Here is a 72,089-nt window from a genome sequence, read left to right as displayed (position 1 = left end):
ATCTTGAGAAGTTATTGTGATACTGCCATCATCTGAGCCAGCACCTGTTGCAGCTTTCAAGAGAGCTGCTAATGCAGCAGAATCAAATAACTCCTTCCCATCCCCCTCCTCATCGGTGTCCACTTCTTCATCAGAATCTGTAACAATTTGACCATCAAGTCTCTGAGAGTGATCATGAGAACTCTCTGCACCAGAACCTCGCTCCAACTCCTCCAAGAACTGTTTGGCAGCTTCCGAACTTCCAAAGATCATACCATCATTCTCCCCATCTGTAAAAGAACCTTCAACCTGGTCCTCCATATCTGAGTGCTGGTTTTCCTCATCTTGAGATTCTAGCTTTATTTCTCGGCTCAAAATGGAACTTAATTCCACAGATTGAATTGAATTAATTTTACCAGAAACCCTGGCTTCATCCACTCGGGCATCTGCACCAATAACACCATTATCTAATGGTCTTTCCACTTCATCTGAATCAGGCTGAGTGACCTTGGGGACAAGTTTTGGCTCATTTTCCCCTTCTGGCTGCTTCTCGGCATTAACTAGACTCTCAGTTCCTCCCTCCTCAACATAAGTCTTTATGTCATCCTGCTTCTCCTCCTCCACTATAGCAGTATTGATGTCCAAGTTCTCAATTTTCTCCACTTCTGCAACACTATTTTTCTCTCCATAAATCCCAACTCCTGCAGCATCAATGCCAAATTTGTTTACGGGCTCAACAATTTGATCAGACTCAGTGCCCACTACCAAGGACTTCAAATCAACCCGTTCTTTTGCATCACCACTAATTTGATCAAACCCATTATCCAAGGTTATGCCTCCACGAACTGGGACCTCCAACCCTCTAATATCAGCATCTTCAATTTCCTCCACGTCCCCAACAACAATTGCTCCTGCCTTTGACAAATTGATATTCAAATTTTCCACAATTGAGTCTCCTCCAGTGGTAAGTTTCACACCATCTAGTTCCAACAGCTTATCATCTACTGGTTTTATGTTTACGGACTCTGCTTGATCAAGCCCTACACCAAGAATTGTACTTTCTTTGGTTGCTACAGCAGCCTCCACAGTTTCTGTTACAACCACGGACTCTTCTCCATCCAAGCCCTCACTTTTCAGCTCTTCCACAGCCTCCTCACCCTTCAATTCAACCACCGAATCTTCAATCCATTTTGCATATTCAAACACCTTATCCTCTCCACCAGCCACCAAAAACTCAGAACCGCCCTTATGAGCATCAACTATACCACTTCCAATTGCCGACTCACCCAAATTCCCATTCAAACTCAGACCCTTTTGCTCCAAAACCTCCTCCTTCTCCAAAACTGCACCCCCAATTCCCCAATTGTCCACAGAACCCTCGACCCCAGCTATTTCCAAAGCCACGCCTCTTTCATCTTCCTCAACCTCCAAACCCCCAAGGTTTTCACCTTCTACAACATAATTTTCATCTTCATCCTCATCATCATCCGCCGATACCTTCGCAACCGGCCGTACGCTTACACTTTTCTGCCTCGAAAATACCAAAGAATCAAACGAAGGGCCATCGGTATAATCCCCTCCACTGGCTTTCTCTAGAGTTTCGAGCCCATCATCACCATTCCCAAACCCCTCATTACCATACCCACCACCGCCACCATTATCCTTGTCATTATCAACCTCTAAAGCATAGTTTTTCATTGAATTGTCGATATCATCAGAATCAAGAGAATAGGAAGTAGGTAAAGATAAACGAGAACCTGAAGAGTTAGAGAGAAGGGACGTCCCTTCCGGAGCAGAGGCGTTGGGGTCCATGGCGTTGAGTGTGCTTCTCTAGCTATAAGATAACGCGAAGAGAGAGAGAATTCGAAAGGGTATAAAGCAGAGATAAAGAGAGAGTTTCAGGGTTTTGCTTTGATTGGTCTTGCGTAAAGATGGGGTTTTGGATAGAGTTTCAGAGATGTGGTTGTCCTTTGTGTTTGTGGGAGGAACACAGAGCGCGAGAGACACCAGAGAGCGGCTTGGGAGATTGTATTTGTGTGAGTGTGAGTGTGAGAGATAAGGTTTAAAGAGGGAGAGAGAACGAGAACTCTCGCACTTTCCGCACGTGTGGGGCGTGTATGAGCTTCGACCTTACGGGAGAAATCCTATTTTATTAATTTAATTAACTGCATCACGTATTTTTAATATAAAATAATTAATTTAAACAATCATATTAATAGAATAAATAAAAATTATATAAAAGTGTCTTTTTTTTCTTTTTTCATTTTTTTGAAGTAAAACGTTGTCAATCTCCGTATTGTCTTTCCCCTTTTGGTACGCTTAAATGGTATCATTTTCTTGTCATATTTCATTCTTTTTTTCAAAACCATTATTATTCTTTAATTATTTTTAATTAGTTTCTAGGTATCCTGTGGAAAATATTTATTTTATAAAAATATTTATTTTAGTATATATATATATAAGCGATCGATATAAGATTTTTTTGTTTTATAATTAATTAAAGGGCGTATAAGCCTTATTCTTAAAATGTAATATTTGAGTGTTTTTTGTCTATGAGAATTTCTGTTTTACAAGTAATTAAAGTTTATGTCTATTTTGTCTTTCTAAAAGACTTTTTCCCCCCTTCAAAGTTCTCTTCACAAAATCAAGATACTCCCAATTTTCTTCTGCATAGGGGGAGGAATCCCTCCCTCCTTTTTCTCCACTCATTCGAATCATAATTTATACTTCTTCATTTTTCATATTTTTCCTCTTTTTTTTCTCCAAAAGATTGAAAAATATCAAATGTATCACTCTTTCGACCACCAAATGACTACATGACCCACGTTAGAGTATTTCATTAAACAAAAATAAGTTAAAAATTACTGTCATTTGACTAGCGCATGAGACTCATGCATCACCCACAAGATTCGTGAGCCTCACTAGTCACAATGATTCCAACACTTCAACAATCATGAGCGCAATACCAATTGATCTTTTAGGTTTATAGTTTTAAAATGTGTCATAGCCTATACCATTCTCATCGAGTGTAATTGGTCCAGTCGTTGGTGTTCATTGGATACTAGTTATCGTGCTATGTTCTTGCTCAAATGAGAACATAAAAATAGGGTCAGTGAAGTTCTTCATGTTATACCAACACAAATGTTTACACTCTCTTAAGAGCTGAATATGGGCTAATCTTATTTTTTTTTATTTTATCATCTCTTCCTCCAAAGAGAATAAATTTACACAAGTGTATCCATTGTTCTCCAAACAATGGCAACCAACGGTAGTGGACCAACGTAAGATACACATCTTCTCGTTGGTGGGGTGCGTTGCAGAGGAAAAAAAAAAATCCAAAGGGTCACTTATGCTCTCTCTCTCTCTCTCTCAACATTCACAAGCCCAATATTCTGAAGCTTTTTTCAAAAGATGCTAAGCAATACCTGCTTCAATGGCCACTAGGATTGGTAACGGCTTTTAATTTTCATTGTCCCTCAACCGACTGGTACTTCACCTTGTTTCATAGTCTCTTCTCCAATGTTTCAGCAAATAACTTTAAATCCTCACCACATTGAAGAGCGTCATCCACCCTTTGATCAACCTAGCAGACAGAACTAAATAAAACAACCAAAGAATGAAACAATGCTCTGTTTAGTCGTCGAGAAAATGGTAGGAAATAAAAGGACAGAAAGAAAACTTAATATTCTTAAGCTTTTAATTTTCATCAATTATAGCTCGAGCTCCAGCTTTTAATGGTAGATAATTCTTGGTGGTTGGAAATACCCACGAGATTTATGAAGAGAAGCGATTCTTCAATCAAATGCGGAGATACCAAGGCATGATTTTTTTGTAAATCGTGCTTGAGTATTTGCCTTTGAAGGGAATGGATGAAGACATGAAGTTCATCCAAACAAACCTGTAAAAGAGGAAACATGTTTCTGTAGATTATGTACTCAGCAGATGCATCATTTTATTATTGATTTCCGATAAACTCCCCTTATAAGATTTACTGGTATAAAGAGGAGCTGTCCTCCAAATACTACAATCACTATAACTGAGTTTTCGTACACAAGGCAATCTACCTTTCTTATTATATCTAACTTCATTTTAATATATCATTAATTACTAAAAATACATAATAAATGGAGTATAAGTTTGGAGTGGGGCCAAGTACTTGCTTGGGCGCTTGGCCCCCATATAGCAACCCCTATATATATCACATATATTTAAAAGAAATATATTTTTAATAAAATGACATCATTTTATCTTAAGTTTTAAAATAAACCTCCCCTTATGCCGCACACCTCTTTCATCTCCATGTTTTGCCTCATTTTCTCTCCGCCATCGCCACTCAATCCCTCAAACTCTCTTCCTCTCGATGTCACCCATGTCTCTCTCCCGCCATGCAATGCCACACGGTGAGTGGATAGCTCGTAGGTCAATCTGCCTACATAGCATCCGAGCAGGAGCACCTGTCCAAGCTGGACAAGGACGAAGTTGGGGTATGAGGACCAAAAGGAGACCCTGTCTGCGGGGGCCTTGCTACCCGCAAATAGGTGTTTAACCCAACCTTATACTAGCCTAATAGGCTTGCTACCCGCCCCCAGCAGACAGGGGCTCTTTTTGGTCCTTCGGCAACAAGTGGAGAAGCACCTCATTTTATTTTTAATTATTTTAATATTTATACATTTTAGTTTGTAAAATGCAATCTTTCCGCTGGTTTTCTCTTAAGATTTTTTTTCATTAAGTGATTAAAAAAATATTTTTTAATAATATTGAAATTTTTTTAATATTTAAAATATTTAAAAAATACATTTAATAAAAAAAATTTCTTAATTTTGAATAGAAATTTTAAAATTTAAATATTATAAATTAATTATTATTATTTTAATGATATAGATGTTGAATTCTATATACTGATTTGAAATATAATACTTTTAAAAAAATTAATTCTTTTAAAAAAAATGGATATTATTTTAATTTTCTTCGCAGTTCGCATCAAAGAGGATTGACTAATACCCACTCGCACCATTGAAAGCTTAGTAAGAATTGTTGGGGGTTGTTCGGTTTTTGTCAGGTTGTTCGGAGTGTTTGATTGTTTTGTTCCATTTTCTGGAAGATAACGTTTTTAGTTTTTGTCATTTTACAGTACGTGTAACTGTTTACTCTCTCTTATTCCTCATCTCGAATGCAAGGCTAATATTTCTTGCTCCTCATCTTCAATCTTCATGATTCAGCATTTCTCTTGTGAGATATTAACGAAATGAGTTTTACTACTGATCGTCTTCACACCACACCACACCACACTTTTTTTTTTTTTTTTTGGGTTTTAATCATTCTAAGTTAATTAAGTTATTCTACTTAATTGTCATCCATACATCACATATTTAATAAGAGAAAAAATTAAAAATTTATATATAATATATAGTGTGTAAAAATGATGAGTATAATTTTTCTTAAAAAAATCTATTAGGTATATGATATGTAGTGTAAGAGAAAAATATTTATAATCTTGAAATGTGTTGTTCCTGCGTAATCTCTTTAAAAAAATGAGTAAATCTGAGACTCACGTAAACAAATTATTTTTTAATGTGGCCCCCACTTCTTTTTAAAGAGAGTAAGCAATGACTGCACACTTTATAATTGTATATAATATTATCCGTGGTGTAAGGCCTTCAAATATATAATAATTTTTTTAATTTTAATTTTTTTAAAGAGTTCCTAACTTGAGTTGTAAGGAACAAAGAAGAAACTATTGAAACCATTTTATGCTACAAGTACATGAATATATGGATAAATTATTAAATATATTAGATTATCATGTATTTATTCAATATTTGAAAGCAGTTTTATTATAAAAGAATATGTAATTTTTCATAAACTTTTAAATAAAATGTAACAATATGATGAATTTTCGTAGGAGAAATTAATTCACAAAATATCATCTCAAAGCGTGGGCTGCATGTTCCAGCCCACTAATTGTCTTTGAAGCAATTGAAACTCATTACATGGCCCAGGCACCCATCCACACTAGAGAGCCCACTTGGCAACTTAATCAAACTATTTTGCACTACCAACCTGAGTGTCTTTAGAATTCCAATGAGACTTTGTAAAGAGATGCCTGCTATCATGTCAAGATTTTGGTAGAGTTACGAGCACAATGACAGAAAAATGCAATGGAGAAAATGGTTGAAGTTGGGTGAGTCTAAATCAAGAGGAGGCCTGTGTTTTAGGGATGTAGAGTCTTTCAACAAAGCTATATTGGCAAAACAGATATGAAGGATATTGAATAAGCCTGATTCTCTTGCTTCTCAGATCATGAAGAACAAATACTATAGAAATTGTAATTTGTTGGATGCTCAGCTTGGGCCTAGACCTTCTTTCATCTGGAGGAGCTTTATCTCAGCAATGGAACTAGTCAAAGAAGGCTTGTTGTGGAGAGTAGGGAATGGCTCTCAGATCAGAATCTGGGGGACAAAATGGATTCCAATACCTGCTTCTCATATTGGTCAGTCCCCCATAACGGTGTTAGATGAGATTGCCACAGTTAGAGAGTAAGTGGTTACTGATACTGGAGCTTGGGATAGAAGTTTGATTTACCATATCTTTAACCAACAAGAGGCAGAGACGGTTTACATTATTCCTCTTAGTAGGCTAGGTGCAGCAGATAAGATAGTCTGGATGCCCTCTAAAGATTGGAGAGTTTAGTGTTAAAATTGCCTATCACTTGAAAATAGAAAGGATAAGGAAAAAACAGGGAGAAACTTCAGCAAGACCAACTGAGGAGTCTACCTGGAAGATTTTATGGAATTTAAAAGTGCCAGGAACTGTGAAGCACTTTATTTGGAGAGCCTGCCATGATATACTTCCCATGGAGAGACCTTGGTGTCCTGTTTGTGAAAGGCTTGAAGAAACATCAATACATGCACTTTGGTCTTGCCCTGCTGTAAGTGATGTATGGGGAGACAAGAACAATCCACTCAAGAAATGGTCGAGTTCTTTTTCTTATGTCTAGGAACTGTGGAAGCATTTAAGTACAAAACTGAAGATGGAAGAACTTGACTATGTGGTTATTGTTATGAGGAATATCTGGACTAGAAGAAATGCAGTATCTTTTGATAACAAGTTTGATCGGCCTGAGACTATACTTCAAAAGGCAATTATGAGCCTAGAATCATTTTACTTTGCTCAACAACTTGGTCTAGTGCAGAATGCAAATGCAGTAATGGTAATGAGAGGACTAGGGCAATGGAGAAAACCAGCTGAGCATTATGTGAAGGCCAATTGGGATGCTGCTGTGGACATTAAGTCCAAGACCACAGGGTTAGGAGTAATCATCAGAGATGCTGAATGTGAGGTTCAAGCTTCTTTGATTTCAGCATTATATCTATTCTCCAACCTGCTGTTGCCGAAGCAAGAGCACTTAGAATGGCGATGGAACTCTGGATCTAGCTTTTTCACATGTCATTTTTGTATGGGACTATCATGAGAATGTTAATGCTATCAATGCACAACAAGAGACTTGGATAGTAGCGAGCTCTTTGATCTATGATATCAAAAGTATGTTGAAGACCAGACTGGGGTGGACAGTTTCATTCAGTTATAGAGAAACAAATCAGCATGCTCACAAGTTATCTAAATTAGCTCTTTCTATGACAGATGAGCATATTTGGATGGAAGAATGCCCTATGCTCTTCCCTATGCAAATACTAGATGTAGTTGTTAAAGAGAAAGTTTGTAATGACTGATTCTAATATATGAAATCTCTCTGTTTTGCTTTCAAAAACAAAAAAAAAAACCAAAACAAAACAAAATGTAAAAGTAACATTATTCTTGACCCTGATTATGAGAATTTACAGATTTTCATTAATGCTTGGATAGATGGATCTTGAATAAAGGATTTGGATTTGATCCTTTAAAATCCAAATTTCTTGTTTGAAACATAAATTAAAGATAAGATTTAAATTTAAATGAAATCCAAGCAGGATTTTAATAACTTACAAATTTTGGATTTCAAATTCTATCAGATGAAAAGGAATTTCAAACCATTATAACAAATAGGTTACAATATGAATCTCAAATCCCTTGTATTTTTAAAAATCATCCATACATAAAAATTAAGACATTTGAAATTAAGAAATTTTAAGTCTTTCGATTTAAAATCTAAATCCCAACTCAGATTTGTTTATCTAAACACAACCTAAGAATTTTAGAAATTCTTGACTTAAAAGACATTATAAGATAGATTCGCAGATAAATAAACTTTCATCTTCAAAATAAAGAATAATCTTATTTAAATGCTTTTACAACATACACCATCCACGTAATATAATTTGATTTGAAAGATAAATTTTAAAATTTGAATTTTATAAATTAAATTATATCATATAAATTATGTGTGATGTAAAGATTTATAAATAATAATTTTTAAATATAAAATAGAAGGAGAAAATAAAAAAACGAAGGGCAGCTTGGTCAAAGCCTAGTGTAGTGAAATTAGGCCCACACGAAAGCTGATTTCCGGGTAAACGTGCCTATGATTAAAAACCGATTCCCTCCCCACTTTCTGAAGTGCACGTGACCCCTAATCCGCAATGTTTTGGGTTGGTAATTGACAGCTATTACTTTATGGATTGGATTGGAAGGGAAACAAAATTTATTTATAAATTTATAAATAATAACAATAAAATTTTATTAGAAAATAGCAAAACACCTCAACATCTCCAAAAACTTGAAGAAAGGATAAATGCTGTACATTAAGTGCATATTTGAACTTATGATAAAAAATATAATTTATAGTTTTAAGATTTATAATTTAAGTAATAAGTTTTATTATTAAAAAATTATTTACTGTTTGGTACTCATATATTTAAAATACTTTCAAGTATGTTACGTTTATTTATAAATAAATTAAAACAAATACTTTATGAAATAAAAATGACGATTATTTGAATTTTCAAATATTATGATCATATTTTTTAAATTTTAAAAATTATAATTATCTTAATGTTAAATGGGACAAGACCAACACAAGATCAAGTTGGTAAGACAAACATGAAAAAAGTAGAGGAAAAATAGGAAGGTGAATGTTTTTATTTCTATTCCATTTTGTTCTTGCTGGAATTTACCATAACAAACTGTAATCGGCACGACATATATGGATATTTCATTCCAGATTAAATTCTGGTCTATTTCAATCCATTCTGAGCTTTTGCACATTCTAATTCGAGATACATTTACAAGGCATTTTCATAATTACTTGAAAATTGAGACAAAATGGTAATTCATCTTCCATTTTTTGCTCTCAGTCAATATATCTCCACTCTCCAATGAGCTCTCCGATTACTATTTCCTAGTGAGTTCTTTCTTGAGCTGTTTTGGGATATTGGCATTGTCGATATGAGGAAATACTCTCTCTCTTTTTTTATTTTTTGCTTGCTTCTGATTTTTCAGGGTATTTTTTTTGGCATTTTTTACTATAAGTGGATCTGTAGTTACCTTATGATAATACGATACTACCCCTCGATAGTATGAAATATAAGAGTTTTGTTGTCAAAGAATTTGTTCTTCATTTCTTAAAATTTTATTTAATGAAAGATCGAATGACTCTAATAATCTAGATGTGCTTTAGTGTATTTTTCATTGTAAATGCCCAAACTTGAGCGAATATTGTTGCGCATTCTTCCTAATTCTTAAATATGGCTGAAATTAGACTTACAAGTGTATAACAAGGCCAAATGAAGATCATAAATTTCCCAATTGCATTGAGTTCTCACTCCCACAAACCTAGTGTATTATTGAGTTTTTCAAATATGTTTTTAAGACTTATATTGAAAATTATTGTTGAGTTTTTCATACATATAAATTTTGAAAATTTGTATAAATGTTATTTTGGATTATAATTTTCTGAAACGAAATATTGAAACATATTAGTATCAAAATATTTTTTTTTAATATCTCAACTGTAATAATCACGAGACGGAATTTTAAAATTTGAGGTGAATACTTTAGAAAGGAGATTTGAAGAACATCCCGTTTCCAATTCTTCATTTGCTCAAACTTTGTCTTCTTCCTCTCCTATTATAACTACCCACTAAAATAAGTTTAGAGTTATATTAAGGTGTGGTTTGGATATAGAGTGGAGATGGATATACAGTAGGGATGGATAGCAGTCCCCGCATCTCTCCCCGTTTGCCAGATGTACCCGCCCAGCATTTGACCCCCTAGCACTAGCCTTCACATATGTTGGTACCACCCTTGGTGTATGGAGAGATGGTTTTCAATCCAAACACATGCTGTAAAATTTAAAAAATGGTTTCTTCAAGTGTTTACATAAGGACAGACTACAAATTCCAAAAAAGTTAATATATGTTTAAGGATAGGGGTGTCAAATCGTGTTAACGGGTCATGTTCGTGTTGTGTCAAATCGTATTAATGGGTCATATAGGTCAACCCTAACTCGACCCGTTAAGCTTATCGTGTCAAAATCTCAAACCCTAACACGACCCATTAACATAACGGGTCGTGTCGTGTCATCCGTTTTGACCTATTAATAAATATTACGAAATATGTTTTTTTTTATAAGTAAACAAATAAATTAAAAAAATATTATGAAATAGGTTAATACGACACAACACAACTCATTTTAAACTATTCATATAAATGGGTTGAATAGGCCTGAAATTAACATTTTTAACCTGATTAAATTTAGCATAATTTTATATAAATGTTAAAATTACAATATCTATAAAAATTATAAAACTAATTATAAGTCCAAAACTACAATCCAAATAATAAAAATATTGAAATTGAAATTCTAACAATTTTATTTTTAGATATAAGGGTATAATTGTAACTTTAACTTTCTTAACGTGTCATAACGGGTCAAAATGGATTAACCTGTTATCAATCCGTTAAGCAATCGTGTCTTAACGGGTCAACCCGTTTTGACCCGAACTCATTAAGGCTAAACCCTAACCCGCTATTATCGTGTCGTGTTCGTATTGGGTTAACGAGTCGTGTGACATATTGCCACCCCTATTTAAGGATGTTAATATGTCCACAGACCAATTTCCAGATCGGTGGAAATCTTCTACCGATTAGTTGACTCTTTTTTTTTATTTTTTTGGTCTTTATTTTCACCATTTTTAAAAATATTTAGATATTTTGTAAAAATAAAATAAGTCACTTATTCATTTGAAAACACTTATTTAATCATTGAGTAAAATAAATAAATCGGTAAAGAATTTCTACCCTCCTTGGTATTATAATACTACTTAATATACCATCCCCAAAAAGTTTATATACCATTGCTTAATATAAATATATTTATAAATAATAATAAATCATTACAAATAGTGTATAATAATTGGTCAGACCCATAATTATCAAATCTCTAAAAAGTTAAAACCATCTTATTTTACTTCTAAATAAAACACACAAAATTTTAAAAATAATCTCATTTTATTTTAACTCAACAATCTTATTACTATTCATAAATCATTTTAACTCATCACATGTCATCTTACTATCTAAACAGAACTAAAACACCATTTTATAGCGTATTTCATCTTCACACCCGTAATTAGGCGTCGTGTGGGGCTTCAAATGAAACACAATTTTAAAAACATCTCGTACGACCAATTTTAAAACCTCTATTTCCCAAGTGCAACTTGATCACCATCTTCTGATGGATTGGGCGTAAAGAAGGCAATATCCATATCTTCTTTTTCCTGTACACTCGGCAAATTGTAGTAATTACGATCGATGATAATTCACATGTAGACCAAGTTGGGAAACTGTCTCCTTCTCCTGTTTGCCTATCAACTTGGGCAATCCCCTGTTCAAGACTAGAACTAGAGCTAGCCAAGTTAGAAAATTGTCTCGTGCATTTATGGGGTCAGCATAAGCTGAATATGGCTTTTAAGTGCGCTATGGGATGGGATGTCATTGACTCGGTTAAAGTCACAATAGTTTCACATGTGAGACCCAACACACCGTAACTGCAAAATTTAAACTTTCTAACCAAACGAGGCTTAGTATAATGATAAACATCGATCAAGCAAGGTCCATCATGTTGTACAAATGTTGGAGTTGAAAACTGAACACTTTTGTTTTGACATGTTGGTATTTTATTCGCGTGTCCAACAAGTTGAACCTACGATTATGCCATCCTTTTTGGCTTTAAAGCAACTTGACACTGATGTACTTTGGACGTTTATGCTTTTTAACTTTTTGACAAGCAAAATTGATTAGGTCAGTTTGTTTGGATAATGAATTGATTTTAATGAGTTGATTTTATTTTATTTAATTATTATATTTTTTTTAAATAAAATATAATAAATAATTTAATATTTTTAAATTATAAAATAAAAAATAATATTTTATTCAACTTTCAACTCTAATCTTATCTCATCTCAATTCGCTATTTAAAGCATCTCTCAAACTAAATAGATATGATTAATCCAAAAATTAGAATCTCTCAATAGAAAATGACTATCTCCTTGAAACGGTTCATGTATGAATACATATGTCCTTCGATTTAGTTTAGTTAGATGATTCCATTAGAGGAAAATAAGCATAGCATTAAATATTCCCGTGAGATTCTTACTTTCAAAACATCATAAATAGAATGTATTATAATGTTATCAAATTAGCAAAAATTTTTGAGGGCCATCGGAGTGATGGATTTTTCCTTTGAATTATCTTAAATGCACTTGCGAAAAATTTCTTATCGAGGGATTGTGCACTCCTGAGATTAGTTTGGATATTGTTCTTAAACATTTGGTGCTAATAAAAAAAAAAAAGAATCTTTATGCAGAAAAGCCATTTGATTATTGATATGGGAAGAGATATAGATGACTGGATGCCATCACATAAATTATCCTTTTAACTTGCGTGCTTTGTTGTGGTTTTGATATGTGCTGTGGTTTTCTTATATTTTGGGACCACTAATATCATTATATATATATATATATATATATATAATATTATCAAAAAGTTGGAATTGATAAATGGGCAACATAGGTATTAGTTGGGCAGATAGTCAATGAATGGATTGGCCAACAAACAAATTCAGTTAGAAAAATTGAGTTCCTAATAAATAAAAATTTTAGTCTGTTAATTGATATATCAAAGAAAATATTTACATGAAAATTTCATCACATAAGTTCGAAAATAAAATAATATGTTTACACATCAGTTTAAAAATACCAGAATTTCTTCTACAACACAACTTTTACATTTAAAAGAGAAATTTTTTTGGGTCAAATTTTAAAGTGTTATTCTTTCGTCTCACTTCATTTTTATTTTTTAAAAAATGGACGCTAAACGATTGCTAATCAAAATTCAATCGAATTTACTGTTTAGAAAAAATAGAAATGATATTTATAGTCGTAAAGTGTGTATATATTAAAAAAAATTATTTTTTTTAATAGTAGACTCAGGTCAACTGGGTATATTTTTCACACCGGTCAATAAAAAAAAATGCCATATAGGCATTCTAAGAAGAGTAACCTTGCACCTGCATGCACCCAAACCCTCTCCTTCTCCTTCTTTCTATCTGGGTTCCTCCCCATCTGCGTTCAACAGATGCCATTTCAGGCCCTCTTATTTCTTTCCCTCTAAAGTCCCCTTTATCTATGAAAAAAGTGATGCTGGTCGAATCTTATCCCTTTGAACATCCCGAAGATGCGAGTAATTGTAGAAAAACCCTTCATGTTAGTTTAATTTGATACCAATTATTTATGCAAAGAAAAATCATTCAGGTTAATTTCAGAAAAATCCTCCATTTTGTGTAGAGAATAGCCATCCCATAAATTAAGAAACATCCCTGGTTCTTGAAGGACTTGCCATTAGAGTTCATGCAGGAAGAAAATGAAAATAGCAGCTTGCATGATGATAATGGCGAAAGTGAGTCATCCCAAACTATTGAAGAAATACTGTCAATAATTCAAAAGGCTAGGAACGTAGATTTGGGCCCAAAGTTGGTGCGAATATTGTTGGAGGCAGCATAGATTTTGATGAGCTAGAAGTAGATGGTGACACAGACGATATGGAGATAGGTGGTGATTTTGTCTGCGCAGTATGAGTGCTAGCTTGTTTGAATTATGCATCTTTGGGGGTTAAGTTCAGAGAAAAACGCTTGAGATAAGACACTTTTTTTCATTGATCAAGGAGACTCTAGACTCTAGAGGGAGAGAATGGAGAGGACTAGGGCTTCAAAATAGCATCTGTAGAATGCATATGGGGGAGGGGGAGGGAGAGAGAGAGAGAGGGAGAGGGTTTGGGTGCATGCAGGGATGCTCTTGGGTGCATGGATGCTCTTCTTAGAATGTTTATGTTGCATTTTTAAAATATAGTTATAAGCACAATTGTGCACTAATCTGTATATCAATGTGATGTGATTGGTCAAAAGTAGATTTATTAAAAACAGTATTAATTTAAATTTTAAGTATGAATAAATTAATATTGGTATACAGATTAGTGCGCGACTGTGCTTGTATGTAGCAAAACTCTTTTTTTATTGGCTGGTGTGAAAAATCTTTTTACACTCCATCCGATTTGAAATATTTTTTTTTTTAAAAAAAGAGTTCACGATATTTATATAATACATGACTATGACTATATCTAGCATTACTTAAAAACGACTAAAAAAAATTTATAAAATGAGGTGAGACAAGAAGGGAAATTGCATTTTGTTTTTTCCAAATAATTAGAGTGGTTATGTACTGGGACTTAATTCACTTTCCAAATATTACAATTATTTTCAGATTCTTTATGATTTTTCCTGCCTATTTTGGAATTCTCATATTTCCATTAATGAGTTTGTTCTTTTTAGCATGAAACAATTCAATATATCAAAATGAAGACGACAAAAGGAGATTTGGATACTCAAATCCAAATGATGACATTTTATATAATTATTATAATTTTTATAAAGTCTCACATAAAATATAATAAATAATTTAATTTTTTTAAATTTAAAAATAAAATTAATATTAAAAAATTATATTATAATAATATTTTATTTAACTTTTAACAAAATATTTTATTTTATCTTATCTGAACTGTATAACCAAACGAATAAAACCGTAACTTTTTATTAACTAACCTGGTCCAATTGCCTCTAGATTGCAGGCATAGAGAAACATGGTGATATTGGGGAACATCTGCCATGTAATTTCCACAAATTTGAGTTGCTGAAATAGGGAGGATGACAGTGAGTAGTAGGTGGAGGCTATGTACAGGGATCTCCACAATGTTCAGTGGTAGGATTGTCTTTTGAATTTTATTAAATAATATTTAATATAATTGTAAAATACGTAATTTTTTAAAATATATTGTATAACTTTATATATTTTACGATTGTAAAATATTATTTCTTATATTTATGTGTTTATGTGTGTATATGTTATATTTTGTAAGGCCACATTTCTAATTTTTCAAAAATTGTAAATTGAAATCCGTGGTCACCTTGGACATTCAACAAACCTCATAAAAATAGGAAATCACAATTCTAATACTTTTCAAAAGAGAAAAAATATAAAGAATTAAAAAATAAAAAAAAAAGAGTAAGAAGTGAATTTGGTAACCCTGGTTTCCAAACAAACCAAACAGTCCTTTCCTACCTCCAAAGTCCCACCGCTTCGTATAACGTCTATATGTTAAAAAAGAGAAATGAAGAAAGCTATAAAAGCCAACAGAACACAGGAAAAACCCTCCGACTGATCTTATTCAACAATCATTGACACCCACACCTCTCTCTCTCTCTCTCTCTCTCTCTCTCTCTCTCCGTCCAAGACTTTGTTCGGATCAGAGAGCATCCGCCCCAACAAAACCATGGTTGAAACCAGACGCAGCTCCTCCTCTTCCAAACGCGCCCTCTCCTCCCCTCCTCCCACCACCACCAAACGATCCAAGGCACCCTCTTTATTTCTCCTTTTACAGTTATATTATATATATATGTGGTGCATACGGGGTGTATGAGATTTCTGGGTTTTGTATATGTTTGAGTTTTATTCTACGTATGCAATATTTGTAAAGATTTATAGCTGGCTTTGATGGGTGGGGGGGTTGGGGTTTGGATTTTTTTTTTTTTTTTGTTTGGAATGATCGTGCTCTGAAACTGTAGGTGTCCGAGGCGTCCTCGTCAACCAATGATGTTGGGAGTGCTCCATCGGCGGAGGATTTGGGCCCGGTAAAGGAATCCGGGTTTGAACCTGGAGAGACGGAGCTACAATCCCCTGATCTGCTGAACACCGGCTCGCCGAAGCCCGCTGGCGCATGCGACGCGGATGAATGTGCGGATTTCGATGTCCAAGGTGAGGTCTTGGTGTCGCCGCTGTCTTTAGGTGAATAACTTCGAAGCTTTAGCTTTTGCATGTGCTTTTTGGTGTGTTTGATATCTGGGTTTTGTTCAATTGCGCATTTGGGTTTTGGGTTTGATTATTTTCTTTTCTGTTCTGGGGTTGGTGGCGGATTCAGGTGGAGCTTCCGTGGATGCCGAGAACTCGAAGGCGGCCGGTATGGCGCTACGGGCAAAGAAGCGCGGGACAAAGCTGACAAAATCGAGTTCGGAAATTGCGTGGGGAAAGCTTATATCCCAGTGCTCTCAGGCGGGTTTTACTTCTTTCTCAGTGGTTCTAGTGATATCTGCTCCCAGTTTCTTAAAGATCTTTTGCATGAAAAACACGTGTCATTTATTCTTATCTGTATTTTGAATGATTTCTCTTTCCGAGAATTGTATTTATTCTATTTTATTTTTCTATCAAGAATTTTTTATCTTTTCTACTGATTTCCCCCCTTATTTTCTGTGGAATCCGGTAATGATCTGATTAATCTTTGCAATCACCTTTATTCTTTCACGAGGTAACCTCCCTCTAATATATATATATATATATGTAAGTGTAATCTCTTCAGTGTTTCAATTTTTGGGTTGTCTGACTGTGTGGATAATAACTGGGGTGAAGAGATGAATCTAGTTGAACAAATCTGTAAATTAGTTCGTGAAACTAGAGATATTACGAACAGAATCCTTACATCAGAGATTTTTATCACCCTATATCTAATAAAGGCTTGAGAAGTTACCAACTTTTGTAGTACAGGCAATACATTCTTTAGATACCAATTAGCTAAAGCATGAAGAGGTTCCATCTTAATCCTAGTAGCTCAGATTTCTGTAGCATAATATTCCCTTTTATGGCATTAATGAAAGGCTCGGATTTCAATTGGAGAAGAGAAGGTAATAAACGGCAGAATAGTTTACCGATCAACAATAAATGGCAGAGTAGTTTACCGATAAAAAATAAATGGCAGAATAGTATTGACGAGTGAAAATTGAAGGCTCATTAGGAGAATAATAATAAAATTGAAGGGTCTCTGGGCAGAGCAACGTTAAGGGCTCAAAATGGATAAATAATAAAATGCTTAGAAATTTTTGGACTTCTAAACTTTTGAAATATTTAAATGATAAAATTTATTAAGGTAGTGGCTTGATGTGGCTTAATATCAGCTAAGTAGATGCTTTGAAAATTATATATATACTTATCAAATAAAATTATATATATGGTAGTTTCTCTCTTCCCGTGCCCTCTTTGTGCTAGATTTTTTTTTTCTTGCCTTAAGATACATGGATTCTGTATTTGATTCCAAAATGACCCATGGAGTCAAAATCTGCTAAATTGTTTTCAATTCTTGTATTTATTTTGGTGTGATATTTCTTTCCAGTTTGCTAGGAAATTGAGGGGTTGATTTTTTTGTTCGTCTCTTCTCGTGAGGGAGGTTGGAATCTAAACTTGATATCGATGTTATATTGTTGTTGAACTAATCTGCCGTTTGGTTTTTCAGAACCCTCACCGGGAAATGCGTGATGCCACCTTCACTGTTGGTCAAGGCAATCGATGCAATTTGTTACTTGAAGACCCATCCATTAGTGATAATTTGTGCAGATTGAGGCATATAGAGGTTAGTTCTCTTTACAGTGCAAGGAACTTGCTTTTAATTCATTTCATGATGGCTTGTTATTGTACTGATGTTAGTCTTAATTTTGGATAGCGTGAAGGTTCATCTGTTACATTACTGGAAATCACAGGGCGCAAAGGTGCTGTGCAAGTAAATGGCAAGATTTATAGAAAAAATTCTAGTGTCATTCTAAGTGGAGGTGATGAGTTGATCTTCACTCCTTCTGGAAAACATGCTTATGTATCCTTTATTTTTCCTCCAAATATTTATGGAGCAGCCTGCTGTGAGTAATGTAGTTCAGTTTGTAGTTATTTTGAACACCTACAAAATAAAGAAGAAATCCTCATGTTGTTTTTTATATGGTTGCTTTGTACAATTGTGTGATGCAATCATGTGATATTTTTATTCCCCCTACAGACGTTATACATATTCCTTAACATGAAATCAGATCTTTCAACAGCTCACCAGTGATAATTTAACTACTCCTGTAAGCATATTAGAAGCACATAGTGCTCCAATGAAGGGGATTCATATTGAGGCAAGATCTGGGGACCCCTCAGCTGTTGCCGGAGCATCAATTTTAGCATCTTTGTCAAATCTTCCAAAAGAGTTATCCTTACTTCAGGCACCTGCGAAAACTGGTGAGAATGTGGAGCAGGACACTGAGATGTCCATACTACCTTCGGGCTGTGGAGGATCAGATGGCCATACCCCAGGTATTGACATGAAGGATAGCGCTAATGACAATGGTCTTGCTGGTATTTCGTCTAGAAAGAAAAATGTTGTCCCATCCCCTGATGCTGCCAATGAAAATCCCAATCTTGCTAGTCTCGGATTGGATCCTTTTATGGACGCAATCATTGGAAAGGCCCCTGCAGCAAATTATGAATTGAGGCCGCTCTTGCGGATGCTTGCTGGTTCGTCTTCTTCAGAATTTGATTTAAGTGGCAGCATCTCTAAAAGGCTTGATGAGCGAAGGGAAATGAGAGAACTCCGTAAGGATTTTGATTCTCCATCAATTTTGATATCGGCTAGGAGGCAAGCATATAAAGATAGATTACAACTAGGAATTCTCAATCCTGACAAGATTGAAGTTTCGTTTGACAGTTTCCCATATTACTTGAGGTACAAAACTGTGCTTTGAACTTTTAATTACTTTTGATCTCATTGGAAAATTACTTGATTCTTTGGTTTATTTGGCAGTGCTTTGTGCATTCCATGTGTAGGAAACTACACAAAAAGAAAAAAAGCCCCTGACTCCTATATTTCCTTGTTTGATCCATACTGATATATCCCATACATGATTCACATTCTTATGGATATTGGAGGCTTATCTTGTTTGGATTTGCTGATGTTACAGTGACACAACCAAGGATGTTTTGATTGCTTCAGCATATGTTCATTTGAAGTGTAAGAAATTTGTTAAATACGCCTCAGACCTACCTACTGTGTCCGCACGCATATTACTATCTGGTCCTGCAGGTAGTGCTGCCATTTCTATGTTGATATGCTTCTGATTTTTGGGCGTTTTGTTGTTTTCCCTTCCTGATCCTGGATGAGACATTTTTAATTGAATTTTTATAGGTTCGGAGATATATCAAGAAACTTTGGCAAAGGCACTTGCCAAACATTTTGGTGCTAGACTATTAATTGTTGATTCTCTCCTGTTGCCTGGCGTAAGCTTCCTTTTGATGTCTTTGTATAATTTTTTTTTTTTTAATTTCGTCACAGACACTCATCTACTTTATTTTTTAGGATTTTTATTACTGTGTTTAAGCCACAAATTCTCCCAACTGCAGCCTTTTTGACATTTTGGACAATGAATTAGATTCTCTAGGTTGAACTCCAATTTTGCAGTTTTATAGGCATCTTACCTTATTTCCTCCCTTTTTTGTATCATTGCAAATAAATTTAGGGACCAACACCCAAAGATTCTGATTCCATGAAAGAGGCTTTTAGGACTGAACGTGCATCAATTTTTGTGAAACGAGCTGCACAGGCTGCTGGGTTTCAGCATAAGAAACCAACTTCTAGCGTTGAGGCCAATATCACAGGTGGTTCCACATTAAGCTCTCAGGCTATGCCGAAGCAGGAAGCATCCACTGCATCATCAAAAAGCACTACACTCAAAGCAGGCATGTCATTCCTTCCCCCAGTTTACTGTACCTAACATATGGACACTTGATTATCCTTTTGCTTGGTTGTTATGATTATTTATGGTTCTGTATTGCTTTATTTAGTATACTCACTGATACTCTATAACTGAGTTATGTAAAATTTACAGGTGATAGAGTAAAATTTGTGGGTACATTACCTTCTGGAGTTTCGCCACTGCAAAATGGTCCATTAAGGTATTGTTTCTGCATGATATGATATATGGTATCAAATACCATTTATTGGCATATTAGGATTGATGTGGGATGAAGGTCTTGTTTCACCCATTACGTACTTACATAAAAAAGGTTCCTTTTTTTGAATCATTAAGGTGCTAGAGTTAAATGCTTTTGAGACTTTGTACTTTAAAGATTTTGTTGGATTTTGCACAGAAATGTGCTGATTTGCCTAACGAACTTTTGATATCAAGTAAATCTAGTATATTTCACTGTGCAGAACCAGTTTAGTACTAGAATTCTATTCATATTGGTGCAAAGCCGAAAATCATTTTGCAAACATTGTTCGAACAAAGTGATTGGAATTTTGTATCCATTTAACTGAGTTGAATTAAACTCCAGTGCTTGCACAAAAGGTAGTGATATGTTACTAATTCTTGTGTTGAGAGAATGACTAATGATCTCTTATTATTTAGTTATACCCATAACTTAAGTATGTTTGATGTGAAGTTAGTGGTGTCCTATCTAAAACACCTTAAATTCTTGTTTAAGATTTATTCTCTCTCTTTTTTTTTTTTTTTTTTTAAATTTTTTATATGCTTAAGCAGGGGACCAACAACTGGTTCTCGAGGCAAAGTTGTTCTTGCTTTTGAAGAAAATGGTAATTCAAAAATTGGGGTCAGATTTGATAAATCAATTCCGGATGGAAACAATCTTGGTGGCCTCTGTGAAGATGATCATGGCTTCTTTTGTTCTGGTGATTCTTTTATTTTGTATTCTGGCTTTCCATGTGCCCCGGTTTTCTGTTATCTTGTGTGACTTGTGCTGTAATCTGCAGCCAATAGTTTACAACGCTTAGATGGTTTTGGAGGTGATGACATTGACAAGCTTGCTATTAATGAACTCTTTGAGGTACTTCCCAACCTTTAGTGGTCCAAGTGGTGGTGTTGTTTTAGAATCCAGGTTTAAGGTGTCTCATGCTTGTAGGTTGCATCAAAAGAAAGTAAAGTCAGCCCGTTAATATTGTACATGAAAGACATAGAAAAGGCTTTGGTGGGTAGCTCAGATTCATATACAGTCTTAAAGAACAAGCTTGAAAATTTGCTGGAGAATGTTGTGATAATTGGCTCCCATACCCAGCTGGACAGTCGTAAGGAGAAGGTAAGAAATTGATTGTTTCATTCTGTTGGTTTGTTTGTAATTGTAGGGTATTAATTATATCGTCCAAGATTTATATATGGCCTACTGCTGAATTACTGTTCCTACTTGATGTTGGAAATTGTGTTTCCAGTCCCATCCTGGTGGACTTCTATTCACAAAGTTTGGAAGCAACCAGACAGCTTTGCTTGATCTTGCCTTTCCGGTATGCTGACCTCTGCAATTTCTTTTGCATTTTTTCCCACTTTGTAGCATGTGTGTGGATGTGTGCTTCAATGTGCATTTGTTTGGGTGTCTTAGGTGTGCTTTCTAGCTTATAAAGGTCGTCACTAACTTATCTATGTATGTATAGATTTTAATTCAAAGTCTATTTTTTATCGTTTGTGTTTATTTCCAAAGCATGTAATTATATTTGATTCTAATGAGTGTTATAAAATTGTTCTCATGCATAACAGTGCATACTTGGCATCTCCTTTAGTTGCATAATTTTTCAGTGTTGTCATTTTTCATGTATGATCGGGAGATTCGGGTTCTCTCATTTAAGTGCACATTGGCATGGGTGATATGTATGATTGGGACATTATGGGTGAGTGCTCCACTTATTTGTGTCTTCATATGTGCATGTTCTTGTTCATGGTACATGTTTAACTATGTGATACCTCATATGATAAGTGATAAGGGTAGGTGGTGTATGGGATTCCACATTGCTTAGGAAGAAGTTTTTGCTCTTTATAATGGTTTTAATGGGGCTCCAATTGTATCATTGACTAGTTTGTTTGAAGTATAGGCCATGTGACTTGGACCTTCCATTGGGGTGTTACAAACTATGGAGAAAACATAGTCAAGGCTGTCTGGGCTTGCTGTCAGCACCCCCTTCTTTGTAACATGTCTGGTCATGAATGTATGTGCTGTGCCAAGGGTTTATCATATGTCATTTTTGTGTACCCATGCTGTTTGACCATAATCATGCCTAACATGAAAAGAAATTTTGGTTCTAGAAAAGTTTCTATCAGGTTTTTCATGACTGTCTTGTGATGGATAAAACTATGGCTTTTCATGGGTGTAAGGGCAGATCCTACACTTGACTTTTTGGTCTCTAGGGTAGGATCTTGAGATTTTCAGTTAGCTCCTTTTAAAAGGCATTAACTTATCATTGTGCCTATAAATTCCCTTAGAAGAGCATTTGGAGATCTAAGGTGCCTAGTAAAGTTGCATTTTTCTGTTGGTTGGCGTCCTTTGGAAAAATCTTGACCGCTGATAATTTGAGAAAGTGTGGATTATTTGTTGTGGATTGGTGCTTCGTGTGTAAAAAAAGACGGTGAATCTGTTAACCATTTCTTCGTTGTGAGGTGGCTAAGACTTTGTGGGATGAGATTTTGGTAGGGCGGGTATTGCTTGGGTGATACCTAAGCAAGTGGTTGATCTTTTTATCATGTTGGCAAGGTTTTAAGGGCAGTCATCGCATTGTTGCAATATGGAAGATGATTCCGTCATTTTTGATGTGGTGCTTGTGGTTGGAAAGGAATGGGCGATGTTTTGAAGATAGAGAACACTCGATGGGAGAACTTAGAGAGTTCTTCTTTTGTACTTTGTGTATTTGGGCTAAGGTTATTGTATTGAATGGAGATAAATCTTCTTGATTTGCTTTTAGCCTATTCTAGTTCGTAGCTTGTATTTAGGTGTTTTCTCTTGTATATTTACTGTGTACTTGGGCTATGTCTATTTACTTGTCAAAAAAATTTATTATTACTGATAAAAAAAAATAAGCTTTTTTGGTCTCATGGTGTTCTGAAGCATGCATAATGGTGTGCGTCAAAGTGAATGTTCCATGGTCTAATATAAATCTATCAATTCACTAGGGTTCTCGGTTACACAGCTGGTAAAACCTCTGAATTTTGATTTCTTGATGTGATGAAAACATGTATACTAATATATGATTAGAAGCATTGTTCTAGGGTTTACTCTTACGAGAGGAATTCATGAAAATTGGCAAACTTGGTCTCCAGGGTCTCGGGTATGCATTACGCAGCTAAAGCCTTTTTTTCTTTTTTGGTTTTCCTTGATGCTGTAACATAGACAGCATCATGTGACCATAACTTGCTTTGACTTTCATGGATAAAGTTTGTGTATGTATGTCCTTGTATTATGACATGTCTAATATGCATGAAATCATGATTCAGAGGCTGTTTGGGGCAGTATACTGATGAAGCTATGACAAGTTCTTCATATTAGAGGTTTGATTCATGTATCTTGGTCTGGTAACAGCATTCAGCATGTTCTTTTGATGTGGTAAAGCATGTATGCTGTCATGCGTCTACTGTGTGATTGCCTTATGGAATCATGGCATAAACTTGACAAGCTGGCTCACATAGAGTGGATAGGTTATAACGGTAGTCATAGGTGCTATGTCCCACATTATCTACTCACTAGGTGAAACTCTGCTTTATAAGTGATTATAAGGAAGTTTCAAATTGTCTAGTCTTCTTGAGGTTTGCAGATGTGGGTAATGCTTCTCAGGAGCTGTTACAGCAAGACAATTTCGACGATGGCTTAATGCATCCTAGGAGTTGTTTGGATATCTGGATGGTCATGGACTAGGCTACAGGAGTTGGCCCTGTAAGGATCTAATATGGAACTGCCACGAGCATCGAATGTTCAATCGATTGGCTTTATTAAGTATGTTGCATAGATATGCACTGTGTTTGGTGTAAGTTCTGATCGTGGAGTTGTGTGCATGTGCACTATGGATAGAAATGAGGCATTGCGGTTCTACATATGCCTTTGCTCTTTGAGTGTGTGCCTGATATTGTTTGCTTTCTGAATGTTTTATGCTTACGCATTTATTGGGGGATATGAATAATTATGATGTGTATGCATGTGGTAGTTGGGTTGTAGCATCACTTGCTATGATTTTGTGAACAAGGACTCGCGTCATGTTATTTCATGGACATAGAGATGTCAGTCATAAAAAATGCCAAATATTTAGACACCGTGAGTCATGGCAGGTGGTGTGATATATCCTTAGCTAGGTGCGAGTCATGGCAGTGACATGCCACTGGCCTTTATTTATTTTTTTTGATAAGTAAAAAGTTTATTGATCCATGTAAATAGGCAAAGCCCAAGTACACAGGTAGTATACATAGAAGTGCCTAGATACCCCACTACATGCTACTAATAGTAGCGTACAAAACATCGAGACTTGTTCCATTCCATGCAATAGAAGAAGCCCAAAGCAACAAAGTGTGAAAGAAAAAATCCCTAAATCTGTCCGGAGAGCGTTCCTTATCCTCAAAACATCGGCCATTTCTTTCAGTCCATGTGCACCACATTAAACATAGGGGTACCATTTTCCATACAGCAGCGATCTGACAATTGCCCCTAATCCCTTGCCAACAAGACAGAAGATCTCTCACTCTTTTAGGCATGACCCATGCGATACCAAGTCTCAAGAAGATCTCGTCCCATAATACCTTGACTGCTTCGCAATGAAGAAGAAGGTGATCTACTGATTCGCCGTTGCCCAAGGAGAAGATCATATGACATGACCTTTGGTTAAGTGCCATGGTGGCAAGGTAGCCACTGACCTGATTTTGGGTCAATGCTCTGCTTATGGAATAGTAATCTTGTCTATAATGTAATCTCATCTACTGTGGTCAAAGGAAGGGCTTGGGATGAGCTGTAGACTTGGACCTTCTAGGGTTTGATTTTGTGCTCAGAGTTTCCCTGAATTTCCCGATACGTGGTTTTGGCAAGCGAAATCGTGTGTCTAGCGTTTACTCCTATGGGTAGGTAGGTCTGACGGATCCTGCCTTGTTGAGGCTCCACTTCAGCAAAAGAAAACTTGTCTATTGTGTATATAATTTGCCATCAGATTTTAAAATTCCATTTGCTATATGATTCTCTCTCTCCCTCTCTCATGCGTGCACGCACATAAAAATGAACGAAGATGTACATGCACTTGCACAGATGCACATCAGTGCAGTTACTAGTCGATGTTGATCCAAGTAATGTTGCTATTGCTTCGTGTCCAGGATAACTTTGGTAGACTGCATGATAGGAGCAAAGAAACCCCAAAAACAATGAAGCAACTCACTCGACTTTTTCCCAACAAAGTGATGATACAGCTGCCTCAGGTATTGAGCCCACCTTCATTTATGCCACAATGCTGCTGCTGATATTTTCTGAAGCATCTTATATTTCTGTTCTTTCTGACAGGATGAAACTTTACTTTCGGACTGGAAGCAACAGTTGGAGCGTGATGTTGAAACTCTGAAAGCTCAATCAAATATTGTCAGCATTCGTTTAGTGAGTATCACCTGATTGTGTTGTTTGGGGATCTTACTTTCTCACAATATTACTATATGCTGATAGCTATTTCTGCCTAGAAGAAGAATCCAGGCTTATCCTAGTATTCTTTATAGAACCTTGGACATTATGACTGAGTAGCGCATTACGACGTGTACATTTGTTGCATAATTTGGGCCTAGTCGGAATTAGACATCCATCTATGAATAATATCTGAGGTGGTTAGTGTGTGCCTTCTTATTTACATGTTTATAAATCTTAGGTTACGTCCTCATCAGCTTTGGAAATTCTTAAAACTTATATTTCCTGGAAATTCCTGGGTGTTTATATCGATCAGATTACTTAATTATCATTTTCTATTGGTTTTTCATTTTGATTTATAAATTATATTGTCTTGTATAATTTGTTTCACCTATATAAAAAAAAAAGTCTGGTTGACTTAGTGTTAGTTTTGGATATTTACAAATTACCTTTTGGTTTTAGGTTCTCAACCGAATTGGTTTGGAGTGCCCTGACCTTGAAACTTTGTGTATTAAAGATCAAGCTCTTACTACTGAAAGTATGAATCCCTGGTCTCAATTTTGTTTTCCGGAATCATGCCGTGATTTTTACATTGATATAAACTTGTACCATCATTTTTCCTTCAAATATTCTTATGATAGGTGTGGAGAAAATAGTAGGATGGGCTCTAAGTAGCCAATTTATGCATCATTCTGAAGTGTCAGTCAAAGATGCTAAACTTGTGATTTCTTCTGAGAGGTAACCCTAGTGTTTCTAATTGTGGTTATTGTTGCTTTTAAAGTTCATAATTAATTAGTTAAATATGGTTCATCTCTCTGTTGTCCCGTGTTAACATTATTCGTGATGGTTTATTTGCAGCATTAAGTATGGGCTGAACATTTTGCAGAGCATTCAAAATGAAAACAAGAGCCTGAAGAAATCACTTAAGGTAAAGTTGGCATCTACTTTTTGATCACAGATTTGATTGCCACCTCTCCCATTCATTTTTGAGAATTAAATATACTCCTATTTGTTTGAGATTTGATTCAGTTTAAACTCAAAATCTCTCAGGATGTGGTCACTGAGAATGAATTTGAGAAGAAACTTCTTGCCGATGTTATTCCACCAAGTGACATTGGGGTTACATTTGATAATATTGGGGCTTTAGAAAATGTAAAGGATACTCTGAAGGAATTGGTGATGCTTCCTCTTCAGAGGCCTGAATTGTTTTGTAAAGGACAGCTGACTAAGGTGAGAAGCTGTACTTATTTTTTTTTTTCACTAGTTTCTCCTACCTTTATTTTCCCATGCACACGTCTGTTTTGGATTTTTTTATTTTTCCGCCCCCCGCCGGGGGGGGGGGGGGGTGATCTTGTGTGGTTTATTTTATATCTTAATACATTCAACTTTTTAATATGGACACTCATTTTACAGCCTTGCAAGGGAATATTACTCTTTGGGCCTCCTGGTACTGGGAAAACAATGCTTGCCAAGGCAGTTGCAACTGAGGCCGGTGCAAACTTTATCAACATATCAATGTCAAGCATTACTTCAAAGGTATTTTTGCATATAGGAATGGCATCTGCAATCACCTTTTTAGCTTCTTTTGAACTTAATGATGTCTCTATTGCTTGCAGTGGTTTGGCGAAGGGGAGAAGTATGTTAAAGCAGTTTTTTCTCTAGCAAGTAAAATTGCTCCTAGTGTTGTTTTTGTTGATGAGGTCGGTTGAATGCATCGACTTTTATATTTGATGTAGTTAGTTTATTCCAAATTCCAGCCCCTTTTATCTCCTGGGAGTGGGGGGTGGATTGCCATATCCCTCAGAATTTCCTGTTGATTCCTCCTCTCTCACACTCCAAAAAATTCGTACATTCAATTTTTTTGCAGGTTGATAGCATGCTAGGGAGACGGGAAAATCCTGGAGAGCATGAGGCTATGCGTAAAATGAAGAATGAGTTTATGGTGAATTGGGATGGTCTGCGTACAAAGGATAAGGAGCGTGTGCTGGTACTTGCTGCTACCAATAGGCCTTTTGACCTTGACGAGGCTGTTATTAGGAGGCTTCCCCGGAGGTAAACAAATTGTGCTTGTCATCACTTTGTTCCACCATTTTTTCTCACGTTGTCACTTTGTTCCATTTTATTTGGCTTAAAACAAGTATCATTCAGTTCCTATATACCATTATCATTTGCAGATTGATGGTCAATCTTCCAGATGCCTCAAACAGAGAAAAAATTCTTGGAGTCATTTTAGCGAAAGAAGAGCTGTCACCTGATGTTGATCTGGAAACAATTGCAAATATGACTGATGGTTATTCCGGGAGTGACCTAAAGGTTTTCCTTATTTTATCTTTGTTATCTGCTTTCTGTCATCTGGATTAGCTGAATTATTAATTAATTTATTAGATTTTGGGTTAATCTGTTTTACATTTCTGGTTGTAGAATCTATGTGTGACTGCGGCACATTGTCCCATTAGAGAAATTTTGGGGAAGGAAAAGAAGGTTAGTTTGATAATTTCCTGGGATGTGTTATTTTAATTTTGATGGCCTTTTATTTTTGGTGGGCTTCTTTCATATATGAGACCTTGCATCAGCTTTCAATGAGTGCATAAGAAGCTCACAATTTGCCAAAGGTTAATTTTCTATTTGGTATAAATTGGTGTAAATTGTATTCTACTTTCCCATTGCCCTTTGTCAACAAGAGGAAAGCATGCTTCCTCCCTCTCAATATGGTATTATATCTACTTGGAATGAACTGTACAATTGACCAGTATAATGTTGTCTATTCCACATGGATGCCCTCTAAGATTTATTACTAGAATAAATTTTTGTTACTCTCTCCAGTTAGAGCATATATATACCTTATTTTTGTAGGCTTCAGCCATTGTCTTTAATGGAACTAGTGTCCAAGATTTTTTTGTTTCTTTTTCTAGTTCTGGACTTGTAACTAGGTTAAGTATTTGTATACGTCCTGTGTACTTGGGCTTTGCCTTGCTACTTGTCTTAATAAAATTGTTATTCATCAAAAATTTAAGTCCACAGCATACTTGTAAGCTGGTCTTAAGATTTCACAAATTGTGTAGAAGTTTCTTCCATCAGAATCTTATCTCGAATGATCCTATTTTGAAAAAGTAGATCAGAAGTGATAACCAAAGCGCATGTTTATCACAAAATAATGAAAAAAATGTTGTGCGTGTCTCTCTGTGAGGAGTTTGAAGATCAACTTATGGTGTTGCTTATTGATATCGAAGCAAGCCACTCTTCTTGATTACCAATCAAAAAAAAAAAAAAAAAAAAAAAAAAAAAGATATCGAAGCAAGTCACTCCTATCAGAGGTTGGGTTCTACCTCCAGAAAAGGTGTAAAAGAGAACAGAGAATTGAAAAGAATTTCCTCATCTATAAATTATGAATCTAGAGATGGCTGTTCTAGCCGTAGAAAAGTTGAGGGGTGGGTGACTTTTGTTTCTTTATGAAGCCTAAATTGATTTCTTGGAATGTTAGAGGGCTGAACGATGCTGACAAGCACCTTGGTATAAAATACCTCTTTCGAAAGTGGATTGTTTGGAGGAGGCCAAGCTGGAGTTGATTTCTAGAAGATGAGTTCAAAGCCTATTGGGGTGCGCCACCAATTGGATTGGTGGATTATTGCTGATTTGAGACAGAAGGTTGTTGTTGAAGATCGAAATCCACGTGGGAGAATATACAGCAGCCTGTTCCTTTTCCAAAGTTCCCCAAGTTCCATTTCAACCTAGAAACTTAAGGCTTTGAAAGGGGACTTAAAGCTTAGGAATGACCAGACTTTTGGCAGTGTAGAGTATCAGATAAAGTCTTTAATAGAAGAGCTGCAGGTTTTTGACAGCGTGGAAGAAGTGAGACTTTATCTGTCAAAGAAAAGACTAGCCATAACCAAGTAATAAACATGTAGCGGGCTACATTATCAGAGGAGGTGTGCCGGTGGCAGATGCCAGGTGCTCTTTGATTAGGAGAAGGTGATAGGTGCCTAAAGTTTTTCCATCTAGTGCGAACTTGAATCAGAGAAACAATTCAATTAATATGCTTTTAATTGATGTCTCAATCTCTTTTTTTTTTTTTTTTTTTGAGAAAAGTAAGAAGATATATTCAAAAGAATAGGCAAAATGCCACGTTCAGTACAAAGAATGTCCTACACTACGTAGGATCGAAAGAAATAAGAAACTCATGTAAATTCTGGCCATTAAAACTAATAGCCCAAGTACAGAGAGTTCTAAAAAAGAAGACTTTCAGCTCCTCCATTGATCTCTCTTTATCCTCGAATGTCCGATCATTGCGCTCTTGCCAAACACACCACATAATGCATATCGGGATCATCTTCCAAATTGCCTTAATCTAGTTGTTGCCCCTCAGACTTGTCCAGCTAGCAAGAACCGCCACAACTGATTCCGGCATAACCCAACCCAAGTCTAGTCTACAGAAAACCTCGTTCAATAACCCTCGAGCTACCTCACAGTGTAATAAAAGATGGTCAACAGATTCTCCCCCCTTCTTGCACATGCAACACCAATCTACGATGATCACCCTTCGTTTTCTCAAATTATCCGTTGTGAGGATCTTGCCCAAAGAAGTGGACCACACAAAGAAAGCCGCTTTGAGGGGCGTCTTGTGTTTCCAAAGCTTTTTCGAAGGAAACTGTGAGAGTTGCCCTTGTGTTAGAGCCTTGTAGAAAACACGGACTGAAAACATACCTTTTCCTGACGGTACCCACCACAATGAATCTAGAAGCTGAACACTTGGTTTGGTTGAGTACAAGAGGCTGAAAAAGGCTTCAAAAGTGTCCATTTCCCAATCTTGAGCAGCCCTGCTAAAACTGATATTCCACTGGATTTGCTCCCCCATGATCACCATGACTTCCGCCACTGATTTCTCTGTCGCTTGCAACCAAAAATAATGTCGGGAATAAATCCTTAAACGCACAATTACCACACCAGGTGTCATACCAGAATTTGATCCTGTTTCCCTCTCCTAAACGAAGCCTCGTATAGTGAGAGAAAACCTCCCATCCCTGTCTAATATGTTTCCACAATCCCACGCCATGAGCCCCTCGCACTTCCTTAGAACACCAACCACCCCAAAATTCTCCATACTTATTTTCAATCACCAACTTCCAGAGAGCTTCTGGTTCTCTATGGTATCTCCACAACCACTTTCCAAGTAGCGCCTGATTAAAGATTCTCAGTTTTCTAATGCCCAACCCCCTACTCAAGATGGGCTTACAAACTTGTTCCCACCTGACTAGATGAAACTTGAACTCCTCTCCTATTCCGCCCCACAAGAAGTCCCGTTGTAATTTCTCAATACGAAGTGCCACCCTTGCTGGAATAGGGAATAGGGAAAGAAAATATGTTGGGAGGTTAGATAGGGTACTCTTTATTAGCGTTACCCGACCCCCTTTTGATAAGTACATTCTCTTCCAACCTGCTAAACGTCGCTCTACTCTCTCAATCATTGTATCCCATAACGCAACTGCTCTCGAGGGGGCTCCCAACGGAAGGCCTAGATATGTCATGGGGAGTGTAGCAGTCTTACACCCCAAAGTATTCGCCAAGTGTCTTAGACGCTGAACACCGCCAATAGGCACCATCTCTGATTTGTCCAGATTCACTTTCAAGCCTGACGCTACCTCAAAGCAAAGTAGGAGTGCCTTCAGTACTCTAACTTGGAGTTGGTTCGCTTCACAGAAAATTAGGGGGTCATCTGCAAACAATAAATGAGAAATGTTAATACTACCCCCTCCTGGGTAATATTGATAGGATGTCTCAATCTCTATTGATAAAACTTAGATTAGGAGTCATATCGCGCAGTTCTATGATTGAATATTCTTTGATCAATTTCTTAGATGCCAAAGTTGGATGGCCTAGCTTTTGAATCTGTTGGGAAGGAGTCGTCCTTGGGGCTTGAGAGGCCTTTTGAGGGAGAGGGGATAGAGGTTGTTAAAAGTGTTGAAGCTTTGAACAATGAGAAGGCACTGGGCCGAATGGTTTCTCTATGGCTTTCTTTCAAGTATGCTAGGATGCAATAAAATAAGATCTTATGTTGATTCTTTATGATTTTCATGTCCATTGTAAGAGTGAAAAAAGGCTTAATGCTGCCTTCATCAGTCTTATACCCAAATAAAAAGTGGGTTGTGGATGTTGAAGATTACAAACCTATTGGTTTGGTAAGCGAGGTTTGCAAGATAATCTTTAGTGTTCTTGCTAATAGGCTGCATATGGTGGTAGAGAAGATGATGGGGTGTAAATCGGTCCGGTCCGGTGTCGGTCATCATTTTCCTTGGACCAGGCTGGATCGAACCAGTAGCTATCGGTCTGGTCAGTCTGTTCGGTCTGGCCTAATTATTTTATTATTTTATTTATTTATTTTTTCAAATAAATTAAGAAAAATATTATTTAAATTACTAAATTAAAATTAAGTGAATTATTAATGTGGATTATGTTACTAACTCATTAAAAAATATTTTACCATAATTATATTTACGATGTTTATAGTTACTACTTACTTAGACTTTACTCTTTAGTATGCATCATTATTAATAATGTCATACATTTTATATATGGTTAATGAATATCAAATAATTTCGTTGTACATAGTTTATTCATGCTTGCTTGCAACTTAGGTATTTAAAAAAAAAACCTAATTATTTTAATTAGGTATAAATAGTAGAGTATGTATGAATGTATGATGTATTAACTATTTACATATAATGAAAAATTATCACATGATTTATGATTTATTATTAATTGATAGCATATATTATTTTATATTTTATATGGTCAATGATAATAAGTCATATGAAAATTACATTATTAACTTATATAATTACTATATAAAAATATATATTAAATTATTAAAAATATTTTTAAACAATATATATAGGGGTTTGGTCTGGTCCAAAATTTGTAGACCCCGGGACTGGACTGAATTTCATTGGTCCACATATTTTGGGACAGAACCCGACCGGTCTAGAATTCGGTCTGGTCCGGTTCGGATCGAAAATTTTACTCTGGTGGTTTTGCTAGTCCAGACCGAATTATTTACAGCCCTAATCATTGAAGCCCTAGAAAGCATTTGTTAGAGGTAGACAAACACTAGATAATAGGCTGTGGATGTTGAAGGTTATAAACCTATTGGTTTAGTGAGCAGGGTTTACAAGATAATCTCTAAATTTCTTCCTAATAATCTGCATAAGGTGATAGAGAAGATCATTTTGAAGCCCTAGAAAGCATTTGTCAGAGGTAGACAAACGCTAGATTCTGTCCTTATTGTCAACTGGGGCCCAGAGACTGTGTATGTTTTAAGAAGTTGATATTGAGGCTGTGTTTGTTTCAGCTGAAATATTTTCTGGGAAAACATTTTCTTCTCTTGGCCTGTTTTGAAAGGGCGTAAAAGAGTGGTTTATGGAAAATGGCTAGTGGCTCAATGGGAATATCATGTGCATGAGGTGGGAAGTGAGTGACCGCTCTCCTGTCAGTAAAGTCGTTTTCCACTCCTTGCTTTACGTGTTTTTCTCCATGCAGGGAATAAATAGTTTTTTTCACTCAAATAAAAGAGAATATTTTGCTGAAAGAATTTTACTATGACAAATAATCGTAAAGATGATTAAATTTGATATTTTCTCCCTTACATGCTCTCTCTCTATTCCTTCACTCTGCATTTACAGTGAATATAAATTTTTTTTACCATTGCGAATAAATAATATTAAGAATTATTAGATTGATTTTCTATTTTTCTTGAGGATGTTAGTATTATGAATCAAAATTATTATTATATAGTCATAAATATAGTCATGGTTTTCAATGCAACCAAACACCATAAATTCTTTTCCATAGAATTTTCAAGGTGTCAACCAAACATCAGAAAATCAGTAATTCTTCCAAAAAAATATTTTCATTTGAACACATTTTCCTACCTTCCTCATTTTAAATCGAAACAAATGTAGCCTGAGAAGGCATATGATCGTATCAGTTGGTAGTTCTTTGTGCTTGTTGGGTAGATTTGGCTTTGAAGAAATTTTTTTGATTGGCACCAGATGTTTGAGAACATAGTCTTGACTAATTTTGGGGGTGCATAGGCCCTCAGCAAGGAGTTTTGCAAGTGCATTTCAGGTAATTAAAGGGAAGCTCCCCTAGTCCATGGCCCTTAGAAATTGTTTGCACCCAAGATGATTTGAATCTTAAACTTGGAGGGAGCATGCCACCAACTAGGGCTGAAAGATTTGCGGCTTGGACTAGAGAAATCGATTGGACCAGACCAGACCGGAAAAACTGACCGAACCGAAGATCATGTTGGTCGATCTTGGTCCTTGGTGTATGAGAAATTTGGTTCAGTTTGGTCCCGAGGTGTGGTTTGTTTTGGACCAGACCTAATTGAACCGGAATGTTTACATATAATATTTATATATATAAGATTTTATTTTATATGGTAGTTATATTAGTTAATGATGTAATAATCTATCACCATTGACCATATAAAATGTAAAATTATATATGCTATCAATTCACTAATATATCATATGATATATCATATAATAATATATGTTATTATATGTAAATATATACTTTACTATTTACACCTAATTAAAGTAATTAGATATTTTTTTTTTCTTTTTAAGAAACTTAAGTTGCAAGTAAGCATGAATAATTTATGGGCAATGAAATTATTTAAGTTTCAAGTAAGCATGAATAATCTATGGATAATGAAATTATTTACTATTCATTAACCATATATAAAACGTTAGAATTTTAATATAGACCATTATGAATACTAAAGTACTAAGTTAGTAACTATTTACATCATAAATATAATTATAATTAATTATTTTTTAATGAATTAGTTACATAATCTACATTAAAGAGCTCACTTAATTTTAATTTTGCTAATTCAATTAAATTTTTGTATTAATTTCTGCCAAAAAATGAAAAGAAAAGAATGTTGATGGATCGAATTGGACTGATAGCTAACGGTTTAGTTCGGTCTATAGGGGTAATCGGTCTGGTTTGGTCCAGCAAAAAGGGTGGATTGGAGTTTTCAGTTCATGACAACCCCCCCCAAAAAAAAAAAAAAACCGGGAGGCCCGTGGCCCCTTGGGCGGGTCTGATTACACCCCTACCACCAAGACCAAGGCTTTTACCACTTGAGCCAACCCTTAGGGGTAGTATTTATACAATGCACAATTTAGTTTTGTTAATTACACCTCGTGGTCTCTTCGTAGTGCCCTGACATCGAAGTCTTCTGCTGCAAGGGATAATGTTGTCAGGAAATCACGGGACTTACCTTCCAGTGTTGCCGGTGAAGGCAATTTTTGTTCACTGGGTGCTACTAAAGCATTGATGTCGCTTACTCAGCTGTTGAAAGGTGTTCTCAGGGGGATGTGATGGAGAGTGAAAATACTGAGGTGGAAGTGAACATGTTGATGCATCTGACTTCTCCTGAGGATGGAGGTGAGTTGGTGCAAGCTGTTGTTTTATCTTCCTGTGAGCACGAAGAGGAAAAACATAGGGGGTGAGGGAAAGTCCAGATGTCAGAGGATATGCAGATGGTTCTATGGAATGGAGAATGTATCGAATCTTGGGGGCAGCAAGGGAGGGAGGTCTCTGATCCAGTTCCTTTTTGCTCCCTACCTCCGCATGTTGACATGGTAGGTTCACCATTGGAATGGGTGCCTAGTCAGTAAGGGGAGAGAGATTCAAGATTTTGTTGGTATCTCATGTGAGGGGTTTGGAGAACAATTTCGGGCTTTGCTCATAGGCATTGAGTCGGGTCGCTGTTTGCTGTCTGTCAGTAAGGGGAGAGAGATTCAAGATTTTGTTGGTATCTCATGTGAGGGGTTTGGAGAACAATTTCGGGCTTTGCTCATAGGCATTGAGTCGGTTCGCTGTTTGCTGTCTGTCAGCAAAAGACAGGTTCCATTAATTATGATTTGAAGGAAGCGTAAGCCAAAGAAGATCTAAGGGTAGAGTGACAAATTTTTTTTTATGAGACCCAATATCTTATCCTAGAATGTTCAGGGGCGTAATGATCTCTCTCATTAAGCGCCTTTGTATCAACAATTTGTTGAGGCTTTGGAAGGTAGATATTCTTATGTTTGTAGGAAACTAAACTGAGATGGCCTGGCTGAAGTATTATTAGAAGTTTATGGGATTTTTCACATATCAAATGGGCAGTTCTTGCCTCTAAAGGGGCGTCGGGCGGTGGGGGATATGAGGGTGGTGGAGACTATAGGGGAGTATTTGGTGGCTTGTCATTTTAGAAAAGTGTAAGATGGGTTTGAGGGTGACTCTAGCAGGAATATATGGCCCAAATTCAGATAGTAGTAGAAGACTTTTGTGGGAAGAGATAGGTGGTTTGCATAGTTGGTGGGATGTTCCTTGCTGTATAGGAGGGCACTTTAACATTACTTGCTTTCTGAGTGAGAAATTGGGGGAATCTAGTCTCATTTAAGCTATAGGGGAGTTCTTGGAGTTTATCTGAGTTAGATCTCTTGGATGTAACTCTTGCAAGGGGTGCATTTACTTGGTCCAACAATCAGTTTTGGAGGCCCACTTTCTAGAGATGTATTGGAAGAGACTTTCTCGGACTTGCTCAAATCATTTTCCCATTCTTTTGAATGGTGGAGGTATTCATGGGGTCAAAGATATTTCAAATTCGAAAACATATGGCTCAAGGCCGATTATTTTGTGGACATGGTGAACAATGTTGTTGGTCATCTTACCATCAGGGTACCCCAAGTTTTATATTGGCAAGCAAATTAAAAAGGCTTCGAAAAAGGATTTGAAGACTTGGAATGAGCAAGTCTTTGGGAATGTGGACAGTTGAAAGGAGTCTTTATTTGAGGAGTTGCAAGGTTTGCAGAATAGGGCGGAGTGTGAGATCTTTTGGATTAGGAGACCTTGAGGAAAAGTATTATTGCTTAAGAGAACTTGAGAGGGTGATCTTGATGGAAGAGATTTCATGGAGGCAAAAGTCAAGGGGCTGGCAACTAGATACCCCTTGGACAAGGACAAAACACCTTTTTTTTTATTGGCATTGGGTGTCCAGGAATAGCTTCCCCACTAATCTCGAGAGTGCACAAGTTCTTGGTAACGAGTTTTCTGCAAGTGCACATTGGATAATTTAAGGGGAAAATCCTCTAGTCCGATGGCCTCTAGAGATTGTTTGCACCTAGTGGAATTCGAACCTTGGACCTAGAGGGAGTATACCACCAAGACCAGGGCCTTTACCACTTGAGCCAAACCCCCAGGGGTTTAAAAGAACACTTGAAGCAGTGAAATAGTTTATAAACTACAAAATTCCTTTAATTCTAGTGATTTTTCATTATGGAAAGCCCTATAGCTTCTAAAATGCTACCATTAATCTAAACAATGCTTTTTTTCCTTGGCTTTTGTCTGCAGTGTCTTGATAGCTATTTTTTGGTGGAATTACTATTAAATGGTTGGGTTTGATAATTATTCTTACCTCTTCTAATCTATCCCCATCTTTGTCAGTAGTACTCTTTTTAGATCTCTTTCGTAGCTGGTGATATTTATATCTGGTGCTATTTTGGTTGAAATCATTGTTTAACCCTTTGCTGTTGGTGTTCTTGTTTATCGATCATATTCTATATCTTGTTTGAGGTTATGCATATAAATATTCATTGATCTTTTATTTATATTCCAGGAAAAGAATGCGGCCTTGGCAGAGAACAAACCTTTACCTGCATTGCATAGTAGTGCCGACGTTCGTCCTCTGAAGATGGAGGATTTTAAATATGCACATGAGCAGGTAAGATGTATTTTTTAATCAAAAACTTTGAAAGTTCGTTTTGACCCCTTCAGTTGAGCAGTTTTAAGAAATAATAATGATTTTTTGTTCTCTGTTTTTTCCCTCTGCTTATATTACATTGGATGATTAGACCACAATCACCATATGTTAAAATTTGCACTTGTGTCTTGTTGACAATTTTGCCAATGTCTGTTGTTCTAGGCACTCTTATGTAACACTCCACTAAGTCCAACATCAAGTGGAAATGTTTTTGGCTCTAGTTAGTCATGTAACAATCCACTAAGTCCAACATGAAGTGGGAGGTGTTAAGGTGCATTGAGTGCAAGTCCCACGTTGGTTCCTTAATATGTGAAAGTGGGCTTTATAATAATTCTGAAGAACACCAATTGCAACCTTCACTAATATTTTTACGAGTTTTGGCTCAGATGTGGTTTGGGCTTCCTTGGATCTTTACAAATGGTATTATTAGACCAACCTGGTAATATCATGTGGTGCTAATCACTCATTGTGACATAGGCCTTAAAAAAAATGTTGGGGATTTGTGTGAAGGTGATTATAACACTCGACTAATGTAGTACCTCGGATCATATATAGAAAAATGGTGAATGGGGATCCCACTTTGGAGGGAGAAGTTTTTGCCATTAATGATTCAGAAAGGGTTCCATTTACAACCTTGACTTTTTGGAGTACATGCCTATATGTGGCTTGGACCTTCTGTGGTCATTTCAAATGGTATCAGTGACAATTTTGATAAGAAGAGTGGGCTTAAGTCGTGCCATGTGATGGAATAACCTGACGAAGATATCAAAGTTTAAAGGGGATAGAGTGTAATGCCCTAAATTGAGTATATGGAAGTGGTGAATGGGATCCTACATTGTTTGTGAGGGAGAAGTTTGTGCTCTTTATAATGATTTCAAGGGGTTGCAACTGTATTATTGAATAGTCATTTTGAAGTATAAGCCCCAATGTGGCTTGGTTCATTAAAACTAAGTCTCACACTGAGTGGGAGAAGTATGGTAGAGGTAAATGAGTTTTATGTCTTACATACGTGTTATGGTTTTTGTTTGGTATTTGAGGTATATCAATTATAGTTTTATATCTTTCTAGCTCTTTGGTATTTGCTGTAGTTCTAGTTTTTCAATGATTTTCAAGTATCATTTGTTCAAGTTACCTCTTGGATTCCAAAAATTAACTCAGCCCACCTTGGGATCATGTGCTAGTTTGAGCCCAAACTGACCTTGAGAAGTTTTGTACAAGCTGAGCTCAGATTGAGTTGTACAAATTGAAACTCAAGTTGGGCTGGGTTAGGGTGTAAGTTTGGGTTATAACCAGCCTCACCATTGTCGTTGATATTCTCTATATTCTATGGAGCTTGAAGACAAGCTCATCGATATCATACATCTTAATATGCAGGTGTGTGCAAGTGTGTCATCAGAGTCTACAAATATGAACGAACTCCTGCAGTGGAATGACCTATATGGAGAAGGTGGATCAAGGAAGAAGACATCTTTAAGCTATTTCATGTAGAGGAGGTATCTTCGTGTATATCAGTTCTCTAGATCATTTTTCGCCATTTTAAAGTGTGGCAAGATTAGGGACTCATAATTTAGTGGAAATTATATTGCTGGTCCTTGCTCCATTGTATTATATATAGGTTTTTCTTTTTCTTCTTCTTCTTCTTCATCTATTTTTTTTTTTTTTTTTCCTGTTGTTTGTATCAATCTCCTTTTCCTTTTTTGTTAGGAATTCTTCAATTTCCAAAAGTTTAATCAACCATAGCCTTTAAATTTACTCTTGTTTCTTCTCGAAAACAGTTTGTAAGTCTAGTATAATAAATTGCCGTAAGTGTATATTGATCATGCCAATTTTTTTTTTCTCAACCTGTCATCTCTCTCTCTCTCTCTCTCTCTCTCTCTCTCTCTCTCTCAGTTTTGCTTTTGTATTGTTTGCTCAAGTGGGTTGATTATTCGTATATTTTGTTAGTTTTTCTTTTATGGTGGTGGTGTTTTTACTTTAATTAGGATTATTTCACAGCAATGTTCATGTAGAGAAACTTGGTGGAAAAGTGAGAAGTGCTAGCTGTTCATTATTATCTTATTAATCATCTTCTCTTGATATTGTCATAATAAAATAATTTGTAATCTTTTACTTAAATCTGTTAACGTGTTGCCGAAGTCTTCTTTCTGAGATAATTCATTTCAGAAAGAAGACTATTGAAAACCAGTTTGAACGACCCACACTTGCACTAGCATATTTTAACGTTTTTGGGTATCAGGAACAGCAACCCAGATGCCAAGAACAGTGACCCAGTTCTTTACTGACTTAAAACTCCAAGAATCACACGAACGATGAAGTTGCACAGAGAGAATGATAAGCAAGAATGAACACAAGAACACACAAATTGATCAAATGCAAGATTCTGTAATGAATCTTGGCTAGAACTTTTGAGGAATCCTCAACTTTCAAACTCAAACTTTCCAAGATGATTCAAGATGCCTTTTACAAGAGTACTTTATGCTTTTATAACTGCAAAATGCTAAAGTTATAAAATGCAACAATTAAAACTCTAAACGCACATTAGGTTATGCTTTTATAACTGCAGAATGCTAAAGTTATAAAATACAATAATTAAAATTCTAAAAGCACGTTAACTCCTACACTTAAAACGTCTCGTTTAACTAAGGCCAAAAACGCTAGAACTTAAAACGTCTCGTTTAACTAAGGCCAAAAACGCTAAAAATAACACAGGAAATGAAGCACTTATTAACCTATAGTCAAACTAAATGGCTTATAACATTCTTATAAAAATTTATCGTTTCATTAAAAAGTTTCTTAATTACACGTCGTTACACCTCTATCTCTATCCTTCCCAAAAGCTGTTGTTACACCTTCTGCAGTCAAGCTACTGCACTACATTTGTTACTCCATACTCATACAGACCAATCAGAACTCAAGCCACTTCCTCTTTAAACCTTGGCCCTAAGTACCTGTGACAATATACACATCTTCAAGCCTTGACCCCAAGGCACCCGTTACCATTACAAAACTATGCCCTATCAAATGAGGATACAAAAGTCTAAGCTTATACAACAACTCCCAAGAGCTATCTTCAATATCAGCTCCCACCCACTTAATCAATACGTTTGTAATAGCATAATTTCTCACCTTTTTCATCATTCTACCAATAATCTTCTCGGGTTCAGATTGAATACAGCCTTCATTGTCAACTGGAGGAAGAGTAGGCAAAGGGAAAATCTAGTCCCCTATTTTTTTCTTCAAACACGATACACGGAAGACATGGTGAATTTTTTATGAAGCTAGTAGATTCAACTTATAAGCAATTGTGCCAATTTTCTGAAGGACCTCGAAAGGACCATAATATCTTGGGGCAAGCTTCATGTTATGTCTCATAGCAACAGATTTCTGTCTATAGGGTTGTAATTTAAGAAATACCTAATCTCCAACCTGAATGACTCTCTCAAACCTTTTTTTATCTGCATATACTTTCATTCTATCTTGAGCCTTTCTCAAATTCTCTTTTAATAAGCACAAAACTTGTTCCCTAGTCTTCAAATGTTGATCAACAGCAGCATTGGCAGTAGTGCTAGGCATATAAGACAACAACTTTGGAGGGGGCATGCCATACAAGGCATGAAAGGGTGAAAACCTAGTAGAAGAATGCATAGTGGTGTTGTAACACCACTCTGCCATAGGGAGCCAAGTGATCCAAATATTTGGTTTCGAGCCACAGTAAGCTCTTAAGTAGGCTTCAATAGACTTATTCAAAGCTTCAGCTTAACCATCAGATTGTGGATGGTAGGCTGAACTCATTGCCAAAGTAGTACCTTGCAATCTGAAAAGTTTCTTTCAAAAAGAACTAGTGAACACTACATCTCTATCAAACACTATGGTCTTAGGCAAACCATGAAGCTTGAACACTCTAGAGAAGAATACTTTTGCCACTTTAGATGGTGTATGGGTGAGCTAGAGGAAAAAGAGAACCAAACTTGGTCAATCTATCTACCATAGTTAAGATTACTGTCATACCACTTGAAGATGGAAGGCCTTCAATGAAATCTATGGCAATATCAAGCCAAGGACTTTGAGGAATAGGCAAGGGTTGAACTGTTGAATTAACCCTGTTGGAAGTATATTCTCATTCTTACTGACTTGACAAATTTGACATTCTCTGACAACTTTCTTAACATCTATGTGCATGCATGTTAGGCCAATGAAAATCCTGTTTTGCCTTTTGTAAAATCTTGTGATAACCATAGTGGCCTGCCTTCGGACTATAATGAATGAGTCGCAATACTTTCTGTTGAAAAGGAGAACTAGGAACAATAACAAATTTTCCTTTCCTAAGCAAGAGACCTTGTTGCAGAGTAAATTCTGTAGGTACCTATCTGCCACTTTGCAAAGCTTGAATTAATTTAGAAACTTCATTAGAAAAAGTATAACTTTGCTTCAATTCAATTAACCACACATGATTGGGAAAAGAAATAAAGGCTAGAGTAGCTGAGTCCTCCTCCATTTTCCTTGAAAGTGCATCAACAACCTTGTTGTCCCTTCCTTTCTTATACTCAATCTGAAAGTCATATCCCATGAGCTTTGAGATCCACTTTTGCTGAGCCTCAGTTGCTGTCTTTTGTTCAAGAATATGCTTTAAGGCTTGTTGGTCAGTTTTAATTTTAAAAAGTTTGACCAAGCAAGTATGGCCTCAATTTCTCCATAGCACACACAAGTGCAAAAAATTCATTCTCATAAGTAGAAAGCAACAAAGCCTTACCCTTGAGAGCTTTAATAAAGAAAGCTATAGGCTGATTATTCTTCATCAACACAGCTTCTACTCCACACCAGATGCATCACAATCGATTGTGAATTCCTTAGAGAAATTTGGCAGCTTCATAATAGGTAGATTAGAAACAGCATATTTCAACAATTTAAAGGCTACCTCAGCCTCAACTGACCAATTAAAGCAATTATTTTTCAATAATTATGTTAATGGAGCAGCTACAGACCCATAGTTCCTTATACATTTTCCATAATAGCCAATAAGGCATAAAAAACCCACCTTTTAATGCTTTCATTATTTTAGGAATGGGCCATTCAACCATAGTTGAAATTTTTGTGGGATCTGCTTTCACTTCCCCTCCAGAAATAATGTGGCCTAGGTAGTCAACTTCAACTACACCAAACTTACACTTAGATCTCTTTGCAAATAGGGTATACTGCTGTAAAATAGATAAAAATGTTTTTAAATGTGCCAAATGCTTAGTTAAATCTTAACTATATATCAAGATGTCATAAAAAAAAAAAAAAAAAAAAAAAAAAACAAGGACAAACTTCCTAAGAAAAGGTTTAAACATATGATTCGTTAAACCTTAAAATGTGGCTGGTGCATTGGTAAGCTCAAAAGGCATTACCAAAAACTTATAGTGGCCTTTATGAGTTCGAAATGCTGTCTTAGGAATGTCCTCATCTTTAACTTTTATTTGATGGTAGCCTGACCTTAAATCAAGTTTAGAAAAATACTTTGCTCCATGCAATTCATCAAGAATCTCATCAATCACAAGAATAGGAAACTTATCTTTAATGGTTTCCTTATTAAGAGTCCTATAATCGATGCACATCCTCAAAGTTCCATCAGCTTTTTTGTCTAAGATGATAGGTGATGAAAATGGACTTTGGCTGGGTCTTATTGCTCCATTGCTTAACAATTCTTGTACAATCTTTTCAATCTCTGTTTTCTGATAATGAGCATATCTATAAGGCCTCACAGAAACTGGAGCAGTGCCTTCCTTCAACATAATCTGATGATCACAAGCTCGAGTAGGAGATAACCCTATAGGTTCTTCAAAAAAACATGTAAATTGCTGCAAAACCTCCTCAATTTTTGGTAAAATCTCAACTTTATTTGGCTTATCATGATACCAACTGTAGTAACCAACCTTGTTGTCTGACAAAAGAAGACTTCAACATATTAACTACAGGTTCCACTTACACCTTGTCAGACAACATCCCTTACAAAAGTAAGTTTTTACAATACACCTCAAATTGCATCGACATATCAGTAAAATCTAACTGAATAGGACCTAGTGTTTTAAGCCACTGGACCCCCAACACAATGTCACACCCTCCTAGAGTTAAAACATGAAAAGGAACCAGAAACTTGGAACCTTGAATTCTCACAGTTTCCATACAGCTTCCTTGACTTATCACCTTTGCTCCATTTGCCACTTTAACTTGTAAGCCTCTATCTTTATTCACATTCAACTTGGCTGCTTCAACCACTAAGGGATCCAGGAAGTTATGAGTACTTCTTGAATCCACAAAGATCTCAACAGAAAAGGACGCTATTTTTCCCAGCAATTTCATGGCATTACTGGTAACACACCCATTGATAGCATGAATTGAAACTTCAAGCTCTTTTGTCCCTTTGTCAATTACTTCCTTAGATTCTGGTAATAATTGCCCTTCAGATTTTTCCTCAAAAATTTATTGCACTTCACTACTTTCACCATGCAAAAAATACACTCTTGGCTTCTTACATACATGGTTGGGATTCCATTTTTTCTCACAATGGTAACATAATCTCTTTTTCTTTTTTTCATCCATGTGAGAAGACTCCACCTTCTTCAGAGGAAGAAAATTCTTTTGGAATTTATTAGCTATAGCCACAAGGCTCATGTTGTTAACTGGCCATTTATCAGCATAATGGCTATTGAATCTCCATGCTTTTCTTGAGGACAACTCTTCTTGCAACTTGGCCAGCCCAAGGCAGCCCCAAGATTTAAAGGATTAAACATTTTTACTGGTATGTGAATTTAATCCTTTAAGCCCAACTCCTCTTTCAGACAAGCCCTTCAATCTATTTGACAAAGCTTCAAATTGTGTTGTATAAAGACTGACAGAGGTAATCTGTTTCAATCAAGTTAAGGCTTCCATTGGGTCATCAAATGCTGATGGCCCAAATCTTCCTTGTATTGCCACCACTAAAGATTTCCAAGAATTAAATTGGCCAGCATCTAAGCCATTTTGGTACCACACTAATGCCTCTCCCTCCATATGGTGCAATGCTACCATAAACTTCTGATGAAAAAGCACTTGAAAACAATCAAAATACTAGTTGGCTTTAAAGATCCATCCAACAGAATCATTTCCACTAAAATTTGGAAAATCCAATCTAAAGTTCTTCTGAAATTCAGTCCTCTCTTCATGACCTCTAGTCTCATTATCTCTATCTCTAGGTACTTTATCTCGACAAGAAATTATATTTACAGACTCAATTAAAGACCTTAACATGTCTGAAAATTGGTCTAACCTTTATGTGATTCCAGTAATTGCATGCTGATGATGATCCAATTGCCTCTACACCCATTCTTGTTGTTTTTGAGAGCCTTCTTGTTGCCCTTATAATGCCCCTCTCGTACCCTCTGCCATCAAATCTACCTTTTAAGGACCAACTACTACTTATACCACTTATAACGTTCTTGATACCAAGAACACCAATCCAGATGCCAAGAACAACAATCAGTTCTTCACTGACTTAAAACTCCAAGAATCACATAAATGATGAAGTTGCACATAGAGAATGATAAACAAGAACCAACACTAGAACACACAAATTAATCAAATGCAAGATTCCATTATGAACCTTGATAGAGAACTTTCGAGGAGTCCTCAACCATGAAACTCAAACTCTCCAAGATGATTCAAGATGCCCTTTACAAGAGTAGCTTATGCTTTTATAACCGCAGAATGCTGAAGTTCTAAAATGCAACAATTAAAACTCTAAATGCACATCAACTCCTACACTTAAAACACCCCGTTTAATTAAAGCCAAAAATGCAAGAAACAACAAAGGAAACGATGCACTTATTAACCTATAGCCAAACTAAATGGCTTACAACATTCTTATCAAAACTCATTGTTTCATTATAAAGCTTCTTAACTACACGTCATTACGTCTCGATCTCTTTCCTTCCCAAAAGCCATTAAGTTTGTTACACCTTTTGCAGCCAAGCTACTCCACTCACATAGACCAATCAGCACTCAGCCACTTCCTCTTCAAACCTTTGCCCCAAGCACCTGTGGCACATATATGCACATATTAACTTACATTACACACTTGTATATATACTCTGTGTGTGTAAAGTTCTTAAGTTAATTGCTTCTTTTTTTTTGGAGGGGGGGGGATTCAATGACTTCTTAGGCATCTAATACTGATAGTCTAAGATAAATCTATATTCGGTTGAACTTAAGACCTAGTACACATCAAACCACTTGAAATCATTATACTACTACCATTGGTGGTGGGGGGTAGGGGTGTAAAATCGTATTAACGGATCGTATTCGTGTTGTGTCAAGACATGTATATAATACTATATGAATAAACCCAAACCCAACCCGTTAATACTATATGAATAAACCCAAACCCAACCCATTAAACTTATCGTGTCAAAATATCAAACTCTAACACAACTCATTAACGTAACGAGTTGTGTCAACCCGTTTATGTAAATGGATTGAATAGACCCGAAATTAACTGGTTTGATCTGATTAAATTTAGTATAATTTTATATAAATGTTAAAATCACAATATTTATAAAAATTATAAAACTAACGACAAGTCTAAAATTACAATCCAAATAATAAAAATATCAAAATTAATATTTGAAAAATGTTACTTTTAAGTATAAAAGTATAATTATAACTTTAATTTTCTTAACGAGTCATAACGGGTCGACCTACTACTATTAATAAAAAACTTAACTTATCTTTACTCAGCTCAACATCTAAATGCAGCCTTACGGTCACCATATAGTCCAACAAAAAGGAGAAAATTATTAGGTACTTCCGAAATATGGATGATATGATATTTATGTATTATCACAATATGCCATGTAATTAGAAATTGCTTACACAAGTATACTAATTTTTAATTACATGATACTTTATGATAATTTGAGAATAACACGTCTCTATACTCCAAAATTAGTTAATAATTACTCGTGGGGAGGGAAGGCATTCCTTCCTATTTTTCACATTTTTTAATAAACAAATATATTTTTGGTTTTTTTTTTTAATTCTAATTTCAATAAGAAAATAAAATAAATCATGATGCAATCTTACGTACTATTATGTATTTCTTTGCCAATAATTTTTTAGAGAAGTGTTATGTTTACACACAAATCTTAAATATTAAACAAGAAGTTTTAACACAAATGTGGTTTAATGTAATATGTTTTAGATTTACTTTATAATAAAAAATAATTTTGTAATATGATGGATTATATGAAATTAAGTCAGTATAAACTTTCTTGTGTAAAATTTATGCTTAGACTTAATATTTATCTAATTTTTAACATTATATCTAAGAACTTGTTAAAAAAAAAAAAAAAACTCCACAATCACCGAATCTTAAAGAGAAATCGACCTTTTGTCTATGAGTTGGTTTTGCGTACACAAAGGGCGTACATTAGTGATGTACGTTATGTCCAATTATTCGACCTTCCAAGTTCTTTTTGCCTGCAACCCTGACCGACCACCTGTTATGAGCTGAGTGGTAAGTCCAATAATGGTTCCACGTTTAGGGTGTCCGTAGTTGTAATTTTTTCATCTATTGAGGGCTATTAGTGTCATTTTACATTTTATCTTATGTTAGCTGTCATTAAGCGTTTTTAGTTTAGTGTTGAATGGAGCTTGGGCCACTTAGGCACGTGGGCATGCATTTTGGTCCTATTACTCAATTGTTGCAGTTGTTTAGTATGTCTATTATTTTCATCTTCTATTTAAGGAAGTGGGAAATATAATGGAGATCATCTTTTCAGTCTCAACCATTTAATTGTTTTGGAGATCTTTGGCTTCTTGAATTGCTACTCTTTACCTACTTTTTTATTACTGTGTTCATAATACGTGATCTCAAATAGGGTTGAGTAGTGGGGGCCCATACCTTGCTAACCCGCCCCTGTCCGCCCTACCCCAGCATGGGCGGGTAGGCTACCTTGTTGCGCCCATGCGAGGGTAGGGTCCCTGTCCCGTAGGAAGAATGCCCTAAGGGGACAGGGGGCAAGATGACCCTAGCGAGGCCCTACCCCCCCCGGCTCCGCTCTGCATATAAATTTTTTTTTATATTTATATAAATAAATATATTATATATAGATATATAAAATATATTAAAGACTTGAAATTATATTCAAATTATTAGATTGCATTGGCCTCCTAGACCAACCTTTATATAGGAGGTCAACTTTATATAGGAGGTCAACTTTATATAGGAGGTCAAAGTAATACACTAGTCATACTTAAGCAATGTGAGACTTACTAGGAGGTCAAGACAATAAAAAACATAACTCTAATGAGTTTAAATTCTTTTTATATTTATAAATTTTAATTTATAATTTGGGTCCAAAATTTTTTTTTAGACCCAATAGGTTGCCTAGGTGGGGGCCAGGGTGGATGACCTTTTTTTACCTAGCCCCCCGGCTATCGTGGCGGGGGGCCGCTCCCCCGCCTCCTGGGAGCAAGGGGCAGGGTTGAAAACCCCTCCCCCGAATGGTGTGGGGCGGGGTGCGGGGAAGGGTTCCCTCCACCTCGTACCATGCGGGTAACACCCCTAATCTCAAAGTTGCATTCTTGCGATATGACCAAGGATACTCATAATGCTTAATTGGCTAAAGTGGTAGCAACCTTGTGGGGGGAGACAACTTTCTTAAAGGAGGAACATAGTCTATAGTGGGCATTAATGGAGAATGTTTTATAGCATATTAGCAACTTAGCAACTAGCTATGACAACTTGGCGCACCTATCCTCCAAGGCTCTCTCTGGAAAAAGGATTGTCGAGAGAAGATGACTTGATGCTTAATGCCAATCTTTCTTTTGAAAAGCAAGGTGGGATCCAAGCTCATATACTTTGCTTAGATTTTTCCCATTCTGATGTAGTACACCCCACCAAGTGGATCCTTAAAGCACAATTGTTCTTTTCGTTCTTGTCAAACACCACAAAAACCACAAATTGCATATTGCCTCTTTCCACATGGAGGGAAAGTCATTTATCCTGGCACAATTGGTTGATAGAGTACAACTTCGGGACGAATTGGGATGATTTCCTTATTTCCCTTAGAACTCGATTTGGCCCTTTAGCGTATGAAGATCCAGTGGAATCCTTTACTAAACTCAGACATACAGGTAGGGTGGAGGCGTATCGGACCAACTTCGAGATCCTATCCTACAAAATTACAGGCATCAGTGAGGAATTCCGCATTAGGGTAGTGCTACTATTCCCCCTCAATTTGCCCACTTAGTGTGTCCCCTAGTGCAAATTGCACTTTTCTTTTCTTTTTACTTTTTATTTCAAACATTTTTAAAATATGTTTAAACATTTTTTAAAAAATAATAAAAAATACCAATATACTAATAGTCACTTTCTTAATCAGTAAGTAAATTTTGTTTTAAAAAAAATTAAAAGCATGAGCAGTCAAAATGAGATGGCAAAATGAGGGGGCACACTAGCATTATTCTTCTGTATTATGACTATCTTGAGTGGGCTTAGAGATGAATTGTGGATAATAGTTACTATGTTTAAGCCCACCACGCTCTTGGTAGCCTTTGGTTTAGCAAGACCACAAGAAGAAGATGTTTGAGGAAGAGATCATGGCTACCACACTCCTTACTCCCACATCACACCCTACACAACACCCATCAAACCCACTACACTACAACTTCTTGGCGCTATCCTTAGGTTACCTGCCCTGCCACAACCACCTAGAAACAATAATTACCCAACTTAAAAAACAACATTTCCCATGAAACATATCATCCATAACCAGATGCAAGAAATGAGATATAAAGGATTGTGCTATTATTGTGATGAAGAACACCAGCCTAGACATAAATGTAACCTACCCAAAATTTATTTGTTGGAAGGTATGGAAGTAGAACCAGAAGAGGAGGAAGGTGAGGAAGGATTTGCCACCATCATACAACCTAGATCAAAGGCTGAATTAGTATCCAGCTACATGAGATAGCAAAACCCACCCATGTGAGACCCTATTGATGTTGAGAGGCTAGGATCATTCAGCCTAGTCAAACTCCATATTCATTTGTTGTCCTACTAGTAAGAAAGATAGATGGTAGCTAGCGCATCTGTGTGGATTATCATTGCCTCAACCAAGAAACTATCAAAGATAAGTATCATATACCTAATATCGATGAACTATTAGATGAATTACATGGTGCTAAGTTATTTTTTAAGCTCGATTTATGATAAGGGAACCATCAAATCAGAATGAAACTTGAAGATGTACCCAAAACTGCCTTTTACACACATGATGGACACTAAATTTTTAGTTATGCCCTTCAGGCTTACCAATGCACCATTAGCCTTTCAAGAATTGATGAATGTAATTTTTAGGCCTTACCTTAGAAAACTTGTCATTGTATTTCTTAATGATATTATTGTGTAAAGCAAAATATTGGATGATCATTTGGGGCATTTAAGAACTATTTTGAGAATCTTACAAAACCATTAGCTATTTGCCAAGTTATCCGAGTATACATTTGGCATCCAAGATGTTGAATATCTTGGCCATTTGATCTCAAAAGAATGAGTCAAAGCATATCCCTAGAAAATTTCAACCATGTTAGAGTGGCCACTTCCTAAGACTCCTAAAGCTTTGAAGGGGTTCTTAGGTCTCACATGGTACTATAGGAAATTTGTGAAGGGCTTTGGAGGGATTGCGGCTCCATTAACTGCTCTCCTAAAGAAAAATGCATTCTACTAGATAAAGAATGCTACGCAATCATTCAATGCCCTCAAAATAGCCATGGTAAAACCTCCAGTTTCGGGATTACCATATTTTTTTTAAGGTGTTTGAAATTAAGTATGATGCCTTAGATGAAGGTTTATGGGCAGTTCTTATGCAAGAAGGGAGGTCTTTGGCCTACCTTAGCAAAGAACTCAAGGGGAAAAGCTTATTCTTTTCAACTTATGAGAAGGAACTCTTAGCTCTAGTAATGGCCATAAGAAAATGGAGGCATTATTTGCTTGGGCACAAATTCAAGGTAAGGAAAGATCAACAGGCCCTCAGGCATCTCTTGGAAGAAAGGATGGGAACCCATTTCCAATAGAAGTGGATCTCAAAGTTGTTGGGATTTGATTTCACAATGGAATATCGGTGTGGTAGGAAAAATAAGGCAGTTGATGTCTTATCAAGGTTGCACTCTAAGGATGAAGACCCCAATTCACAAGACACACAAGTTAAAATAGTTGTTGTTCGAGAGCTACTTGGATGAAGGAGCTTCACCAAGCATACCTACAGGATCCCTAGTTTTAGGAGCTAACTCGCAACTACCATCAAGTGGAGCTTGACCCAAACAAGTATCATTTACATGATGGCTTGCTGTTCTACTAGGGCTTGTTGCATTTGGGAACTCTTGTACCATTTTAGCAGTAGGTATTGCACCAATTTCATAGTAGCTCACTAGGAGGACAATTGGGGACGCATAAAACACACTAAAGAATTAAGAGAGTTTTTTTGGCTTAGGATATGGGAAGGTGTCAGAACCTTCATCAGAGAGTGCAATGTGTTTTAGTGCAACAAAACAAAGAATCTTCGCTTGGAAGGGCTACTCCAACCCTTGTCAATTCCAAACCAAGCTTGGGTCAACATTAGTATGGACTTCATTTGTTTTTTTTTTTTTTGGGGGGGGGGGGGGGGGAAGGGGGTCTTCCACCATCCATAGGACACAGTGTAATCATGGTGGTCGTAGACAAATTCAGTAAGTATGGACACTTTTTCTCTATCTCACATATGTAGTTGCTGGTATAGCTTGCTTATTCATGGATAACATCTTTAAACTGCATGCAATGCCACAAACTATATTTAGTGATAGAGATCTCATTTTAAGCCAATTTTGGAAGGAAATGTCTCAAATAAGGGCCTGTTTGGGGTTGCGGTAGGAGTCTTAAAAATTGTTTAAATATTCTTAAAAGCTCTTTAATGAAAAAATTAAGTTGTTTGTGTGTTATATATTAAAGCACTTTTAATTTCAAATAAACTAAAAAGTAAGTTTGAGGAAAAACATTATTTTAATGCTTTTTTTCAAACGTGTTTTTTCCGATAATGCAGAACGTAATTTAAATTTTAAAAAGACTGTCAATTGATAAAAATATCCATACAACTTTAAGATAATTACAAGTTTCAAACTTTTAAAGATATGATCATAATTTTTAAAAATTCAAATAATCGTTATTTCTACTTCAAAAAGTACTTTTTTTTAATTTATTTCCAAATAAATGTAACATGTTTGAAAGTGTTTTAAATATATGTTTATCAAACAGTAAATAACTTTTTAATAGTAGAACTTATTACATAAGTTATAAGCTATAAATCCTAAAGTTATGAGTTATATTTCTCACCGCAATCCCAAACATGCACTAAGTGGAACTGAGTTGCTTATGAGCTTAGCCTATCATCCGCAAATGGATGGGCAAACGGAGGTTATGAGCAAAGGGTGGGAATATACCTTCTATAAGTTTTAGTGATTAGCCAAAGGATTGGGTTTACTGGTTTTCTTTGGTTGAATGTCTTATAACACTTATACTCAGATAAGTTCCTTTGAGGTTTTGTATGGCCACCTGCCACCCACCATCACACCTTCTTCCTTATGAGCTCGATTTAACTGCAATTCAAGCTGTATAAGAGGAGATGAAGAGCCGTGACTACATCATGTCAATGGTCTGAGAAAACCTTCAAGAAGCACAGGCGAAAGTGAAATATTATGCAAATAAAAGGAGAACGGAAAGGGAATTCACCATCAAAGATTGAGTGTACCTCAGATTGCGACCATATCAACAAATGATGGTGGCACTCCGGCAGAACCTTAAATGATCCCTACAATATTATAGTCCTTTTCAAGTGGTCAAGTAGATAGGCAAGGTTGCGTATAAGTTGAATCTCCATGATAACTCCAAGATCTATTTGGTTTTTAATGTATCGTGCCTCAAGAAGAAGGTCGGAGCTCAAACTAACCCCATCCCTAATCTCCCTTCCATCATGGAGGGCAGAACCCTTTCCCCCGTACTCGAGCAAGTTTTGGTGAGAAGGCTAGAAAAGAAAGGGACATAGGTGGAAGCTGAGTTGCTGATTTAGTGAAAGTGAGCTACCGCCAATGATGCTATGTGGGAAGATCTTGAGGATCTTATACGCAAATTTCTTGACCATAAGGGCAAGATCTCTTGAAGAGAGGGGTTGTATTATGAGCCTAGCGATGAGTCCAGTAATGGTGCCACTTATTGAGTGTCCTTAGTTGTAATTCTTTTATTTGTTGATGGTTATTAGTGTCATTTTTTATTTTATCTCCTATCAACCTCTATTATGTGTTTTTAGTTATATGTTGAATGAATTTTGGGCCACCCAGACATGTGGGCATGTGTTCCAATCTAGTCACTTAGTTGTTGCAGTTGTTTAGCATGTTTGTTATTTTCATCTTCTATTTAAGGAATGTGAGAATATAATTAAGATAATCTTTTCAATATGAATTGTTTAACTATTCTTGAGGTTTTTGGCTTTTCGAATTGCCACTCTTTACCTACATTTAATTATTCTGTTCATACATCATGTCTCTTAACAAGTAGAAACATTTATGTGAAAGTCTCCTCTAACTTTTCTCCCTAGAGAAAAGAAAGGTGGAGTGGTGAGAGTCTGCTCTTACTTGTTCTAGAGTGAGTGTGGTTGAGTTTTGAGTGCTATTTTTAGGATTCTAGGAAGATGGATGAACTAGAAGAAAAATAGAAGACTATGAGGCTATCAGAGGAAGAACATTCAGTGATAGATTTGAAGACAGACCATATGGACAAGGTGCTAAAGAAAGGAGAACTGAGTTTGGTTGGGAGATTATTCTCGAATAGAGTAATTGGAAGTGAAGTGGTTCGATCTACTATGGCAAAAATATGGAAGTTATGTAAATCCTTCTCTTTCCAAGAGATTAATTCAATTTGTTTGTGATAACTTTTGAAAATGAGATTGATTGGGAAAAATTCCTAGTTGGGAAATCGTGATTGTTTAATAATATGTTATTTCTCATTAAGCAATTTGATGGTCTAACTCCACCAAAGTTAATGAACTTTGATTCATAAGTTTTTTGGACCTAGTTGCATAACATTCCATTAACGTGCATGACAAAGGAAATTGGTGAATAGATTGGCAAAATAATAGGGAAGGTAGTAGATGTGGATGTTAAGGAAGATGGTATTGGGTGGGGTACTTATCTTAGAGTCAAGATTGAAGTTAATTTGAGGAAGTCGATATCAAGGGGACGTACAGTTAACTTATTAGGAACTGAAAGAGGGTACCGTTACAATATGAAAAGTTGCCCAAAGTATTTTTCAGATGTGGATGCTTGGTTCATGGGGAGGGAGGATGCTATATTCAAACTCAAATAATCCACAGTATGCTTCAAGGAAGAACCAGTTTGGGGTTTGGCTAAGGGCAGAAAAAAATAATCATAAAAAGTGGTATTTTACTCTAAAGAAAGAACATGAATCATCATCAACTTGCAGTGGGGATACTCATTGAAAATGCAAATTGTAAGAGTTTAGATAGGATTAAGTGACTAAGATGATAGACATCTTTTTAAGTTTGAAATTTGTATTTTAGATGAATATAAAATTCTTTGAGTTTATCTGGAATCTGTAATTAAGTGTTTAGATAAGTCAAAACATTGTTGTGAAGATAAGTTCTAGATGTAATTCGAGTTTCAAGGGCCTTACCTTATTCAAAGAAGAGTTTGAATTTGAAACCAACACATGCTTAGAAGATAAGTTCTAGGTGCCGTAAAACTGTCAACATAATCCATTAGTAAGATTCCCCTGGGACTTGGAAACTGCTTACAGAAAGATATTTAAGTTGTCCTATTAATTAGGATATGCAGAGATTTAGTGCTGGAGATTTTTTAGAACACTTTTCAGTGCTTATTTTGATGAGGAATTTTCATATTGTTTTCTCTCAAAGATTGTGATCTTGATCCAATGTTGAGATAAAGTGATCTTATTCAGCCACTGGAGTTCCAATAGAGGAGTCAATAGTTGAAGAACGTTAGAGGTTCTGACTGCTACTGTGGTAGAGACAAACGGGTCATTTATTTGTCAAGTAAGAGTGTCAATTGACAAAAATTTTGTAATTGAAACTTGCTTGTCACAGATTTTCAAATAATAAAATTGACTTTTTTGGGTTTGGTTGCCCTGTAGACTTTTACCTTTAAAGAGTTTTTTAAAAGCTTTCCTTTCGTTACCAGTCTTGGTGTCATGCAATTAATTTATTTTGTGTTAATGCCTTCTTATCATATAATTGCATAAATATCGACTAACCAATTGATTGGGAGAATTGGTAGATCTTTGTGTTACTATATAGGGGTATTTGGGTAATTTCACTCATCATGACATAGTAGGTAGGGTGCAATCGAATCAAGTGGCGGCGATGGGAGGTGATACGGTCAGTAGAGAGTCCACTGTGAGGAGACTAACTGAAGGTGAAAATTCTAGAAATTCAAAATCTAAGTTAGTTGGTGATGACATCTAGGAAGATATACATGATTTGAAAGGGAGGGTCTTATACGTTCTAAGAAGATAATACTAAGGGGAGAAACAAAAGGCAATTGGATAAGGCCTTGTGTGGAGAAAGTTACAGGATTTAAATTCAGGGGGGGGGGGGGGGGGAGGGGAAAGCTAGCATCATGAAGAGTTGGGCTGTAGCCCAATCAGAAAGGTATATTATCCAAAGGCCTGCATAGATACAAGAAGGAAAGCCCATCAACTCACCTATAGTCACACTTGAAGATTTGAATGAGTAACAGATAGTAGGTAGTGTAATGGAAAATTTAGTGAGAAGAAAATTAACTAAGGGTACATGGAAGAGAAGAGCCAGGTTACAAGGTATTACATCTGGATTAGCTGATGGGAAAGTGAGCAAAAGGAGCAAGGACAATTTTGTTTTAAAAAACTGCGATGAAAGGATTAGCAAGATAAGTAGAGGAGATCACATGGTGGAACATAACACTATAAACTCTTATGTATTTTGGCTAAGGCTGAGAGTTAGCGTTGGCAAGCATTATGAATACCTTATGCAAGAAATGTCAAAAGCTTGAGAACCCTCATATAGTTCATGATCTTTACCATTTGGTAAAGAGTACAAAGCAAAAATTAATTTTTCTAAGTGAGAAAAAATTACTAGCAGCAAGTTTGAACATGTGAGGAAGAAACAACAGTTTGAGGGATGTTTTGTTGTTGATCCGATAAGGAGTGGGGGTTTGGCTTTATTGTGGATTGGGGAAGTAGAAATTATTAACTTCTTTTAATTCCACATACATGCCAAAATCCCATATGGAGAAAAAAAAAAAAACACTAGCTGGTTTCTGATAGACATATATGGACATCCAACTAGTAGTAAGAGGAAAACAACTTGGGAATTGTTATCAAAACCAAGAACGTGTCCCAAATCCGGCTTGGTGTGTATTAGGTGATTTAAATGAAATCACCTCACAAGATGAGAAAAGTGGAGGAAGACTAAGGCTTGAAAGTCAGCTAGAAGATTTCAGGAATGCATTTGAGGATAACAATCTTATTCACTTGGGATGAAAGGGTGAAAAGTACACTTGGAGTAACAAACATGAAGATAACACATTCACTAAGGAGAGACTAGATAGGGGTTTGGCAAACCAGAAGTGGTTTGACCTATTTGGGAAGAGGGAGGTGGAGACTTTAACTGCTAGGTGTTTTGATAATAATCCTCTATTTCTAGATTTGAAATATGAAAATGTGATTAAGATGAGAAGGAAAGGGATGTTCAGATATGAAGCAAAATGGGCAGTCGAGGAGGATAGTGGTGTGGTCATAAATGAAACTTGGGATAGAAATGTGAGTGGACAGAACCCTTAAAAGAATTCAACACAAATTGTAGGCATATAGAGGGGCTCTATCTCGATGGAACCAGCAGAAAAAAAGATAAGAAGAAAGAGATATTGATGTAATCACAAAAACAACTGAAGCAAGAACAAATGAATGAGGGACGCCAAAATGTTGCAATTATCAAATCATTACAAGATAAAGTAGGCAAGTTTTTTGAGTAGGAGAATATTAAGTGGAGGCAAAGAGCTAAGAGGACTTGGTATAAGCTCAGTAATCAAAACATAAAGTATTTTCATGCGTGTGCAAGTCAAAGAAGAAGAAAGAATTAGGTTTAGCAAGTTAAAGATCAAGAAGGCAGATTAACGATTGAGCAAAGGGAGATTGAAACAACTTTTAATCAATACTTTTAGAATATATTCTGCACTAAAAACCCATCTCAAGAGGCAATAGAAGAATGCCTTGATCCTATAAGGCAGAAAGTGACTAGTGAAATGAATAGGGAACTGCAAAAGGAATTCACAAAGGAAGAAGTGAAAGCAGCACTGCAACAAATAGCACCATTAAAGTCCCCAGTACCTGATGGTTTTCGGGCATGCTTCTACCAAACATATTGGCACACAATGTGAGAGGAGGTATGCCAAGCAGTCTTAAGTTTTTTAAATGGGGAGCTATGGATCAATGTATTAACTTTACATATGTGACGCCCCCAAATCTCCATGCACGGACATGGGAAAATCGAGAAGTCCGGATGATGATATCACAGGTCACCACCCTATCGACAGTGCCAAGTGTGTTTATAAGCAACAAATGTGCACGAAGAAACACGCAGCGGATAACAAAGTCATAAACTAAGTACCAGAATTTTCATTGTTTAATACAAAGCTGTTCAAAGCATACATAATAAAATATTACAAAACACAAGTATTGTTTCAAACCAACTATAAAACTTAACTCCAACTCAGAACTCCGGCGGAGCCACATCCTCGGGCTCAGCCTCCTCCTCTTCCTCGAACTCTGCACCCAAAATCTACGGTACCAAAAATGATGCCGCAAGTAAGTAAAATCCAAACACCACTAGATAAAAGTATATAAAACTCAAACAATATGCATGAAAGAATGCCAATGCACAAAACCCATAAACCATATTTTTTCCACGCTCGCCAAAAACCCCATTTGGCCCAAAAACATTACCATTAAAACCATTTCTCGCCATTATCCCAGATAATGGCCCAAACCATCATTTTTTCAGAAAATGGATCACAAAGCCTCAAACCAAATCTTGCCATTTTTCCAGAAAATGGCCCGTAACCAAAACCATAAAAACGATCCAATTATGCATACACCATGATCTCCCCTAGGGATCATTCGCACACTCTGGCTCTGTGCCACACCGCAGGTAACGTCTACGCGTGTGACACCTAAACGAGAGATGCCCAGAACTCGCGCCCAACGCGTCCCTGGCCAAGCCATCCTCTAGTCCCCGCCACTCTAGGGACCACGGAGTCGACACGACAGCGTTACCGTATCGTGCGATCCGATCGTCACCTTGCGACAACCCAGGGGATGTCACTTAGTATTATCCACTCCCGAGTGACCAGAGCAGCTCCAACGAGATAATGCCCCATCCCAGCTTGGGGTCATGATACACACGCACCCGAAAATCCATTTACGCCAACAAAACATGATTTTCTTAATTTAAATAAAATTCATGTGCATGCACCATGTAAATGCAATCTCAATGCACAAAACAACCAACTAACCATAAATCAACAAACCAAGCAACTCCGTCCTCAATCCATCCGACCCCCGAACTCCTCGAACTCAGTTCGAAATCAACCAACCAGCATATAAATAATTATTGTAAGAGCAAAATATATTTAAATCTAAAAGTAGAGTTTGGAAAATACTTACAGCGCTATACAGTATTTTTTGAAAGCTAGCGGCGTTGCAAAAGGCGGAGGAAAAATAACGTAAGAATGTATTTTACACTGTGACACGAAATTGATAGGGAAAGGTCTTGTGATGTTTATGAAGTTAGTGGAAGTGAGCTTTGGTCATGGGTGGCGGTGGAAACGGCGGTGGATAGCGAAAAATGGGCTGAACGAAGTTGAGCTCGTGGGAGCTGCTCCGGCAACGGATCAGGGCCGAAATTAGGTGGGTTAGGTTGGCAAGAGGTAGAGGAAGAAGCTACGAAAAGGTGGTGGCCGGAGGTGGAGTGACGACGCCGGAAATGGCAAAAAGCCGTGTGGCTTGGATGGGGCGTAGGAGGCTAACGGCCGGCCGGATGGGGCTAGAAATTGGTGGGGGTGATCACCGACCGGAGTGGGAGATTTTGGTGGGGGTAGTGCCAGCCACGTCGCCGGCGAGCGGCGTGTCTGGGTGGTTGGGCTGAACGGCGAAGGGGAGAGGGAAGAGAGAGAAACGGCGTACGCGGGAGAGAAGGAAGAAGAAGTAAAGAAAAAAGAAAGAAAAAGAAAGAAAAAGAAAAGAAGAAAAAGGAAAAAGAAAAAAGGAAAAAGGAAAAAATAAAAAAGAGAAAAGAAAAGAAATGAGGTCCAATCCTCACTCCGGAAACCAAAAACTGATCCCCCGAAAACGATTTTAAAAAATCGTAAAACGACTAAAATAAATTAAACACAACATCAAATAAATTAAAATCAATTAAAATACAATAATTTAAAATAAAAGAACTAATATATTAATTAAATTAAAAATATACCTTCACTGAAAATACACGTAAAAACGGGTCATCACAACATATATTGTTGTAATTCCTAAAGTTAATAACTCATATGTTATTAGTGACTTTTGACCAATTAGCTTATGTAATATATTATACAAGCATGAGTTGAAAGTGTTAGAAAACAGGTTGAAGAAGGTGTTGTCCAACATAATATCAAATCACTAAAGTGCATTTGTTACTGGAAGACTCATCACTGATAATGTGATGAAGCCTTACACTCAATGAAGATGAGAGAAAGGCAAAGTTGGAAGCATGGTCCTTAAGCTAGATATGTCTAAGGCATATGATAGATTAGGGTGGTGATTCATAGAAACAATTATTAAAAGACTAGCATTTGGAGATAGATGGATCAAGCTAATAATGGAATGTGTTTTCGCAGTGACATATTCTTGTCTTCTAAATGGACAACCTAGTGAAGTCATAAAGCCAATGAAAGGTATAAGGCAATGAGATCCAATATCTCCTTACTTATTCATCCTTTGTGCTAAAGGACTAAGCTCCTTAATTGAAGGATCTAACTATAGGGGTGAAACAAAGGGAGTTGTAGTGAAAAAGGGTGAAACTAACATCAATCATTTGCTATTTACAGATGATTGTGTTATATTTGGAAGGGCAACAACCAGGGAGTGATAGAAAATACAAGAGATCTTGAGTAAGTACGAAAGAGTATCGGGCTAATTGCTAAATAAACAGAAAACAACTATATTTTTCAGTTCCAATGCTGCAATGAATGTCGGGAAACAAATATTGCAAGAGTCAAGTATTACATGGTGAATTCAAGATTTCAACTTTTGTGTAATTATATATTTATACATAGATTTTGATGATAACAATTGAATTCAAAGAATAAAGAAGTCTCAAGCTCAAGTTGTCTACACAATGGAGTCAAGCACATCAATGAAACAAGCATGAGCAAGAAGGAAACAAGTTCACATTAAAGTCATAGAGTAATGTTCTAAATCTCTTAAAAATTTGAAATTAGGATTAAGGCTCAAAATTAATATTTTATCATAAATCATTAGAATACATTTTCCACATGTGCATGAATATTTTAAAAATTAAATTTGAAAATTTTGAAAGATGATTGATTGTCATTTTTCACATGTGCATAACTTGATTAAAGGTTGAACTTTGAAAATATTAAAGATGATTGATTGTTATCTTTCACATGTGCATGTTTTATTTGAATATTTTTAAAAGTGATTGATGCTTTTTTTGACTTATGCAAAAGGTAGATGATTTTTTTTGAAAAATTTAAAAAGTAAAAGTGTGCTCCTTTTGTCATATGCAAAAAATAAAAAATTAGGTTTGACTTTTTTGAAAAGTAAAGTGTGCTCATTTTGTCATATGCCAAAAGTAAAAGATTAAGTTTGAAGTATTTGAAAAATGAATGATGTTATCTTTGACAATTGAAAAAGAAGAATCTTTTATTTTATTTTTTGAAAAAGTGAATAATATTGTCTTTGAGATATGAATCTTTTTAAATTTGAATATGAAATCTTATATGCCTATAAATAGATCATTTGAGAGCTTCACATTCACAACACCAAGAGCATACAACATTCATTCAAAGCTTTCATTCTCTCTTCTCTAAGCATTGAGCCTTAATTCTTGTTTATTTTGAGAGATATAATTTGTGTTGTATTGTTCTTATTCCACTCATTGAAGAATGTTTTCTGATAACCTACCCACTATCAGCTCTTGTATCAGTAAAAGGGAGTGTATAACCTTTGTGCGTGTAAAAAGTGTTCTATAAAGGGAATAGTTGAATCGCCACGTGTAAGGTGATTGCAAGTGTAGAGGGTGTTCTACACGAATCCTTTGTAGCGGTGTTATTTAAAGGTGTAATAAGTTTCTATCTCCACCTGAAGGAGGTTGAATAGTGAATTTGAGAATCCTCAAGGGGTAGCTTGAGGTGAGGACGTAGGTAGTGGGGCCGAATCTCGTTAATATACTGAGTTTGCTTCTCTCTTACCCTTACTCTTTATATTTTATATTGTATATTTTATTTTTTTTTAATACAACTTAATTCACTCCCCTCTTGTTTTAGTCATCTGGGCAACAATTGGTATCAGAGCTAAGAGCTCTATTATTAGATTAACTATTTTTTGAGTTAAGATCTTATGGCTAACATTGCAGCTTCATTTGGTGAAGTTCAATCTAGCAGTCGGCCTCCACTGTTTTGTGGAGATAATTACGCATTCTAGAAAGTTAGAATGAGAATATTTCTTCATGCTCAAGGTCGAGAAATCTGAAAATGCATTGTAAATGGACCTTATATTTTAACAAAAGCGGTTGATGGAGTAAAGGTCAAAAAGGAAGAAGAAGAATTTGATCATGAAGACGATAGACTTTATACTTTGAATTTAACTGCTATGAATTTATTATTTAATGCTCTCAATGGAAATGAGTTTAATAGAATAATGGCTTGCGCTACGGCAAAAGAAATTTGGGATAACTTGGAAGTTATTTATGAAAGAATTTTGCAAGTCAAGGAATCAAAAATTTATATTTTTACTCATAAATATAAAATATTTAAGATGAATGATGATGAATCTATTTCTAGTATGCACACTCGTTTTACTAACATCATAAACAGTTTGACAGTTCTTGGCAAAGTTTATTCCAAGATGGAGATAGTAAGAAAAATTCTCAACTCTTTACCAAAACGCTGGGAATCAAAAGTGACAGTGATTCTTGAAGCTAGAGACCTTAAGAAGCTCGAAGTGAATGAACTCATCGGGTCACTTATCACTCATGAGTACACATTGAAAATAGGAGAAAAAGAAGGAAAGCCAAAGAAGATCTTGGCACTTAAAGCTGTTCCTCAGAAAGTGAAAGTGATGAAGATGAGGAAAATGAAGACAAAGATGAAGAAGTTGCGATGATAACAAGAAGAATTCAGAGGTTCTTAAAGAAAACTAAAACTCCTCCGAGGAAATCTTTCAAAAAGTTTTCTAAGAAAAATTCAAGTAAAAATGACAGTTTAATTTGTTATAAATATAATAAGCCTGGTCATATCAAACCAGATTGTCCTCTGCTAAATAAAGATCAAAACAAAAGCAATAAAGTAATGAAAGTTACATGAGATGATGATTCAAGTAGCTCAGATAGTGAAACAAGTAATAGAGAATCAGTAAATTTTTATCTTATGGCTAAAGATGACATTGAGATAACAAATCTTGATAATATTGAAGATTTTTCATATGAAGAATTGCAAAATATTTTAGAAGAGGTATATGAGGAATTTGAAAAATTAGGTATTAAGTATATTGCTTTGAAAAAAAAAAATTTTCTTTAACAAACGAAATTGATATTTTAAGAGAAGAAATTATCGTTTTGAAATATGAAAATCTTGAGTTAAAGAAGAAGAAAACTGATTTAGAAAATATTGTTGAAAACTTTACGAATGGAAAAGAAATTTCGAAAAATTTCTTGATAGTCAAAGATGTGTTTTTGATAAGGCAGGTTTGGGATATATGCCAAAACAAAAATACAAACCTTATAAAAATTTCTTTGATAATCCTTCTACATCAAAGACCAATATTCAAAATTCTTTTCATAAAAATAATTTTGTCAAAAAAAGATATTATTATAATCATTCAAGTTCTTTATATATGTTACATACTATTTGCAATTTCTGAAATAGAAATGGTTATAATTATCATGCTTGTCTTATTAGAAGAAATCATACAATGACTATTATGACCATATGGGTACCTAAAAATCTTGTTTCTTCTAATACTAATAAATAAATAACCCAAAGAACTTGGGTACCAAGAAAAATCATTTTAATTATTTTTATAAGTATGCATGAGTCATCCACAAGCAAAAATAAATGGTTTTTAGATAGTAGATGTTCAAGACACATGACGGGAGACAAGACTAAGTTCTTTGATCTTAGATTTAAAAAAAAGGACACGTGACATTTGAAGACAACTCGAAAGGGAAAATCGTGGGAATAGATAAAATTGGTAATAAATTTTCTCTCATAATTGAAGATGTTCTACTTATTGAAAGTCTAAAACATAATCTTTTGAGCATAAATCAATTATGTAATAAAAGATTTATAGTTACTTTCAAAATGGATAAGTGCATTATTTTGAATGATCATGATTGTAATATTTGTTTTATTACTTTTAGAAACAATAATGTTTATATAATCGATTTTGAAGAAATTACCTCACAAGATGTTATTTACTTTTCAGCTCAAAATAAAACTAATTGGCTATGGCATAGAAGATTAGGTCATGCCAACATGGAACTTATTTCCAAATTTTCAAAAAATAATCTTGTGAGAGGTTTACCAAAAATAAATTTTCTTAAAGACAAAATTTGTGATGCATGCCAATTTGGTAAACAAACAAAAACTTCTTTTAAAACCAAAAAATATATTTCCACTACTAGACCATTGCAACTGATGCAAATGGATTTTTTTTTTATCAAATAGAGTTGCAAGTCTAGGAGGAAAATATTATACATTTGTTATTGTTGATGATTTTTCTAGATATACTTGGGTCATCTTTCTTGCTCATAAAGATGAAGCACATAATGCCTTTATCAAGTTATGCAAGAGAATCCAAAATGAAAATGGGTTATACTATTTCAAGTATCCGAAGTGATAAGGGAAAAGAGTTTGTTAATAAAAATATTGAAACATTTTGTGATGAAAATGGTTTTATGCATAATTTTTCTACTCATCGAACTCCTCAACAAAATGGGATAGTAGAGAGGAAAAATAAATCTCTTCAAGAGGTGGCAAGAACAATGCTTATTGAGAACAACTTGCCTAGTTATTTTTAGGCCAAAGCGGTAAGTATTGCATGTTATGTTATAAATAGAGTTATGCTAAGGTCGAAATTAGATAAAACCCATATGAACTTTGGAATGAGAAAAAGCCCAATATTGGTTACTTTCATGTATTTGGATGCAAATGTTTTATTTTGAATGACAGGGATAATTTAGGCAAGTTTGATGTAAAATCTGATGAAGGTATCTTTCTCGGATATTTTGCTAATAGTAAAGGTTATAAAATATTCAATAAAAAGATTTTGACTGTACAAAAATCTATGCATGTAGTATTTGATGAATTTAATTCTCTACTCTCCAAGAAATCTATTGATGAAGAAACACGAGGTATAAATAACACGAAAAGTCTCAATCTCAACAAAGAGAATACAATAGAGGAAGTTCAACATAGAAATATCAGGAAAGATCATCAAAATTTAATACAAGATGCAACCAAACAGTGAAAATTTGTGAAAAATCATCCAGTGGAACAAATTTTGGGAGAACCTTTACGAGGTGTAAGTACTTGATCATCTTTTAGAAATATTTGCAATCATACTGCTTTTCTATTTCAGATTGAACCCAAATATTGATGAATCACTTCTTGATAAATTTTAGATTCTAGCTATGCAAGAAGAGTTGAATCAATTTGAAAGAAATGATGTTTGAACACTTGTTCCTAAACCCAAAAATCATACTGTTATTGGAACAAAATGGGATTTTAGAAACAAAAAAGATGAGTCCGGAATCATTACTAGAAATAAGGCTCGTCTTATAGCTCAAGGTTTCAATCAAGAAGAAGGAATCGATTATGATGAGACATATGCACCACTCGCAAGATTAGAAGCTATTCGAATGCTACTTGCATATACTTGTTATAAAAATTTTAAACTTTTTCAAATGGATGTTAAAAGTAATTTCTTAAATGGTTTTATAAATGAAGAGGTATATGTTGAGCAACCTCCAGGTTTTGAAAATCATTTTTTTCCAAATCATGTTTTCAAACTCACAGAAGCACTATATGGACTCAAACAAGCTCCTAGAGCTTAGTACGAGAGATTCAGTGGTTTCTTGATTGAAAAAGATTTTTCAAGAGGAAAAATCGACACAACTCTTTTCATTAAATATGAAAATGATGATATTCTTTTGATTTAGATTTATGTTGATGATGTAATATTCGGTGCTACTAATAAAAATATGTGTCAAGTTTTTATTAAGACTATGCAGGAAAAATTTGAGATAAGCATGATGGGAGAACTTACACTCTTTCTCGAATTGCAAATTAAGCAATCAAAAAGTGGGACATTTATTAATCAATCAAAATATATTAAGGAATTACTTAAAAAGTTTGGGATGGAAGGTGATAAGGAAATTAGAACACCAATGAGCCCATCAACTAAACTTGATAAAAATGAATCCAGTAAACCAGTTGACTCGAAAATATATCGAGGTATGAATGATAGCTTATTATATTTAACAGCCAGTAGACTAGATATTATGTTTAATGTGTGCTTATGTGCAGGCTTTCAATCATTTCCAAAAGAATTACATTTAATTGCAGTTAAATGCATTCTTAGATATCTTAGTTGTACAATTAACATAGGGTTATGGTACCCTAAGCACACATCTTTCGATCTAATCAGCTACACAGATGCAGATTATGCTAGCTGTAAAATAGATCGAAAAATCACTAGTGGAGCATGACATTTCTTAGGTCATGCACTAGTTTCCTGATTTAGTAAAAACTAAAATTATGTTGCATTATCTACTGCTGAGGCAGAATATGTTACTGCGGGTAGTTGTTGTGCTCAAGTTCTCTACATGAGGCAACAATTTGAAGATTTTAAATTCACGTATAATCACATTCTAATCAAATGTGATAATAGAAGTGCTATAAATATTTCAAAGAAGCCAATACAACATTCTAGAACTAAGCATATTAAAATAAGATATCATTTTCTTCGAGATCATGTGCAGAAAGACGATATAGTACTAGAGTTTACAAATACACATGATCAGTTAGCAGATATTTTCACAAAACCTTTACCAGAAGATAGATTATGTATGATCAGAAGAGAAATAGGTATGATGCATGCTATGAATATCTCTTAAAAGATGGACCAGAGTTAATAAAACTAGAGATAGAATTTTTTAAATATTTTTACATACACTTGAGATTCTTAGTCTCATGTTTGAGACGCTCATTCTCTTCATACAATATCATGTCATTTTTATCCATGGGAACCGGCAAGTGGAATGAAGAATCTAATAAAGATTTCAATTATTTATTCTTCTGCCGAATGATTCCTTCCCTTATATGAGACTCTTGAACAATTCGTTGAAGTACAACAATTTGTTCTTTGAGCTATTCAACTTCATGATTTCTGATTTGTAGCCGCTGGAAAAAAAATTATAGAGGAAGAGTAGCGAGTCCTAAGACTCACTAAATCATAGATAGTATCGGAATCTAATTTATTAGCTAAATTATTATTTTATTACTGCAACATGGCACTAATGGCAACTACAGAAAGGACAGAAGGTTGAAGTGCAGAATGCCTCATTGATGGAATGAGCCATTGAGAAAAAAATAGAAGGCTTAAAGCGAGAATATTGAAGGAATGCAGATGAGTTATAAAGATGATAAGAAAACTTGATGCGGATTGGATGAACTTTAAGACTGATTTTATAGAGATAACATAAAGAACAAGACGAGCTATCATCCAAGTCAAAGAGCAATGTGATTTTTTTTACCAATCGGTGAAAATGACATTTTTTTAGAAACTCGGAGCCTTCAATCTTGTTTGTCAATAACATCAGGCGATTTTTTCAAATCTCCAGCCACACTTGTCGGGTCACGGACGGATCCATTATTTCAACTATCTACAGTTTCTACTAATACACCGTTTTCTTTAATCCATTTACTTACTGCAGATCTTTTTTAATAATGCCAAAAGAGGGAGAAGTGTTAGACTAGAACATTAATATTATTTGAATTGCTAAACTTTTTATATACGCTTGGAATTATATTTATACTTTTGCTTAAAAACTAACGCACATTCTCAGGGGGAGCTTAAGTATTAATACATGTTTAAAGTTCTATCAAGTATTTATCATCATAAAAAAAGGAGAGATTGTTGAATCCAAGATTTCAAGTTTTGTGTAATTATATATTTACACATGGATTTTGATGATAACAAATGAATTCAAAGAATAAAGAAGTCTCAAACTCAAGTTGTCTACACAATGGAGTCAAGCACATCAAGGAAACAAGCATGAGCAAGAAAGGAACAAATTCACATTAAAATCATAGAATAATGTTGTAAATCTCTTAAAAATTCAAAATTAGGATTGAGGCTCAAAATTAATGTTTTATCATAAAACATTAAAATACATTTTCCACATGTACATGACTATTTTGAAAATTAAATTTGAAAATTTTGAAAGATAATTGATTGTCATCTTTCACATGTGCATACCTTGATTAAAAGGTTGAACTTTGAAAATATTAAAGATAATTGATTTTCATCTTTCACATGTGCATGTTTTATTTGAATATTTTCAAAAGCGATTGATGTTTTTTTTTACTTATGCAAAAGGTAGATGATTTTTGTTTGAAAAATTTGAAAAGTAAAGTGTGCTCCTTTTGTCATATGCAAAAAGTAAAAGATTAGGTTTGAATTTTTTGAAAAGTAAAATGTGCTCATTTTGTCATATGCCAAAATAAAAGATTAAGTTTGAAGTATTTGAAAAATGAATGATGTTATTTTTGACAATTGAAAAAGAAGAATCTTTTATTTGATTTTTTTGAAAAAGTGAATGATATTGTCTTTGACATGTGAATCTTTTTAAATTTGAATATGAAGTCTTTTATGCCTATAAATAGATCATTTGAGAGCTTCACATTCACAACACTAAGAGTATACAACATTCATTCAAAATTTTCATTATCTCTTCTCTAAACATTGAGCCTTAATTTTTGTTTATTTTGAAAGATATAGTTTGCGCTGTATTGTTCTTATTCCACTCATTGATGAGTGTTTTCTGATAACCTACCCACTATCAGCTCTTGTATCAGTAAAAGGGAGTGTATAACCCTTGTGCGTGTAGAAAGTGTTCTATACAGGGAATAGTTGAATCACTACATGTAAGGTGATTGCAAGTGTAAAGGGTGTTCTACACGGATTTTTTGTAGCGGTATTATTTAAAAGTGTAATAGGTTTCTATCTCCACCTGAAGGAGGTTGAATAGTGAATTTGGGAATCCTCAAGGGGTAGCTTGAGGTGAGGATGTAGGCAGTAGGGCCGAACCTCGTTAACATACTGAATTTGCTTCTCTCTTACCCTTACTCTTTATATTTATTACTATTTCGTATTTTATTTATATTTTATATTGTATATTTGATTTATAATTGTTATTTTTTTAATACAACTCAATTCACCTCCCCTTTTGTATTAGTCATCTGGGCAATATTACAATATGTTGCAGCTATAAGAAATACTTAGGTTTACCAATCATAGTTGGTATATCAAAGTATAACTGCTAAAAGATAAAGTGTGGAAGAGAATTAACAGTTGGAAAAATACATTCCTATCTCAGGTAGGAAAAGAAGTGATGATCAAAACAGTTTTGCAAGCATTACCTACATACTCAATGAGTATTTTCAAGATCCCTCAGAAATTATGTGTTGAAATGTAATCTATGTTGCTGAGATTTTGGTGGGGCGAAAAAAACAATGAGAGAGATTATATAAAGTAGCTAGGCAAAGATGAATGATTCAAAACAAAGGTAGGATTCAGAGATCTGGAAATCTTCAATATGGCATTATTAGCAAAACAGTGTTGGAGATTGTTAAAGTATCCTAACTTGAGGTTGCCACAATTATGAAGGAAAAGTATTTTAAGAATCAGAAACTGTTAGATGCAAAGTTGGGTCCTAGACCTTTTTTCATTTGGAGAAGCCAAATCTCATTACTAAAACTAGTTAAAATAGGTTTGGGGTGGCGTGTAGGGAATGAGAAAACAATCAAGATATAGAGGGACAAGTGGTTGCTCATACCAGCCTTTAGTAGAGTTCAATCACTAATCAAAACTCTTGATGTAGAGGCCACTGTAAGTGACCTTATAGAAGAAGAAGTAGGTAGATGGAAGGAGAATATGGTGGATGAAGTTTTTAGTGTTGAAGAAATAGTTGCAATCCAAAGCATCCCTTTGAGTTGTCTAAACAAGAGGACAGGTTGATGTGGAGGTCAACAAGTACATGGTTTTCACAGTGAAGAGTGCCTACTACTTACAACATTCTAGAACGGGATCAAGGTTGGGGGAGACCTTTGATGCAACAGATAGAAGAAGCGAATGGGGTTCAATTTGGAGGTTAAGAGTACAAAACAATGTGAAGCAGTTTCTATAGAAGGCAACACATGACATACTCCCAACAAGAGAAAATTTATTGAAGAAAAAGATAATAGAATCATATCTATGTCCAATCTGTTAAAAGGAACCAGAAAGCATAATGCATGCCCTATGGAATTGTCCTGCATCAAGTGATATCCAGGCTAAGACAAATAGTCCAGTGTAGGAATGGCCTAGTATGGAAACGTATTTTATGGAATTTTGGAGGAGATTAAATGACATACTAAAGTGAAGATATGGAATTGGTTGCTTATACTATAAGAAGAATATGGTTTAGAATGAATTACTTGATTGTGAACATCCAAGGTAGGTGTTTTAGTTAGCAAAACAAAGTCTAGAAGAGTTCAACTTAGCTCAAAGCTCCAGAGATAAAGGAAGTCAATTGGTAGCAAAAGTGAGACAATAGACTAGATGGGTAAAACCAATTGGTTTGAAATATAAAGCTAATTGGGATGCAACATTGGATACCAAAAGCAACAAGGGTGAATTGGAGTGGTGATTAGAAATAGTGATGGCGATCTCATAGCTACTCTATGTCAAAACATTAATCACTTTATGAAACCTGTTGTGATGAAAACTTATGCACTTAGAAGGGCAGTTATTAAGAACTTGGTCTGGCTAAGGTTGTGCTAGAAGGTGATTCTAAGGTGGTTGTCACAATTGCAAATAGTCGAGAAGAGACAAAAGCAGATTATGGGGTTGTTATAGAGGATGTGCGAAGCTTGATTGTAGATAATCAAAATCGGAATATTAACTTTATATTTAGAGAGGCAAATAATGTTGCTCATTTGTTAGCTAAATTTTCTATTTCATTATCAGAGAAAAAAGTATGGATTGAGGATGAGCCTTTGCAAATAATTCCTTCAATTTTGAAGGAGAAGTACTGTAATGACTAAATGTTGATGAATAAAAGACACCACTCCACTTGTGACTTTAAAAAAAATTATTATGTTTAGAGTACTATCGTACCTTTCTAATGTGCGAATGCAATTCATCTTGCTCAACCGACGTCTTTTTAGAAAAATTAAAGTGGCCACTATTTGTTTTTAAAATTGTCACGTATTTTCAGTTAACATTACCAAACGGAAGAATTAATGCATGCTTCTTTTTAATTTTTTCCAATTAAAGAGTTTATTTAAAAATAAATACTACCAAATAGGGTTATTAAGTTTATAAAAATTTTATATGCAGTCACTTTTGTGTACGCTTTACACACTTCACTAATATGATTAGTTACATCACTTTTTTTTAGTAATACTGTATAGTATACATCACACTCTCATCCCATTATGTAAAATGTGATATATTTATCACTATCAAATGATAAAGAATAATCAAATAAAGTATATCTAATGGTGATAAATGTGCCCATTTTACATAGTATGATGAAAGTGTAATTGTAGTGTGGTGTATAATTTTATTTTAATATAGAGGAACTACTTTGACCAATTTTAACTAACTTTTTTCTATGAAAATAGAATTCCTTTAATTTAATTCTGGTAGTGTAAAGGATTAATATTTTGTTCACATTTTGGGTGGAAAAAAATGAAACATTATCAAGGAATCACCCATAGATTGTAATAGTATTTAGTAACTACCAAATTCGGTAAAAATGACTTTGGTTATCTTTTTGATGTGATTGTATGGATACTAATTGCCAAAGAGAAATGATATTTGTAATCGTGAAGTGCGTAAGTGCCACATAATTTTTTTTGAAAAAAGTAAATAAATATGATGTTAATGCCTTAATTTGCACAATAGACTGGAAGGAAGGAAAGAGTCATCTCCGGCTCACGATGATGATTCGGGTTTCGATACGGTATTCTTCACCTTCATTCATAAAATAAATAATACACAAACAAATAAAAATAAATATAAAGAGACACGAGGATTTACGTAATTCGGCATAATGCATACGTCCACAGATTGTTTGGGGGTGAAATTCACTATAATTGATAATTTTACAATCTCTCATGGCTTCACATGTCGCTCAATACAATGGAGGAATTCAGTCTAAGCGTAGGGAGCTTCTGCAGAGAGAACTTGTGTGTAGAAGTTATGGAGACGCTCCGCCTTATATAGATGTCTATTTTCTTGGAGTGATTGGATTCAACTTGTCTTGTAAAATCACCCTTATGGAGGAGATCTCTTGGAGACAAAAATCACCATTTGGTTGAAGGAAGTGGACAAAAGCACAAAGTTTTTCCACATTTATCAAGAGTACTTTATCTTGAGTGCCCTTCTTCTTTGCTTCGAAGCTGTCTCTAATCTTAAGGCGGAAAAATCACACTTATAAAAATTATCCTTATGGAGGAGATCTCTTGGAGACAAAAATCACCATTTGGTTGAAGGAACGGGACATATGCACAAAGTTTTTCCACACTTATCAAGAGTACGTTATCTTGAGAGCCCTTCTTCTTTGCTTTGAAGCTATCTCTGGTCTTAAGGCAGACAAATCACACTTATCAAAAATCACCCTTATGGAGGAGATCTCTTGGAGACAAAAATCACAATTTGTTTGAAGGAAGGGTACAGAAGCACAAATTTTTTCCACACTTATCAAGAGTAAGTTATCTTGAGAGCCCTTCTTCTTTGCTTCGAAGCTGTCTCTGGTCTTAAGGCGGACAGATCACACTTATCAAGAGTACGTTATCTAACCTTCCAACGCACTTTCTATCATTATTTCCTTTACCAACAAGAGTGGCAAATAGATTGGAGAAGATTTTTCGTGAGT

General features: G+C 35.4%; 2 protein-coding genes across 3 annotated transcripts in view; one reads left to right on the top strand and one right to left on the bottom strand.

Moving 5' to 3' along the window:
• LOC122318103 (translocase of chloroplast 159, chloroplastic) overlaps positions 1-2,021 on the bottom strand; it is a 4,570-nt gene extending 2,549 nt beyond the window's left edge. Inside the window, exon 1 of the mRNA XM_043135242.1 lies at positions 1-2,021. This exon is cut by the window's left edge and continues 2,549 nt beyond it. Coding sequence (XP_042991176.1) covers positions 1-1,791 — 1,791 coding nt within the window. The 5' untranslated portion in view covers positions 1,792-2,021.
• Positions 2,022-15,658: 13,637 nt separating this feature from the next.
• Positions 15,659-39,374, top strand: LOC122318130. Of its 2 annotated transcripts, none has more exons than XM_043135299.1 (27): positions 15,659-15,882; positions 16,094-16,313; positions 16,447-16,577; positions 17,809-17,925; positions 18,016-18,162; positions 18,371-19,047; positions 19,283-19,404; positions 19,507-19,598; positions 19,838-20,057; positions 20,207-20,273; positions 20,861-21,009; positions 21,091-21,164; positions 21,240-21,413; positions 21,544-21,615; positions 25,442-25,543; positions 25,626-25,715; positions 26,199-26,274; positions 26,378-26,474; positions 26,595-26,664; positions 26,787-26,966; positions 27,150-27,272; positions 27,353-27,436; positions 27,604-27,788; positions 27,911-28,049; positions 28,158-28,217; positions 37,405-37,509; positions 38,923-39,374. In XM_043135299.1, exons 1-27 carry the CDS (start codon positions 15,802-15,804, stop codon positions 39,034-39,036), a joined length of 3,768 nt encoding a protein of 1,255 aa, XP_042991233.1. In that variant the 5' UTR covers positions 15,659-15,801; the 3' UTR covers positions 39,037-39,374. The 2 variants fall into 2 exon arrangements, with proteins under 2 accessions (XP_042991233.1, XP_042991234.1); XM_043135300.1 differs by having other exon boundaries at positions 15,660-15,882; positions 16,094-16,283.
• The last annotated feature ends 32,715 nt before the right edge of the window (positions 39,375-72,089 follow it).

Source organism: Carya illinoinensis, chromosome 8 (genome assembly GCF_018687715.1).
Source record: "Carya illinoinensis cultivar Pawnee chromosome 8, C.illinoinensisPawnee_v1, whole genome shotgun sequence".
NCBI classification, from domain to species: domain Eukaryota; kingdom Viridiplantae; phylum Streptophyta; class Magnoliopsida; order Fagales; family Juglandaceae; genus Carya; species Carya illinoinensis.
This window is presented reverse-complemented; position numbering and strand designations above follow the sequence as displayed.

Bases quoted from the DNA above. Each gene is read 5' to 3' on its own strand.
- LOC122318130 (XM_043135299.1), top strand. From the start codon at position 15,802: ATGGTTGAAACCAGACGCAGCTCCTCCTCTTCCAAACGCGCCCTCTCC. The intron at 26,967-27,149 runs GTGAGAAGCTGT...CTCATTTTACAG, and splicing joins GTAAAGGACAGCTGACTAAG to CCTTGCAAGGGAATATTACT. The intron at 27,273-27,352 runs GTATTTTTGCAT...TATTGCTTGCAG, and splicing joins TGTCAAGCATTACTTCAAAG to TGGTTTGGCGAAGGGGAGAA.